The sequence below is a fragment of the Poromitra crassiceps genome, assembly GCF_964638095.1.
Source record: "Poromitra crassiceps genome assembly, chromosome: 17".
In the NCBI taxonomy this organism is placed as follows: domain Eukaryota; kingdom Metazoa; phylum Chordata; class Actinopteri; order Beryciformes; family Melamphaidae; genus Poromitra; species Poromitra crassiceps.
In genome coordinates this window covers 5341553-5413641 of record NC_139635.1, presented here as the reverse complement: position 1 = coordinate 5413641, position 72089 = coordinate 5341553, and the positions used below count along the sequence as shown (strand labels likewise).

At 45.5% G+C, this 72089-nt stretch overlaps 3 protein-coding genes across 3 annotated transcripts; all 3 read left to right on the top strand.

Moving 5' to 3' along the window:
• Positions 1 to 10553: 10553 nt before the first annotated feature.
• Positions 10554 to 11576, top strand: LOC310792019 (integrase/recombinase xerD homolog; the record flags this gene model as incomplete). The annotated part of the gene is made up of 1 exon (XM_083653701.1): positions 10554 to 11576. One exon carries the CDS (start codon positions 10554 to 10556, stop codon positions 11574 to 11576), a length of 1023 nt encoding a protein of 340 aa, XP_083509827.1.
• A 28526-nt stretch (positions 11577 to 40102) lies between these two features.
• On the top strand, positions 40103 to 69201 carry LOC310792017 (zinc finger Y-chromosomal protein 1-like; the record flags this gene model as incomplete). The annotated part of the gene is made up of 4 exons (XM_083653699.1): positions 40103 to 40295; positions 48200 to 48565; positions 52545 to 52920; positions 68112 to 69201. The coding sequence occupies 4 exons, from the start codon at positions 40103 to 40105 to the stop codon at positions 69199 to 69201; spliced, it is 2025 nt and encodes a 674-aa protein (XP_083509825.1).
• Positions 59032 to 60181, top strand: LOC310791739 (uncharacterized protein). The gene is made up of 5 exons (XM_083653395.1): positions 59032 to 59198; positions 59282 to 59453; positions 59549 to 59697; positions 59784 to 59960; positions 60107 to 60181. Exons 1-4 carry the CDS (start codon positions 59048 to 59050, stop codon positions 59957 to 59959), a joined length of 648 nt encoding a protein of 215 aa, XP_083509521.1. The 5' UTR covers positions 59032 to 59047; the 3' UTR covers position 59960; positions 60107 to 60181.
• Positions 69202 to 72089: the final 2888 nt, after the last annotated feature.

Genomic DNA, 72089 nt, shown 5'->3' with positions numbered 1-72089 from the left:
TGCACGCACGCACGCACGCACGCGCACACACGCGCACACACACACACACACACACACACACACACACACACACACACACACACACACACACACACACACGTTGTTCTGATTATGCACATCCCTTTGCTTGGTTAAACTGACCTCTGGTGGCGGAACATGATATGACATGCTGGTCATGACTGTGTTACGGTGAAAACACACCGCACGCGTCTCCTGCACGTAAGCTGCGCGGCGCGACCATTTGCGACCTTGTGCGCAGCCAGTTTTCATTAGGACACCATGTTAACAGATCTGTCAGTCCACACCGAATTGCGCGCAGCGCGCAGCGCGCCGCTCAGCTCAGCTCCGCGGACGCTCAGGGCCGCTCAGCTCAGCCTGGAGTTCTATTTTCCTGCGCGGCCGTCTGCGCCTGTGAGCGACTCTGTCAAGTTGAACAGATCAGATAAGGGCAGACAGGAACTCCGAAACCGGACATTCGTCAAATAAAACCAATTTCAAAGTAAAATAATGTTTATTTACGTTGTTGATTGCCCCTTTGGAAGTGTGAAAAGAAAGAAAGAGCAGTGGGAGAGGGGGAGCGGCTTCTAGGGGCTCGTTGCCTGCGGAGCAACAAGTAGAGAGCTAGGACTCGCCTTCTCTCTACAACAGCACCAGCACGCACTGGGAAAACGGGAGGAGAACAGACAAATGATGCAATTGCATTTTATAACGAAGGTAGCCATTAACTGTTATCCCCTACTTTAGATATTTATGTCATCATTTACTTGGCCATGATAACGAAGACAGGAGATCTGGGGCAAAATATATAGGGGACGAGCAGAGCGCGCAAAGTGAGCTGCGCTCTCTGTGTGGACACTTTAAGCGACTTCTGCGCGGAGGTGCGCTGCGCGGCGCATGCGCGCAATTTTCGCGTCTGGTATGTCCCCAGCGTGAGGCTACCTACCACCAGCCATACAGCGGCAGTGTGAGTGACAGCGAGCTGGGAGAGCCCTGTCTTCTCCTGATAGATACACAGACCGCACAAAGAGTACAGAGATGTCTCAGAACATGGAATAGTGAAAATATCATCTCATGATATCACTTATTGAGACCACAAAGGGTTTTGTGGTCGAGCAGCATTTTGTAAACAAACCGCGTTTCCAGGTGGAAACTGCAATGGGAGCCTATGGAGCTAACCTTTGAGTGCTCACTCTAGCCCCGGCTGTGCGGTGTAAATTTTAAAAACTGCGACAGTTCACACAACTTTAACACAACATGCATATTATACTCTCAACCAATCTAATCAAACTCTTGAGCTACTTCTGCTCTCACTCAGAATGTCAAAATATAAGCGATGTCATGTTCTCATAGTTTTTGAGTCATATGAACGTTTGTTTTGCACAACTCATAGTAGTTAACTGGGTGTTTTGCGGTGATTTGTTGTTGATATGGCATCTCAGCCTGGTTTGGCAACCTCAGTGTGCAGTTGAAGGCTCAGATCACACGGCTAACGCAGAGAGCCATGAAAATCATGGGTGTCAGGCAGCACACCACACTCCAGGCCGTCTTTGATGAAACCGTCATCAGACACGCCCAAAAGATTATTTCAGACCCCAACCATGTTCTCCACCCCGAATACCATGCAGCTTCTCCCCTCTGGCAGGCGTTTTAGAGTCCCCCAGTGCAGGTTCAACCGTTTTAAAAACTCCTTTGTCCCCCTATGCATCAAAGCCCTAAATAACAAGCTAACTAAAGGCTGCCCCCGGTAAAGCAGCTTTTAATTTGTTTAACGGTTTTAGCTGTAGGGCTGCTTAGTGTCTTAGTTTTTTTTTCTTCGTTTTTTTTTTAATTTATTTTATGCATTTCATAGCTATACGGCTGCTTAGTTCTTTTAGTTTTTACCTGTCTTATCTATTTCAATGCAGCAGATATTACGGTGTTGTGCAATTTGGGTAAATGTGCAATTCTGTTTTTATCCGTTTTGTTCTATGAAGTTGTTTTTACAAGCGGTTTGTACATCTGGGCAATGTGCAATTCTGTTCTGTGGTGTGTATGTGTGTGGTGTGGATTGTATGTATGTACTTGTTATCTGTATTTTAACAGCAGCCACTGTGTATGTGTCCAAGACAAATTTCCTTCGGGATAATAAAAGTCTATCCTATCCTATCCTATCCTTGTGACGGACCATACATTCTTGAGGAAATTTAGTTTTGTGACCAGTAGATAGAACAGTTAGCCTACATAGTGACAAATTAAATTCTTACAATTATTCTACCTGCTTTAAGAAAAAGTATATAATAGCAGTGTCTGGGACAGGGCCGGCGCCAGGATGAAATGACTGAGGGGGCAGTTATAACTGGGTAGGGGGCTGATTATTATTATTTTTTATATCGTAAAACATAGGTTATATACCCGCTATGCCTATTTCTGGACTTTTTAACCATAATAACCTCTGAAAAGCGCAATAACAACACAAGAAAGACTACTATTCAAAATCAAATAAAACATTTATTTCACAGCAGCAGATTAAGGCATTAATAGAGCTGAGCTTTGCATAACGTGAAATGCGGGACCTGTCTGGAGCACTCTGAACATATAGCCTATGTCTATATGAAAAGTCATAGAATAAACAATTGCTGCAAAAATCGACAAAAAAATAAACAAAATAATAGCCAGTCAGTTCATTAAATTAAAGAAATAAAGTGATCAGATGCGTTGTCTCCATCTTTCTGCTCATGGCATGCTGTGTGCTTGGGTGCAGCTGATTTCTCTCTCTCTCTCTGTGTGTGTGTGTGTGTGTGTGTGTGTGTGTGTGTGTGTGTGTGTGTGTGTGTGTGTTTTAATCACGTCATGATCACTACAACATGCAGTAAGGTTCAAATTTAATAATAGCTACATCTCTGACACCTTGTGACAACCAAAGCACAGCAAATAGTGCTTCCCTGCCAATTCTGAAACAACAGAGCTATGTTTACAGGGGGTAGCCCTTAAACTGATCAAATTTGATGAAGACTGCAGAAACAGCAGCCGAAACATGTCAGGTACAAACATTGCCTAACTGGCCTTTATAGATGAACTATCCTTTAATTTTTAATTTTTTTTAAGTGAGGGGGCAGAAAATTGAACTGAGGGGGCAAAGCCCCCTTAGGCCCCCTCGTGGCGCCGGGCCCGGTCTGGCAAGAGTACTAACAACTCTATAACTCAGCAAGTCCAATTGGAGTGTGAATTCAAAATGAACGAGTAGGCTACACTGAATTAAACCAGACAGGAATTCATTCAATCTCAAATATAGACCCATTTCATGGACGTTACATAGGCCATGAGCCAGGCCCACAAATTTGGGCCACGGGTACCATCTTGGGGGACTAACTTTCATAGTGATTTTTGGCATACACCCCTACTGCTAGAAAAGATGTGATAGCAATGCAGCAGTTGCCTCCAAATGTGTGCTATCACACATTTTATAACAGTAGTTATAGTAATAATGCTTGGAAGTAGCCTACTTCCCCCCCCCTCGCAGCATCGTGACATTGAATGAAAGTATGCTATATTATACTCATGGCCATAACTAGCTATGAGGACGGGGAGGTCCGGACCTCCCCTAATATTTCAGAGATTTTTTTTTTTTTTTTTAATTTTTTATAAAACAATCTGCATGGAAAAGCATGAAAAACACGGGATCGCTTTTATTTTGAAACGAAAGGCAGGTCAGGCAGGAAGTCATCTGACGCCGCGTCCGCGGTAACTTGATTCCGAGAGAGCAGCAGCATGGTGGTGAGTGATGACTGTCTGTCTGCCTGGCGAGATAATTGAAGGTGAGCGAGCTGCGAGACAGTGAGCGAGTGAACGACAGACAGTGAGTGACACTGACAGATTTTTCAGCAACAACCAAGAAAGTAAGTGTCTAGTCTGTCTCTTAAGTAATGTTGTGTGACACGTTGGGATGCTACTGGCTAATCATGCATGATGCCAATTGCCAAGCTCCCGAAGTCAGGTATGCAGGTGGCTATATGCATGGTTTCAGTTTCATGACCCAATAAGTAACAAAAAGAGGTGGTGTAAAGTTAAAAACAACATAATATATTTTATTTTATTTTTCAATCGTTCCTATCAGGAATAAATAAATGTCCCTCTGTATGTTTTTTTTATTATCGATGATGACTTTGTGTGTTGTGTACGGCTTGGGTTGTGTACCTGTGTTTGTAGGTGTCATTTTGATATGAATTTGGCTAAAACAGTTTGTGTTTGTTAGTTACAATTATGTTGACAGGAGAGCTGAGCAGGTGGTGACATGAAAGAGAATATACTGAATAATGACATCACAACAGTATAATCCTAATGTTGATTTAAAATTATATATTACTCTAAATATGGCTAAAAAAGGGGGGGGGGAAAACTCAAAAAAATTGCTGGATCTCCCCTATTTCGGAACCCTGGTTACGGCCCTGATTATACTCGTTTGAGATGACTTCTGGCTCGCCTGGGAAGCAGGCGAGAGCAGCCGAGTGCAGTCAGTCAGCCAATTAGAGGCAGAGAGGGGCGGGTCATGCCTTCGCCTAGCCTTCGCCATCATGGGAAAAAAAATACCGCCCCCTCCCACACACACTTCCCGACTGCTCGGCTTTCTTCGGTGCCGCAAGGCACTCTGGGTATTACGGTGACATGTGTTTAGCTCCCGTGTGCGCTGCGCGGCCTGTCTTGTTGTGATGCTTCTCTGTAACGTGCATCACCCTGTGTGTGTGTGTGTGTGTGTGTGTGTGAGAGAGAGAGAGAGAGAGAGAGAGAGACGAGGAGAAGCTTCTAACAGCCTGGACTCAACCAACACAGATCACTGATCATCACTCACACAGAGCCGAGCCAGGCTGCCTGCAGGTACCTCTGTCTGTCTTTCTTTCTGTTTGTTAGCTAACTTAGCCAAGCTAATGCTAATGCTAGCGTCTACTGCAGGAGGACTATAAGCATCTCTGTTTTTAGTCTAACGTGTAGCCTAATCTCCAGACCAGGACTCATGTTAGACATATTAAGCCCTCTCAGACGACCTGGACCTGGACCTGGTCTGGACATGAGTTCGAGTAAAACAGCAGACAGAGCGGACTGGAATGGATGGAGAGATGCTGCGTTCATGTGCTGCTCGGAGGGTCCCTTTTCCCGAGTTGGGACAAGGAGCCCAGCTATAAAGAAGGAACTGGAAGAGACATTGCATTATACCAACGTTCTACTCAGTCAAACAGTTAATTTGACTCCCATGAGCCCTGTAAAGTACGCCTATAATCATGTTTTGGATTTGGATACTATTTGTAACCTGTAGCAAATAAATGAACGTGCACATTAGGAAAAATCAATCAGTCAGTAGCCTATTCTCTGACGATCTGGTAGAGGCATTTCTTCAAAGCTCATACAACATAGATATGTTTGGTTTTAGTGTGCTTTCCATGCATCTCCCATAGGCTTCAAAAGAACTTGTCACAAAATCTGGCCCCATAGGATGTTGGTATGATGTCTCTTGCTTATTTAAAGGCCGACAGTCAGTGTAGGCTACTACATGCAGTAGAATGCAGCCGGCGTGGTCCCAGTTTGTAGAAATGAAAACCGGCCACGTCAGGCAGGTCTGTACCCCCAACGTGACCCTACTGTACTTTGTGTATATACACTTGTGCAGTAGTTAGGGTCACATAGCGTTCTCATAGGCAATAAGGGGGGAAAGGCTGTTCAAAACGCTCTCCTACCCGTCTCCGACGTCCGATTGCAGATCCGAAGATATGATAGGACGGAAGCCAGCCAGTCATTTAGCCGGTGCTGTTAAAATGCTACTGCTGCGTGATGGTGAAACAACCATTTAAAAGCAGTCTTTCCACAGCCTGTGCCGTATTTAGGAGAGGAGAAGCTTCCTAGTGCAGACAGGAACCTTGGGAGTTTAAGTATTTCATGACATGTTTTGCTTCCCAGCCAGGTGCGCTGGATTTGCGTTGATCACAGACTCCGTGTGACTGCGTGTGGTGCACCATGATAGTGAGATCAAACACACCCTGCTGTAAATTCAGCCCTCGGTTCATATTCATACCTCGGTTGAGGTATGTTATGCAAAAAAAAAAAAAAAACGAAACAGCAACCTGAGGAGGAATGCCATCATTCTCGCCGTTCCCTCTAAATGTTTACTCTAGGTTCCCAGGTGTTCCCCCTTATTTCCACCACTGCTTGAACCAGAAAATGATTTAGCCTCCATCTATTATTTGTAAAACACAGAAACTGAAATCATGCACTTTTATAATGATAATATGATAGTATACCAGCAAATGTTTGCATGTTTGTTAGATAGTTAAAAAAAATCATACTTATGAAATTATTTCTGCATAATAACAAAATCTAACATTAACAACAATGCATGATCCGAAGAGTTCTCTATCGTTATCGGGGTTTACCCTCCAATACAGAGATATGAATATATCTTGTATGGGAAGCTGATTACAAATGGAATCAGGTGACGTGAATAATTACTTTAAGACAATCCACCTGTGGACGTGGTTACACCCAAGCCTATAAAGCCCCTGTTAACCACGCCTACTTCGACTTTTTCGATTTCACTGGAGCAGTGTGACGTGTGGTCGCTCTGTCTGAGACAATCAAAAAAATCTTATCTAACTTCTATTATATTCTGACTCTCTCGTAAACAGCCTTGCCTCTTACCTTCGGTGGTGGGAGAGAGGACGATTGCCTCTCGTGGCGGCTGTTGTCGGGGTGAGCACAAACTTCTCAGCGCTGACATATTGTCTCCAGGTCTCTGGAGGCTTCCATGTCTTGGGGCGCTAGGTGACAGTCTTGTTTCTCGGCTCCGTAACTGGACAGTGAGAGCAGGTCCGCGAGTGTGTTGTCCGTCTCCTATATAACGCTAAACACAACTTCCTCAGCGCTGACATATTGTCTCCAGGTTTCTGGAGGCTTCCGTGTCCTGCGGCGCTTGGTCCTCTCTCGGCTCCCTAATCAGGACAACGAGAGCAGGTCCGCGGGTTCGTTGTCAGCTTTCTCTCTATCTCTCTCTCTCTCTGGCCGCGGCTTCTGTCTGGCGAACAATTAGCCCGGGCAGTAACAACGGTACACAAAAACACACCAAAACACACAGACTGGAGCTAAAACTTTTAGAGCTCTTCCGTGTTGTTAGTCTCGCGAGGGCGGGGCCTATCGCGAGGTTTGGTGGACTGTGCATGTGTGTCAAGTTGGCAGCAAGCGCAGTTACACTGGCTTAGCACTTCCTCTCTTCTTTCAAAATAAAATCATTAAAAGGAAAGGAAGCTATGGCATCTATGAGCCATGTCTGTGTGGTGTGTGGAGTGCAGCTGCCCACTGAAGATGGGCATGATGTGTGTGTGCGTTGTCTGGGAGAGGAACATGCCTCTGAAGCGGTTGCTAATCCCTCCTCCTGTATGGATTGCTTCATTTTGCCAGCACGATCCCTGGAGGCTCGGCTTTGTGTGTTTGGGGGTAAGCGCAGGGCTGTAGCACAGTCTGCTCCGCCCCAGCAGGTTAAGCGCCGTAAAGCGGGGGGGAGTGGGGGTGGTTCCTCAGGGGATCCCCGCCCCTTTCCCTTACTTAGGACATTTTTACCAGATGACAGCATCAGGATTGAGGCTGGTGATCAGGAGGATGTCGAGGAGGATGTCGACATAGAGGGGTTATCAGATGAGGGGGGCCTCATTGAGGGGTCCGTTGCAGAGGGCGAACAGACCAGTGAACGCAAGCGATTCCAGGGTCTGATGGTCAGGGCTTCCCAAGCTTTGGGACTGGAGTCCGCCGCGGGCCAAGCCCCTCCTCCCTCGCGCTTCGATGATGAGGACGCGCCAGGTCCGGAGGTGCCATTTGAGGTGCCTCTCCTCCCGGAAGTGGAGAACCTAATGCAGGCTGGGTTTGCAACACCCATGGCTGCACTCTCCTTTACCTCTACCAACAGGCGGCTGTCTGCCATGCAGGATAGGGGTAAGGTGGGCTGTGGCCCATTGCCTCAGCTGGACCAAGCCATATCAGCTCTTTTGTTCCCGGCCAGCCCAGTGCTGGGGCCGGCTACTCCAACGGGGGACTGTAAGATGCTCGATGCCGCACTGGCTAAGGTGCATAGGCCGGTAGCAGTTCAGGCACGGTTGGCCAATACTGGGTCCATACTAGCATTGTATCAGAGGAAGCTGGTCCGCGAGCTGAGCACCGGGTTCGATGCTCATCTCAATGCTGAGATACAACTGGTTTCATCAGTCTTGTCACAGCTGATGAAAGAGCAGGTGTCGACTGCCCGTAAGGGTGTGTCGGCACTCTGGGTTGCAAGGCGCCAACTGTGGCTGTCCCGGTCCAAGTTGCGATCAGAGGACCAGAGAGCCCTCTTGCGGCTGCCGGTTGCGCCATCAGCCATGTTTGGTCCTGGTGCCACTGCTTTGTTGCAGCAGGGCCAGGAGGCCCGTCGTTGTGCTAAGGAGGTTTCCGATGCACTGACCCCCAGGTGGTCCAGACAGTCGGGGGGCAGGAGGAAGGAAGCCCCCGCACAGACACAGAGGTCGGGCTGGGGCCCAAATGACCTGAGGGCCACTCTGGATGCGCGCCGTGGGCACGGCAACGCAGTCAGGAGGCCGGTCAGGGGCAAGCAAGGCAGAGGCGGCAGCAAGCCTAGGCCTCCGCCTTCTTCCTGACGCCAGTTTACGTCCAGCCTGCCTCCAGCAAGCCCGGGTGGGTCTTGTGGCTTGGAGGTCACTGCAGGCGAGCCCCTGGGTGGTTTCGACCATGACCCAGGGGTATCGTATTCAGTTTGCTCGTCGGCCTCCGACCTCGAGGACCCCAACGGTTGTCACGGTGGTGGGCGCGGAGCACAAGGCAGTGCTCCAGGCCGAGGTTTCTACCCTGTTGGAGAAGGGAGCCATCAGGGAGGTGCCTCAGGGCAACAAACAGGCTGGATTTTACTCCCGGTATTTCCTCATCCCCAAGAAGGATGGGAGACTACGCCCCATTTTAGATCTAAGGGGTCTCAACAGACATCTCAGGCGTCTGCCGTGCAAGATGCTGACCATCCTGAGGGTGCGACAGTCCATCTGCAGAGGGGACTGGTTTGTCACCATAGACCTAAAGGATGCCTACTTCCAGATTCCGATCTGGGAAGGGCATTGGCGGTTCCTCAGGTTCGCGTTCGACGGCAAGGAGTACGAGTTTCGGGTCCTGCCGTTCGGAATCTCCTTGGCTCCCCGCACCTTTACCAGGTGCATGGACGCCGTTTTGTCGCCTCTGCGACGGAAGGGGATACGAATCCTGAACTATCTAGATGACTGGCTCCTGTGCGCACGCTCAGAAGTTCAGTGTCGGGCTCATCTGTCCATCCTCTTGGAGCACGTGCAGCAGCTTGGCCTGCGGCTCAATCCGGGGAAGTGCAGGCTGGAGCCTTCACAGAAGACGCAGTTCCTGGGCCTAGTGGTGGATTCCCAGGCTGCGCTGTTGTCACTGACGCAGGAGAGGCAGCTATCCCTCAGGGCTTGCCTCTCCCAATTCAGGCTGGGGGCCGGAGTCACATGGAGGCTGTGTCTCCGCCTTTTGGGCCTGATGGCGTCTTCGGTCCAAGCCGTCCCGTTGGCCCTCCTACACATGCGGCCGGTACAAAGGTGCCTCCTGGGTCTGGGCTTGAGCCCCAGGAGTCACCTAAGTTCCACTGTGCTCGTCACCAGGCGGTTGCGGGCGGCCCTCCATTGGTGGGAGGACGACGGGAATCTCAGCAGGGGGAGTGTGCTCGGCCCAGTGACACATCGTCAACTGGTGTTGACAGATGCTTCACTGACGGGCTGGGGTGCTGTGTTCAGAGGAAACGGTGCCAGCGGTCGCTGGAGCAAGCCTCACACCACCCAGCACATCAACATGCTAGAGCTGACAGCGGTCCATCTGGCCCTTCGGCATTTTTTGCCATTCCTGCAAGGCCAACACGTGTTGGTGAAGACAGACAGTGTGGCAGCGGCTGCTTACATCAACAGGCAAGGGGGGTTGGTTTCCCCTCGCCTTTGCGAGCTGGCACGTCGGCTTTGGCTTTGGGCATACCCCAGGGTTCTCTCCCTGAGGGCAGTCCATGTGCCAGGGCTGGACAATTGGGCGGCAGATCAGCTGTCCAGGGGGGGTCCGGACCCAGGGGGGTGGCGGCTGCACCCCCAGGTGGTCGCGGAGATTTGGCTCCGCTATGGACGGGCAGAGGTCGACCTGTTTGCATCACAGGAATCCACCCACTGTCCCCTGTTCTTCTCGCTAGGGAAGGACAATCCTCCCCTCGGAGTGGATGCCTTGGCTCACCCTTGGCCACGCGTCCTGCTGTACGCTTTCCCCCCATTTGTTCTCCTCCCGGCCCTCCTACAGAGGGTACGGTTGGAGGTGATGAGGCTGGTCATGGTGGCCCCGTGTTGGCCACACATGACCTGGTTCTCGGATATCCCGCCACTGCTGGACGGGACCCCATGGGAGCTTCCAGTGCGGCGGGACTTGCTGTCCCAGGCACAAGGTGCTCTGGTTCATCCCTTTCCCCAGGGGCTCAAGCTCTGGGCGTGGCCCCTGAGGGGACCGAACTATTAGCTATGGGGCTGTCTCCTTCGGTGGTCAGTACACTGCAAGAGGCTCGGGCACCATCGACGAGAGCACTCTATGCTTTCAGATGGAGGGCCTTTGCGGCCTGGTGCAGGGTGCACCAGATTGACCCGCTTACATCCTCTGCCCCAGCCGTTCTGCAGTTCCTACAAGGGCTTTTGGATGCCGGGAAGTCGCCGTCCACCCTCAGGGGTATGGTGGCGGCAATCAAGGCAGCTCGAGTTGGGAAGTATCGGTTGTCTGAGGAGGTAGACAAGCTGATATCCCAGTTCCTCAAGGGCGCTAGGAGACGCGTCGGCCTACGCAGTAGGCCGTCTCTCCCACCATGGGATTTGCAGCTGGTTCTAGGGGCTCTGGAGGCACCTCCATTTGAGCCCCTGGAGTCAGTGGACCTAAAGTGGGTGTCCTTTAAATCTGCCCTTCTGTTGGCGCTGGCCACGGCCAAGAGGGTGGGGGAGCTCCATGCTCTCTCAGGGCATGAAGGCCTGTGCAGATTTTTGCCTGAAGAGGCAGGGGTAGTCTTGCGACCAAACCCTGCATTCCTTCCTAAGGTCTTGTCCATCCCTCAGCCGAGCCAGGCCATAGAACTCCGGTCCCTCTACTCTGCTCCGACAGAGGAAGGGGAGCGCAGGCACTCGCTGGTTTGCCCGGTCAGGACACTGAGAGTGTATCTGGAACGGACACAGGGCCATAGGCAGACTGACCAGTTGTTCGTCTGTTTCAGGCCAGACCGCCTGGGGCAGCCGCTGTCTAAGGCCCGTCTTTCCCACTGGATTGTGGAAGCTATCCAGCAGGCATATGTGGGGGCTGGGATGCCCTTCCCTTCGGGGGTGCGGGCACACTCGACCCGGGGCATGGCTACGTCCTGGGCGGCGTGGCGCGGTGCGTCTCTCGGTGAGATCTGCGAGGCGGCCACCTGGTCGGCCCCTTCCACATTTGCTCGATTCTACCAATTCAATGTGGCTGCAGGCACGTCGTTCAGTGAACGAGTGCTTGGCGGAGCCCGGCGGTAGTGACTTATGGTTTTGGTTCCCTGTCAGTCAGCCCAGTGTGGGCTGGTCTGAGTGGCCTCTTGACCCCTCTGGTTGAGCCTTCGCGACTTGCGGGGCCAACTCGCCCTCGGTAGCGTCTGGCGCCAGGGCTCGAACCGGCAGCATCCTGCGTCTGGCGGAGCTGGCCGACTTTGGGGGGGGTTTGTACATAGTGTACATTTGTATATACTGTAGTTGTTGATGCACTTGTTGATTTTGTAGAGCACTCTTGGTGGTGGTGACGTCTCATTCGAAGCTCCCACGATTCAGCCTCCTGGGGGAGCTGGTGCTGCTCTATCCCTCACGGTGTGTCTTACAGCACTTCCCATACAAGATATATTCATATCTCTGTATTGGAGGGTAAACCCCGATAACGATAGAGAACGTAAGGTTACATGATGTAACCATGGTTCTCTGAGTAGAGGGGTTTACCCTCCAGCAGAGGCCGCTCGGGATTCGTTCAATCGAAACTTTAGTCGAAGTAGGCGTGGTTAACAGGGGCTTTATAGGCTTGGGTGTAACCACGTCCACAGGTGGATTGTCTTAAAGTAATTATTCACGTCACCTGATTCCATTTGTAATCAGCTTCCCATACAAGATATATTCATATCTCTGTATTGGAGGGTAAACCCCTCTACTCAGAGAACCATGGTTACATCATGTAACCTTACGTTTTATCCTATAGAAAATAGAGAGCCAAAGTGAAACGTCACTTCCTGCTTTCTCCCTGTACCAGCGATGCGAAAAATATGAATGGTGGTGGACGGAGAATAAGGTTACTTTTTTGATCCCGCTTGAATTGTGCCACAGGGTGCCAACGCTAATTTTGTCAATTTAAAACATAATGCTGCATGTCAAGAAAAAAATTATCTGACCCATATAAGACATTTTGTTGTTGCATCAAGTTACATAATTCTGTTTAGTAACTTGTTAAGATCATATAATGTGTAGAAAAAACGAAGCTTACATTTGAAAATTCAACCAAAATTTGTCCACATGTTAGAGGAGTGATTTTCTGTTCCAATTTCCTGGGAGCAGATTGACTGAAAAGGCTTACTGTTAAAGACAGGGTATCTGCGGGGTCTTGGAAGTATTAAAAGTTGGGAAATCAATTTAGGGAAAATCAAGACCCTTGAAAAGTATTAAAAAGTCTTAAGTCGATTTCAAGTTCAAGACCCTTTAAATGTGTTATTTTTTCGATGTGAATAGCATATGTCTAAAGATTTTGTCAAAAGTTTACGTGAATTCATTTATTTTGGTAACAAGTCATTCTCCGGGGGGTACGGTGGTGCAGTGGTAAGCGCTGTCGCCTCACAGCTTGAAGGTCCTGGGTTCGATTCTCACCTGGGACGCTGTGAACGCTGAAAGAATGCGTGCCCGTCCGCATGTCCTCGAGTGCCCACCGCCCGGGTGGGGTCGTCAAAAGGGCCTTTCTGTGTGGAGTTTGCATGTTCTCCCCGTGCCTCCCGGGGGTTTCCTTCATATAGGAACACAGAGGAAAAAACGCCATTGAAACGCCTCTCGGCGCGCTGCACTGCTGCCTTGCTGCAGGGCGAACCTGGATTGCCTAGTCAAACCCGTGACGAACATGATCGATCCGGTTCCAGCAGCGCCTGGTCCCAAAGCCAAGCCGCGGACCCGTTCCTGTGTCGTGTCGCAGCATTCGTCCCAGCGAGAGGAGGAAAACGAGCAGCAGAGGAGGCAAAACGCTGATGGGGAAGGAGGGGGAAGGAGGTGCGATCTAGCAGCAGCTGTGGAGAGAACTCTCTCTCTCTGTGTGTGTGTGTGTGTGTGTGTGTGTGTGTGTGTGTGTGTGTGTGTCTGTGTGTGTCTGTCTGTCTGTCTGTCTGTCTGTCTGTCTGTCTGTCTGTCTGTGTGTCTGTCTGTACACTCACTCACACTGAGCAAACTGTATTGTTGAATGTAAAAAAAGCACTTCATATATATATATATATATATATATATATATATATATATATATATTTTTTTTTTGTCATTTGTGTCATAACGAATAATATTTACATGTCTGATGTCAATACAGTTCAAAATAAAAGAATTGAGAGCGAGTTCTGCCTGATATTGTGTGCTGTGTACATAAATGCCATTTTCTGCAATTTCTTTTCTCAGAGAGACCTTTTGGGTGAAAACAGGGTGTATATAAATGGCTATAAGTAGAGTACAGAACATGCTAAAAGCTCACTTTTTTTTCCCTGGTGAACCCAGAGACGTACATCTTAATTTTGAGGTATTGCAAATCACTCTGGTGCAAATAGATAATTTACTGTGGGTCTTGAAAGATGACCAACAATTATGAAAATCTTTGGCCTGTGCTAAATATTGGCAGTCCTAAACTGGCGGTGAATGAGTTAATCATTTTGAGTAAAATTGTAAGAGAAAATGTCTAAATTCTCTGATTCCAGCTTCTTAAATGTGAATATTTTCTGGTTTCTTTACTCCTGTATGACAATAAACGTATATTATCTTTGAGTCGTGGACAAAACAAGACATTTGAGGGCGTCATCTTGGACTTTGGGAAACACTGATCGTCATTTGCTACCATTTTCTGACATTTTATAGACCAAACAACTAATCGATTAATCGAGAAAATAATCGTCAGATTAATCGATTATCAAAATAATCGTTAGTTGCAGCCCTAGTATCGGTTATCGGCCAGGAGAAGCATATATTTATCGGTTATCGTATCTGCTGTAAAAATCCATATCGTGCATCCCTAGAGATGTGTCTCACAACAGGGCGAGTTGAGAGCTCAGAGCAGTTGATCAAGCCGCCATGGCAGCTTTGGTAAACACAGCTGATATTTATCTGATTTCCAGAATATGGACGATGCATTTGAATTTGATGGCAGCCCGTATTTATTTGAGCTAGGGAACTAGGGATGCACGATATATCGGCAATCATATCGGTATCGGCCGATGTTAGTAATTTTTTAACATATCGGTATCGGTCCGATGTTGCAATGTTAATATCGGTTATCGGTATCAGCCAAATTCTTCATATTGAGATGAAATAATGCAGTAAATCTATGATTTATGGGCTTTTACAAATGTTTTTGAAATAAAGAAATGCATTACTTTTTCAAATTCAGTGTTTACATGTGTTTTTCAGTATCTACAAAATTGTATTATCATAGAAATGTGTTTTTATACATTAATTAATACACAGGACAAGATGTTACTATCCCTTGTGCCAAAATCCGAGGAAAAACACATTTAGAAGCCCAATCCAGAATAAAACAAGCTAACAGGCTAACAAACTAATAAACAAGACACAAATCACCAGTTACCTACCCTAGCCAACAGCAGTATGAAGCATGTCATTGGGGTTTTCAAGTGGGCACCTTCCTTCACCGACGTTTCGTTAAGTTAGGCCCACGACACCTCAAGAAGGCTTAACGGTGTAATCCAGCGTCCTGGAAACACCCCCCTCCATGCTACCACCGCACAACTGCATATTACCTCACTATCTAAGCCTAGCTATTCAGGTCGGTTCGGTATGACATTCCTGACTACACCACCACTGTCAATGATTCAGCCCTGTTGATGCGGACCGTTAATCATGACCAACAACAAACAATCAATCTGACCTTAGCGAGCTCCCCAGCTAGCATGTTTCCTCCTTATCCACAGCCATTCACTTGCTCGTTCTGCTGCCTGAGACATGTTGCTAACCGCAAGTTTCAGGCTCCGTCCCCGAATGCCCAACTCAGTTAGTAAGGCAATAACGGACTTTGCCACAAAACCACGGCAGCCCACCTCTACAGGCCGCACTCGAGCCCTCCAACCTCGCTGCTCTGCCTCTGCTGCCATTTCAGCATACCTAGCTTTCTTGCGCTCATAAGCCTCCTCAACTCGATCTTCCCACGGGACTGTGAGTTCGATAAAATAAACTCTCTTCTCTACCTCAGACCACAGTAACAAGTCCGGACGTAGCCGGGTGCTAACTATATATGCTGGGATGACTAGCTGTTCATTCAAGTCAACCCTCATTTCCCAGGCTCCACCTACACTTAGCTGCCCTAACTTGTGCCTGACGTTAATTGGTCTAATCTTTTCTCCCTCACGTACAAATTTGATCTGTCTAGTCTCTTTGCTAGCAACTAGAGAATTTACTTCTAGCCGCTTTTCCTCAACTGCAGCTGCCAAACATTTCAACACCTGGTTGTGACGCCAGGTGTATCGCCCCTGGGAGAGACTGACCTTACACCCTGACAGTATATGCCTCAGTGTACATACACTAGAACACAACGGGCAGGCACCATCCTCGCCCAACCACTGATTTAAGTTCTGGGGAGATGGCAGCACATCATAAGTAGCCCCTAGAATAAATCTAATTCTGCTGGCCTCCATGCTCCACAACTCTCTCCACTTCAACTTTCTCTTCTCTACACTCTCCCAGTTCACCCACTGTCCTTGCTTTGCCTGCGACACTGCCTTAGTACATCTTACTGCCTCCTCTTGCCTATGTACTTCTTCAACTACCATCTTCCTCTTTTCTATTACTGATGCCTTGTTCCACACAGGTTTCCCTATGCACAACCCTAAGCCTCCACGCCCATGCTGCACCTGACCTATGATATCCCTGTGTCTAAGAGCTGACTGTGCTTGCTGTACTGCCTCCTTTGGGTTCCACTTCCTCCCTGTTTTAACTGTGGGCGCTACACTCCTAACCACTGGATCCTTTGACTGAGTCAGAGTCATTTCCAGTCTAACCTTAGCACACTTGAACTCCTCTGTCAGGCTAGATAATGGCAATTCCAATATGCCTTTCCCATATAAGGCTACACTGCTTAGGCAGCATGGGACTCCGAGCCATTTTCTAATTAATGAGTTAATCATCCTTTCTAGCTTTTCTACCTTTGAAAGGGGAACCTCATACACTGTCAGTGGCCACATCAACCGAGGCAACAATCCAAACTGCAAACACCACAACTTTAACTTTCCTGGGAGCCCTGACTTGTCTATACTTGAAATACCTTGAATCATTTTCTGCCTCACCTCCTCAAACTGTCCCTTATTACTGAGACTTGCATCATACCATCTTCCCAAACTCTTGACTGGTTTCTCTAACACTGTAGGCACCACCTCATCATTTATAACAAACTTCTTACCTACTACCCTCCCTTTAATGATTGAAATACTCCTGGACTTACTTGGCTTCACTTTCATTCTAGCCCACTGCAGATTACTATTTAACTTATCCAACAATCTGCTAGTACATGGAGCGGTTGACGTCATAGTCGTCATGTCATCCATGTATGCCCTAATTGGAGGGAGCCGCAGCCCTCCCTGCAGCCTTTCTCCACCCACTACCCATTTTGAAGCCCTAATAATGATCTCCATTGCCATGGTAAAAGCTAATGGGGAAATTGTACACCCTGCCATAATGCCTATCTCCAGCTGCTGCCAAGCTGTAGTGTACTCTGCTGTGGTAAAGCAGAGTTGAATATCTAAGAAGTAGGCTTTAACTAAGCTCTTTATACTACCTGGCACTCTAAAGAAATCAAAGGCCTCCCATAACAGACTATGCGGCACTGACCCGAAAGCATTAGCCAGGTCCAAGAATACTACATGCAGGTCTCTCTTCTCACACCTAGCTGACTGGATTTGGTGCCAGATCATGCTGGTGTGCTCTAAGCACCCGGAGAAGCCGGGAAGTCCAGCCTTTTGCACCGAAGTATCTATTAGCCTATTCTTTTCTAGATAACTAGACAGCCTCTGTGCCACAACACTAAAGAAAACCTTCCCTTCAACATTAAGTAGACTGATAGGTCTAAACTGACTTATCTCTAACGAGTCCCTTTCTTTAGGAATGAAGATTCCCCCTGCTCTACGCCACGCGTTAGGAATAACCTGCTTCTTCCAGACTACCTTCATCAGCTTCCATAGAAACTGCAACACATCTGGAGCACTCTTATACAGCCGGTAGGGGACTCCATTAGGACCCGGGGCTGAAGAGGCCCTTGCACGTCTCACTACTTCTTGAACTTCTTTCCACCTTGGTGGGCTATCATCACACTGGCTCTCTATTTCACCGATAGGTGGAATATCAGCTGGGACTGTCATCTCTCTAAACCTTTCCCTATCTTTGTGAACCTCCTCCAAATATTCCTCAAGCTTCTGCTTAGGTACCATAAGGCTACCATTCTTTTCCTTACTAAACAATGACTTCACAAATCTAAATGGATCCTTATAGAATGCTATTCTAGCTCTCTCTTTCTTTTTCCTATTTTTCCTAATGCTCTCTGCTCTTCTTAAAATTGCCAACCGCTCCCTCACATCTGACTGCAAGCAATCAATGCCTTCCTTCTCAACCTCTGTAGCTTTCCTCCACTGCCTCTTAAGCTGTCTTCTCTCCTGGATAAGTCTATCTATCTCTTGTTGGCGCCTAGATTTAACTACCTCACCCTCTAGTTTCTTCCTTTTCTCAAAGACGCCAAACCTTTCCTTACCATAATCATAAATACAATCTCCCATTTTCTCCAACTTACTCTCAGCAGTTCCTTTAAGCTTCTCTAACATCCTAACCAAATCACTATTGATATCTTCCCACGTCCTACTTTCCGCTGCACTCTCTGCTTTCCTCGGTGCTAGGACCTGCCTCAACATCAGGGGTGCTGATGTCCTGCGAGCTGTGGGTTACTTCCTGTCGCTGGACTTCACCCAAATGACTTGATAAACTTCTTAAGAAATAATTATCAATGCGGGGTACCTGTGTTCCCTCTACCAAGCACCTCTTCCTGCCTTGATGGATTCTAAGGCCCCTCAAAGTTGTTACCTTCTGCCAGCCACACAAGCAAACCTGACGCTTCTTTCCATCTACATCTGAACTAGTGGCTTCCACTGACATGTTTTCCCTACTCATAGTCAAGTCCGTTCCAGAGTCAATAACCGTGTCAACCATACAGATCATATCGACATCGGTAAATATCGGTTATCGGCCATAACAGCAATGTTAATATCGGATATCGGCATCGGCCAAAATTTTCATATCGGTGCATCCCTATTACAAACTGAGGAGCGCTTCTTTGATGGATAGCAGAGAGACAGGGTGAACAAACATGCTGGCTGCACCAAGGTAAATACAGTCTTCATTTTCTCAATGTCTCTATGATATAATAAGGATATGAGCCGGTGCGTGTCAGAAAATAAGCTATTTACAGGAAGTAAAAACATGCATTACACATGCCCCTATTTCCTCTGTTCCAGGCCGTTTCGTGACACGTAATATCTTTATACAGAGTCCTTGTCAGAAAATTATGTAGGATAACATAAGCTAAGCTGAAAATAAGCTGAATTCTCCTTTAATATACTTAACATAACAGGGCTCGACATTAACGGCTGCCCGGTTGCCCCGGGCAACCAAAAAAAACATGGGGCAACCATTTCATGGTCTTTGGTTGCCCCAGGGGCAACCACGATTTAACATGCAACAAAATATGTACAGCAGCAAACAGCAAAATATACACCAAATAAATGTTTTAATACTTGTTGTGAGTGACATATATGTGACATTTTATTGCTGTTACAATCGAAATGATGTTACTAATTACCAGTCGGAACCTACGTGATGCATGCTGCACGTGCGGTATGTTTAACGAGTACTGACTCGGACAGGTGGGGCTGCTCGCACACAATCACAGCGGCTCCAAGACGCAAGAAGAACCGCGTCCGCCCGCAGCCCCGCACAGAAACAAAGGACGAGGAAATTGTCATTGAGGTGAAATAATGAACGGGACGGAAAACGAATGCTATACTGCAAAGCATGTAGCCTACAACAAGCTCTTAGGTCTCATATGCTTCCCGCATCAGCGAGTGTCCGCACGGAAAAGTGAGTCAAATCAGCAGACGCGCCCCTCCACAAGGCTGCTGTGCACACGGTTTTCGCCTGGCTGTGCACACCCCGAATTGTGTAACTACGTGGACGCGGCTGGGCGGACAAAGTGGAGTTTTCAAGACTCCAGCTCACTTCCGCGAGCAGAAACCCACACAGTGTATAAACGCTCCACACGTTTCCTCGTCAAGATTCAGTGTCTCTCATTTCCGTGCGACAGTCCAAACTTCAAGCATAATTCCAGCATAACGCTATACTGCAAAGCATGTAGCCTACAACAAGCCTACAACATACACCTCGACCAGGACATCCTTCAAAAACGTTTTACCACCGCGTATATGTGCTGAGGAATGATTTGCATCCCTGGCCTGTCAGCCTCTCATACGGGGTGAGAGAGAAAGGGATTGCAGGGCCGCTTCTGGGCCTTTTGGGGCCCTATGCAACATCAGAGTGGGGGCCCCAAACCACTGTCATCATAGTATCCCTGAATGAACATGAGGAGGCGGGTAGGCTACTTAATTATCAATAACGCTTTTAATTAATAAATTAAGCACAATATGAACAATAACTGTTAAAAAATATATGAAAATGAAAGTTCACAAATATTAGTTAAATCCTTTCAGTGCAAATGCATTATAAAAACAAAAAATAAGATTTGTTTAGAAAATGAAATGACACAAATTTATTATTATTATTATTATCATTATTACTACTACTACACCCGGTGCGCACACTGAATAGGCCTATTATACTATACTATAGACTATTATACTTACTTTTCTGTCACATCGTCATTATTAAGCCGGCTTATGACTGCATAGTATCTTAATTACTCAAAATATAAGGCGACTAAAATTGGGCAACCATATTTTTATTCGGGCAACCAAAAGCTCTTGCCAGGTTGCCCCTCCGGCAACCACTTTTAAAAGTTAACGTTGAGCCCTGCATAACATATGCGTAACCTTAACTTAACCTAACCCAATTCAGCCTCTTAATGAACAGTATAGATAGTTTAGCAATGTCCCTTATGGTGTAACAGAGCTTAGCCTTTCAGCTGCCAGCCGGCTGCCACTGTACAAGTCCAGAGAGTGAACACGAATCAAGAAGCAGCCACTGAAAAGTCATCATGTCCAGATATGTTGCCAGTTTGCCAGATAATTCACGCTTTTCATTATGATTATATTTCTAGTTATTGTTTCTGATCGTGTTTCATAAACATGGTCTTTGTTTTGTCTCTGCAGGACACTGGCGTTGTAAAGTCAAGGACAGCTTTGACCCAAGCATCAACCCAACAACTGGGTAAGAGCCTGCTGTCTCCCATTCTACACGTTCGTGTATTAGTTTGCGGCCACACCGATCTGTTGGAAAACGTGCAGAATTACGGATAGTCCGTTGCTTTGTTTTTCGAACGTCAACGTTCTGGCATCAATAACACGATGCTTCCTCAACTCCGATTCGCTAAACGGATGGTGAAGAATCCGTCCGTCCAGAAAAGTTCAACTGGGTTGAACTTTCTGTCAGTTAAAACAGGGGAAATCTGGCACAGACGGACGCGTCATCAGGACTGTCCGGACAACGCACAGCTCTGAGCTCTCAGAGAAATGACTGTAGGTCATTATTACGTTGTACAGTACAGTATTAACAACAGCTCTGTTTCTTTGCAGCATGGAGGAATCAGAGGACAGTATCAATGCTATTGAATGGAAAAAACTCATAAAGGAATATCACGTGGATGGAAAGTACATATATGGCTATGTCGGCAGTGAGGCCAGTGTTTACTCTGTGCTCGAGCTGCACAAACGAGTAACAACAACCACGTTTAGTAGTCTAGCAGCAAGTCCTCAAAAAAGGCTTTAGTTTTTGAGATACCCCTACCCGAGGTAGAACAAATGACAACAATGATTTTTCTTATCTTTAGGGTCTCCCATTAATGAAATTGATTCTTGTCAAAAAAAGAAATTGGGGGAAAAAATGTTTTTTGGCTGTTCTTTAGAACTACCCCAATCCCTGAAAAAGAGCCAAATTAGGCCAGTCCGAATAGGGGAAAGGTGACAAAAAAGCCAATAACTTGAGAATGCTCACTCTTTTCCTCATCAGATTTGCTGAGGTGTGAACCAGGTGGCTGCCCTACATCACCAAATAGTCAGAAAATGATTTATCTAAAAATATAATGAATTATAGTCCTGTAAATATAGCTTTAGTTTAGGCGGAAATTGTACTTTGTGGTGATAGGAACATAGGACTCCATCACTTTTCTCTCATTTATCAGAAAAACTGAAATCCCTGAAAAATATACCATTACTGAATTGTCTAGGGTGCTATTGAAAACTGACCAGTAGTTGTATGGAGATATCTGGTACAGTTCTATTGCAAATGAGATTTCTTTAGACATAGGCCTACTTCACTGAAACAGTCAAATTATCATTCTGAATGGGGAATAAGTGGCATAAAAGCCCATCACTTGAGAATGCTCACTCTTTTCCTCATCAGATTTGCTGAGGTATGAACCAGGTGGCTGCCCTACATCACCAAATAGTCAGAAAATTATTTACCTAAAAAGATAATGAATTATAGTCCTGTAAATATAGCTTTAGTTTAGGCGGAAATTGTACTTTGTGGTGATAGGAACATAGGACTCCATCACTTTTCTCTCATTTATCAGAAAAACTGAAATCCCTGAAAAATATACCATTACTGAGTTGTCTAGGGTGCTATTGAACACTGCCCAGTAGTTGTATGGAGATATCTGGTACAGTTCTATTGCAAATGAGATTTCTTTAGACATAGGCCTATACTACCTCTTCTCTGAAACAGTCAAATTAGGTCATTCCGAATGGGGGATAATAATAGCCTATAAGTTAAGAATGCTCACTCTGATGGTCATCATATTTGGAGAGGGAAATACCAGGGGGCTGAACTACATTATCAGAATGTGAGTAACCCAATAAAATAAAGTTTATCTAAATTACAAACCGCCTGGAACGGCTGTAGCTCAGGAGGTAGAGTGGGTCGTCCACTAATCGCTTTGGATAAAAGAGGTCGAGGTTCGATTCCCACCTCCTCCAGTCTGCATGTCGAAGTGTCCTTGGTCAAGATACTGATCCCCAAATTGCTCCTGAGGGTGTGCCAGCACCCTGCGTGGTAACCTGCTGCCATCGGTGTATGAATAGGTGAATGTACCTACTGATTGTAAAGCGCTTTAAATAAAAGCGCTATATAAATGCAGGCCATTTACCATAAAACATAGAAATAACAAGGTGTAAATATTGGAAGTTTTATTGAAACTGGAACATTAATCCAAGTATAATAGTAATCATAATACATAATACACAATCACAAAAACAGACTAGAAAACAAAATAACCAAGGCAAAAATAAAACAGAACAGAGAAATAAAAAGTGGCTGCTTATTTGTCCAGGTATATGGACACTTTTTTCACAGCCAAAGTCCAAATATCAAAATATGAAATACAGTATCAGGCCTTTGTTCAACGTATTATGACCCTACCAAATTATTGTGCCAGTGTTTGGGAGTCTGGGGCACATTCACAACCTACATGGACTGCAATTGTAAGGATTGCAAAAGACTGATGCAAACAAAACTAAATATTGTTCAGTCTGGAGGCAGTAAAGGCAGCGTGGATTATACCGGACATGTTTTGGATGGAAATATTTCTGATATAAACCAAATATAGTCTGATAGTGCTGACCAGCTGGTTACTGAACTAACGTTAGCTGCTGCTGCTGCTAAGCGCTACTGCTAATGTTACAGGTGATGAGTCTCAGGCTAGAGACTGCTAACTCATTGGCTACCAGCCATTTCTGGAAAACGGACGCTCCCAGTGCCAGCCCTTTCAGAGCGTTTTCAGTGATTTCTCAAGACCCACAGAATATTGTGTGATATTACTATGTAAACACCGAACACGCCCAAAGAACGATGAGACTCTTGTATCATCAGCAAAAAAAAGTTTATTTATATCATTTTCCGTTCTTTAGTTATCAGCAGTAGAAGATAGGTTGGTTTCACCAAAAACAGATGTTTCAAACTAGAACCTGAGATAATGAGCCTTTTGTGAAATGAAGCATTTCAAGCACATCACTGACTCTGAAGCTAATATTTTCTGATATAGTGACACCTCAAATATCTGAACGGTAATTTCCTTCAATAAAACAGCAAAAACAAAGGAATTTTGATGCCAAAATAATATTTTTTAGCTGCAACCAGCAGCGCTGGCCCCTGCGTGCGCAGACCCTACACCTTCTTGCTGGTCTTGATTTACTGCTGGTGGGCATCAGGTATTCCAGCTTGTGTTTGCCAATCTGTCCATCGAGCCTGCTGTCTGGGTCGGTGTTGTATGGTGCCCTGCGTGCCCCACCCCCCTCAACTGCAAACTCCTCCTCCGTGGGAGTGTTCAAAGTGCGCTGCACCCGTTCTATTTTCAAAGCGCTCCGCCATTTTTGTGTGCCGGCTCCCAGCGCTCCCAGCTGAGAATAATTTAACTTTTCAGAAAGACGCTGGTGTCGGGTGCTCCTTTTCTGGCAACTAATCATATGGAGAAACTATCGCAACAGAGACAGAAAGGCTCAATTGTGGGAGCAGATTGGCTGCTGTTCACAGGCACAGCTAACGTTAGCTCCAGCATGCATCGGTTTCCGTTTCCCCATGGCTTCTTCTACTCTTTTTTCTCACCTTTCTCTAATCCGGAGAGCACTACTTGTGCGGTTATGGAGTCTGCTAGTTTAATTAACTTAGTCTATCCAATACAGACTGTGCTCCGTTCCCGCCGCACTATTACTAGTAACCGACCCATAAACGCTCTGCAATATCCTAACCCAAACCTTATTGTTATTAATCCGATTGTTACCACCGCCGCTCCGTCTCCGTATTATACCACGATCTCTCAAATTAACACAGTTTCTCTTCGTCGCTCCGTCCCCTCACGCCGCTCTCGTCCACCCCCCAAAACGTTAAACACCAACCTCATTGAGATTAAATCTACTCTTGGTATCGAATGCTCTAAATTAACTAACATTGATGATAAATCTATTCGATTTGGATTCATTAATATCAGATCAATCACCAATAAAGCCCTCCTGGTCAATGACTTAATCATTGAACATAATATTGACGTTATGGGATTATGCGAAACCTGGCTAAAACCGGACGTTGTTCTTCCACTCATTGAAGCCTCCCCCCCTAACTTTGACAATTCGCATGTTGCCAGAATGTCAAGAAATGGTGGGGGCGTTGGCCTAATTTATAACTCAAATCTAGGTCTTTTGCAGGATCAAAAGTATAAGCTCCTATCTTGTGAGATACTTACTATGAGACACTCTAATATAGCTGGCCTCGGAGCCTTCTACCTAGTTATGCTCTACCGCCCACCTGGGCCCTATTCATCTTTTCTTGATGAATTTTCCAATTTTCTCTCTGACCTCGTAACCCGCACGGATAGTATCCTTATCATTGGCGATTTCAATATTCATGTTAACTGTAAAGCTGACCCACTCTGCAAAGCCTTTCTATCTTTAGTCGACACCCTTGGCTTTGCTCAGCTGGTTCATGAACAAACGCATTCTAACGGCAACACGCTTGATCTCGTCCTCGCTCGTGGGATTAACGTCTCAGATCTGTCAGTCATGATATACCCTCCAGCACTGTCAGATCATTATCTCATTAAATTTAAAATAGACCTGCCCCTCCGGCAATCAAACCTAGCCGATACCTACACCGCCCGGCGTATCGATAGTTCTACTCCCACTGAACTCGCTGATTTGTTATCGGGCCGCTTTCCTCTCTCCCAGAGTGGATCGACTCCATTAATGAATTCACAAATCAATTTAATTCAATCCTACTCGCCTCGCTTGATTCTATCGCACCTCTATGTACTAAAATCCGTCGCCCTAAAAAACCCTCGCCTTGGTATACTGATGATACACGCGCACAAAAACTAATATGCAGAAAACTAGAACGTAAATGGCGATCATCCAAGCTTGAAGTCTATCGACTAGCTTGGAGTGATAGCCTACTAAAATACAAATGTATGCTCTCCGCTGCAAGAGCCTCCTACCTATCAGATCTTATTAACACTAATAAAAATAATCCTAAATTTCTATTTGACACGGTCGCAAATCTTACTCGCAAACCCTCCCCCAATACAAACTCTCCATTTACAGCTAATGACTTCCTTGACTTCTTTAACCGTAAAATTATCTGTATTAGAGATGAAATTAGCAACTCTCTATTACTCACAAAGGGTGCTAACCCCTCTCCTAGCCCTGTCCTTAGAACCTTAGACGAGAGTACTATACTCTCGAATTTTGAGACTATCTCTCTAAATGCACTTTCAAAAATTGTACTTTCATCTAAATCCACAACCTGTTTATTCGACCCTCTCCCTGCAAAGTTGATTAAGGAACTCCTTCCAATACTAGGCCCCCCCTTACTTAACATTATTAATAGCTCCCTCTCCTCTGGCATTGTCCCTGCCTCCTTCAAATCTGCTGTAATCAAACCTCTACTTAAAAAGCCAAACCTTGATTCTGAGGTTCTTAACAACTTCAGGCCAATCTCAAATCTCCCCTTCCTCTCTAAAGTTCTTGAAAAAGTAGTCTCGACACAATTAACTGACTACCTCTCGCATAATAAACTTCTCGATCCCTTTCAATCTGGTTTTAGATCACTCCATAGTACTGAAACTGCTCTTACAAAAGTAACCAATGACCTTCTCCTTGCGTCCGACTCTAATTTCTCCTCTCTTCTCATTTTATTAGACTTAAGCGCAGCCTTCGATACAATCGATCATAAGATCCTCCTAGACCGCTTATCTAACTACGTAGGTATCCGGGGCACTGCCCTATCCTGGCTAAAGTCATATTTGTCTGATAGGACACACTGTGTCTCATATAAAAATATTATGTCCACTTTCTCCTCAGTGAAGTTTGGTGTACCGCAGGGATCAGTCCTGGGTCCCTTACTCTTTGGAGTTTACTTACTGCGTCTTGGCGAAATTTTCCGTAGATATGGCATTAACTTTCACTGTTATGCCGATGATACCCAAATTTATATACCAATTAGACCAGATGATCGCTCTAAACTCGCTAATCTTGAATCCTGCTTAATCGCTGTTACAGATTGGATGTCAAATAATTTCTTACGACTAAACGCCAACAAAACTGAACTACTAGTTGTTGGCCCAAAAACCAACTTCCATTTCTCACTGATCTTAGTCTGAACATTGAGAACTACGTAATTACTCCAAACTCAAAGGTGAAAAACCTAGGTGTTACCTTTGATCCTACTCTGTCATTCGATGCTCACATTAAGGATATCACTAAAATAGCTGCCTTTCATCTTCGCAATATCTCAAAGATCCGTCCCTTAGGGCTGGGCGATATGACGATATATTTCGTCTGGACGATAGAAAATGTATTTCGTATGATATGATGCTCTATCGTTTATATCGTTGTGTTGCAAATCACACTCTTTACGGCAATATTGTCCGTCATTGACGCTGTGCTTTCTTTTTTACTCACGTCCACAGTCCACACACGCACCAGACTGTGTCAACAAGCCCGTTGCGTCCCTTTATAAGTGGCACAAATCAGCTGTGAGTAGGCTAAAGAGCAGGGAGATGTTACCTCCATTCCGTCCGCCTAGTCTAACCAGGCATTTGCGCTGTGTTAAGTCCGCGTTTGATCCATATTTGCGTGTGTCCTAACGTTAAACCTGGCAAAACATCTCCTCTCATCATCCCAAGGAAATCCCTTGAGGGCTGACAACAAAACGTCTATCGTTAGCTTTAGCTTTTAGCTTTCCCTGTGTGAGTTGTGTTAGTTAACGTTGTTCTTCTTCTTCTACCGTTTTATTCTTCTTCTACTGAACTGGGTAGGTATTTCGACGTTGACTAAAGAAACACTCCCGCCTAGTGGCCGCTTTTAGATATTAATCCAGATTAGTGCTTAAATCAAACACATCAATACTATGCTAGTGTCCTCTTTGAAAATCGAACTGGTGGTGTGGTTAAGTTTGTGTTTCATTCTACTGCCCTGCAACTAATTATTATTATTTGTGTTGTAAAGAATAGCCATGCTTATCTGTATTCTGAATGCATGTATCCTTTGTGAGGTTTGACAACATTTTAACTGGTTCAACTGCTACATAAATAAATGGCCATGTGGTCATTTTATATAAACTATAAATAGAATTTACAGAAAATATGCTATATCGTGATATATATCGGTATCGGGATATGAAATGACTTATATCGGGATATGAGATTTTGGTCATATCGCCCAGCCCTACCGTCCCTTGCTAAATGCAACGGATGCCGAAACCTTAATACACGCCTTTGCTTCATCTAGACTCGACTACTGTAACGTCTTATTCTCTGGCCTTCCACTTTGTAGCACAAATAAATTACAACTCGTGCAAAACGCCGCTGCTAGAATTCTAACTAGAACTAAGAAGTTTGATCATATAACTCCGCTCTTAATCTCCCTCCACTGGCTCCCAATTCAGGCCAGATCAGACTTTAAGGTGCTTCTGTTAACCTATACATCTTTGCACGGGCTCGCACCTCCGTACTTATCTGAGCTAATCATTCCTTATGTTCCCACGCGTACTCTCCGCTCACAGGACGGTAATTATCTTACCGTCCCTAAAATTAAGAAAAAATCAGCAGGTAGCAGAGCATTTTCTTACCGTGCTCCACATCTCTGGAACCAGCTTCCTCTGTCAGTTAGGGAAGCTGGCTCCATTGAAATCTTCAAAACTAGACTCAAAACCCATTTATTCTCCCAATCATTTGGCTGTGCTTGATGGTTATGTTTGATGATGTCATTCTTTAGAAATATTTATTAGCTCTTGAGTACATACAATCCTGAATTGCTGAGCGGGCTGTCTCAAGCCAGCAATATCAGTATAAATTTAGACTGACCTAATTTAATAATATGGCATCAGTCGACCCAGTAGCCTAGATAGAAAATCTATTAGCTGGTGAATAAACTTAGTCCTGAACTGCTGAGCGGGCTATCTCAAGCCAGCAGTATCAGTATAAACTTAGACTTGACCTAATTTAATAATATGGCATCAGCCGATCCAGTAGCTCAGATATAAAATCAAATAGCTGGTGAATAAACTTAGTCCTGAACTGCTGAGCGGGCTATCTCAAGCCAGCAGTATCAGTATAAACTTAGACTTGACCTAATTTAATAATATGGCACCAGCCGATCCAGTAGCTCAGATATAAAATCAAATAGCTGATGAATAAACTTAGTCCTGAACTGCTGAGCGGGCTATCTCAAGCCAGCAGTATCAGTATAAATATAGACTTGACCTAATTTAATAATATGGCATCAGCCGATCCAGTAGCTCAGATATAAAATCAAATAGCTGGTGAATAAACTTAGTCCTGAACTGCTGAGCGGGCTATCTCAAGCCAGCAGTATCAGTATAAACTTAGACTTGACCTAATTTAATAATATGGCATCAGCCGATCCAGTAGCTCAGATATCAAATCAAATAACTGGTGAATAAACTTAGTCCTGAACTGCTGAGCGGGCTATCTCAAGCCAGCAGTATCAGTCTAAACTTAGACCTAGACTACCTAGACCTGAATTAGCAGTATAGTATTAGTCATCCTAAAAAATCCTAATAAATTTTGTTTTGACCTAATTTTATTGTTGTCTATAGAGTTAGTTCCACCTCGCGCAGATTCCCCCGCTCTCTTCTCTCTCTCCCCCTCAGGTGTCCTTCATTGGCCTGACGTACACCCCCGCCGCTGCAGCCCTAGGTCCGGCCGTCATCGCCCTAGCCACCTGTCGTCACTCTAGGCCATCTACCCGCTACTCCTTCTATTGTCTGACACCCCGGGCTCTTCACCACCACCGACCCCTATCCTCATCATCCTGGTCACCTGCCTGCCTAAGGGAAGGGGGGGGACCCCCCCCCCCCCCCCCGGCCTCATCACCTCCAACTCCTATCCTCCCCTCCCCTTAATCATCACCTCCGACTCTTATCCTCCCCTCCCCTCCTCTTAGCTAGTATTCTCTAAACCTACGAACACTTAAAGACTACATTTTCTATTTCTTTTGGACTCTACTTTTTACATTTTCAACTCCCTTCCCTGATTTTAGGATAATTTAAAAACTACATTTTTATATCCCTTCTGTTGGCCTCTTTTTTACATTTTCAATTTTCTGTTCTTTTGTAAATTTTATTTCCATAATAAACCATTTACAGAGTTTCATTACCGGAAAGCTCTGTACATGGTTTAGCCCGGCATCTCTCGGCCTGTCTCGGAGGGGAGTCCCCGGATGGGGGTCCATTGCTGGGTCCACTGCCTGGGTGGGCCCGCCCCCCGCGTGGCCTGATCTCTCAGTTCCCAGTCACTAGCTGGGGGCGGGTCGCGTGGGGGGTGGGTTTACCCAGGCGACCATTGCTGGGCCCCTGTAGCACAACGACCTCACAAGGTTCCTCCTCAGCCAAGTCACTGAGGCAATCCATATGGTGGAAAGGTTTTCTTGCGTTCACTGGGGGTGTGGGGACGCCGCTGTGTCCCGGCCCGGCCTTCTCTCTCACGCCTTATGTGGGGGGGGGGGGGCCGGGGCGGGGGGCATCGGTGCTCTTCATCACTGGTCGAGGGCTGCCGGTTGGTTTAGAACAGTTTAGGTAGGCGATAGATTAGCTACAGCCTAAGGCTGACCTGTTATAGTGTTCAGGCAAAGATCAGACTAGAGCAGAGTAGGATAGGCCAGATTAGGCTGTAGATTAGCTAGATACTATGTCCCATTTAGCTCTGGTTAATGCTTAGAGTAGTCAGTTGTCTGATCTTCCCCCCCCCCCTCTCTTTCTCTTTCCCCCGCTCCTTTCCCTTCTTCCCCCTTCCTGTTCCCCCCTCTCCCACATTTCCCACTCCCCCCCCCGCCTCCTCTCTTTCCATGCTCTTTCCTCCCCCACATCCCACCCCCCCCCCTCCCTTCTCTTGCTCTCTCCTCCTTCTCCCCCCCTCTGCTCCTTCTCCTCTTCTCCCCTATTTTCTCGAACCCCTACCACTTCCTGCACCCTCCCACCTCTCCTTCTCTGTTCTCTCTGTCCTCTCCCCTCTCTCACATTCCCCCTGCTCTCCCTCCCCTGCACCCTCCCACCTCTCCTTCTCTGTTCTCTCCTCCTCTCTGTCCTCTCCCCTCTCTCACATTCCCCCTGCACTCCTCCCCCTGCACCCTCCCACCTCTCCTTCTCTGTCCTCTCTGGGGGGGGGGGGGGGGCGGAGAGGTCTGTTCCCTCCCCCGCCGCCTCTTCCCACGTTCCCCCTGCTCTCCCTCCCCTGCACCCTCCCACCTCTCCTTCTCTGTTCTCTCCTCCTCTCTGTCCTCTCCCCTCTCTCACATTCCCCCTGCACTCCTTCCCCTGCACCCTCCCACCTCTCCTTCTCTGCTCTCTCCTCCTCTCTGTCCTCTCTGGGGGGGGGGGGAGGAGGGGGCGGAGAGGTCTGTTCCCTCCCCCGCCTCCTCCTCCCGCGTTCCCCCTGCTCTCCCTCCCCTGCACCCTCCCACCTCTCCTTCTCTGTTCTCTCCTCCTCTCTGTCCTCTCCCCTCTCTCACATTCCCCCTGCACTCCTTCCCCTGCACCCTCCCACCTCTCCTTCTCTGTTCTCTGCTCCTCTCTGTCGTCTCTGGGGGGGGGGGGGGGGGGGGGTGTGTGGGGGGGGAGGGGGGGGCGGAGAGGTCTGTTCCCTCCCCCGCCTCCTCCTCTCGCGTTCCCCCTGCTCTCCCTCCCCTGCACCCTCCCACCTCTCCTTCTCTGTTCTCTCCTCCTCTCTGTCCTCTCAGAGAGGTCTGTTCCCTCCCCCGCCTCCTCCTCTCGCGTTCCCCCTGCTCTCCCTCCCCTGCACCCTCCCACCTCTCCTTCTCTGTTCTCTCCTCCTCTCTGTCCTCTCCCCTCTCTCACATTCCCCCTGCACTCCTTCCCCTGCACCCTCCCACCTCTCCTTCTCTGTTCTCTCCTCCTCTCTGTCCTCTCTGGGGGGGGAGGAGGGGGCGGAGAGATCTGTTCCCTCCCCCGCCTCCTCCTCTCGCGTTCCCCCGGCTCTCCCTCCCCTGCACCCTCCCACCTCTCCTTCTCTGTTCTCTCCTCCTCTCTGTCCTCTCCCCTCTCTCACATTCCCCCTGCACTCCTTCCCCTGCACCCCCCCACCTCTCCTTCTCTGTTCTCTCCTCCTCTCTGTCCTCTCTGGGGGGGGGGGGGGGGGGGGGGGGGGGGGGGGCGGAGAGGTCTGTTTCCCTCCCCCGCCTCCTCCTCCCGCGTTCCCCCTGCTCTCCCTCCCCTGCACCCTCCCACCTCTCCTTCTCTGTTCTCTCCTCCTCTCTGTCCTCTCCCCTCTCTCACATTCCCCCTGCACTCCTTCCCCTGCACCCTCCCACCTCTCCTTCTCTGTTCTCTCCTCCTCTCTGTCCTCTCTGGGGGGGGGGGGGGGTGTGGGGGAGGAGGGGGCGGAGAGGTCTGTTCCCTCCCCCGCCTCCTCCTCTCGCGTTCCCCCTGCTCTCCCTCCCCTGCACCCTCCCACCTCTCCTTCTCTGTTCTCTCCTCCTCTCTGTCCTCTCCCCTCTCTCACATTCCCCCTGCACTCCCTCCTCTCCTTCTCTGCTCTCTCCTCCTCCGCATTTCCCCCTGCGTCTCTCCTTCTCTGTTCCCTCCTCCTCCGCGTTTCCCGTTTTCTCCCCGCCTCCTCCCTCCCTCACACTCCCCCTGCTTCTCTACCCTGGCTCTCCCTCCCCTGCACCCTCATCTCTCCTTCTCTCCTCCTCCACATTTCCTATTTTCTCCCCACCTCCCCCCTCTCCTCTGTCTATATTGCTCATTCTCTCCCCACCTCCTCCCTCCCCCTGCTCTCTTCTCCCCCACACCTCCCCTCCCTTCCCCTCTCCTGCTCTCTCCTCTTGCTCCTTCCCCACCTCCTATACACTCCAGCATCTCGCATTCCCTCCCCACCCCATAACTCTCTCACATTCCCCCTGCTATTCTCCCTTCTCCTGCGCTCTCCCCTGCTCTCCCCTCATTCCTATATTTTCTATATTATCAATTGTTCAAATGTTATCTTTATTCTGTATATTCTTGTTACTGTTGTGTCAGCTAGAATTAGCTAGACATACTTTCTGTGAAGCCCTCTGAGACATGCTTGTGAATTAGGGCTATATAAATAAACTTGACTTGACTGTTGCCACCTAATGGGTCCGTAAAATAGCTTCTACACCTTCAAAATCCCCCATATTTTTACAGGAGATGCATCAGGCTTTGATTCACATCCCACCGTCAAAAAACGCAATTGACGTCTTTAGACGTCAATGGCACTCAATGAGCTAATTATTAGCACCCTGTGTGAAACGGTGGCAGTTTGGTTTGGTTCAAACTGAGCGACTGTGTTTCTAGCCTGTGTGATTCATTGATCACGGGTAACGGGTCGAGCCACGGGTCTTATATTGATGGGTCTGGGCGGGGCCTGGTTTTGATTTTGAGATCATCACGGGTAACGGGGCGGGCATGGTTCTTATATTGACGGGTCTGGGCGGGCACGGGTTTGCAAAATTAGACGCCGTGCAGGACTCTGTTCTACACTACTGAAGTCACTCCCCTTTTTGGAATTAACTCCTCCTGCTTGGAGCCGCTTTAAGCCATACTTGTTGCTATGCGTACGTCACACCATCACGCTGCGTAACGGTGTGACATTACATCAACAAGTCGGAATATTGCCATGATCACAATATGAATTTTTGATTATATGAATATGAATTGTAACGATATATCGATAACAATATGATATGGCACACCCCTAATACAGCATATCAATAGAAAGTCAGTATGCAACAAATTTGCATGACGTTTCCATATAGCAACTCCATGCGATAGACCAAGGGTTCCTAAACTTTTCAGCCAGCCACCCCCAAAATAACGGTGCCAGAGGCTTGCGACCCCCACTATCCCCGGAGGTGGTTGAAGCATACTACTAACGTTTCATAAACAAAACAAACAATTATGGTTAAAATGCGCTCTTTTTAATAGTTTTTAAATTGTATTTCACACATTTTGTAGTCCACATATTCTTTAGGCCAATTTCACACATTCTGGAAATCATCTCGCGACCCACCCAATGGTGTCACGCTGCCCCCTGGGGGTCCCGACCGCCACTTTGGGAACCACTGCGATAGAGGGCTAAAATAAAGAACATGTATTTTCTCATGAAGTTGAGCTAAGCTGTTTGTACAGTATGGATACTTGGTAGACTTGATCAGTATTCCAACGCTGACATTACATTCCCATGTGTTACAGGGACACAGCCCCTCTGACCCAGCAGCCAGCAGCAGTTTGCAGAAGACACAGAAGGCTCTGGAGAGCCAGCGAGCGCTGACGTCTGGCTGTACAGACGGCCCCGCGCTGGACGCCCTGACAGCCGGGATACAGGCTCTGACCCGCACCTTCAGAGAACGTCTCCATGGGTCTCCTGAAGGGCCCAGGCTGCTGCCACACACCCAGCCACACGCACGCTGCCGGGGCAAGAGAAAACACGCAGATACACACCCAAAACCTCTAACCCTGGCCATGTCAATGAGAGACAGGAGGAACTACACTGACAGAGGGAGCTGCATGAAGGTCGAAGAAGAAGTCACTGAAACCATTGTCCTGTAAAATGACTGGTAGAAACCATAGAAGAAGTCATTGAAACCGTTGTCCTGTAAAATGACTGGTAGAAACCATCGCCTGTACACAAATATGGACATAGCCTCCATGACCTCACCCATTGGTTTGTGGACTCCCATATTGAAGCCTCGAGTTTGGCATTTTGACCGTCGCCATCTTGGACGAGTAGAGCCGCGGCGCCGCCTGCTATTGGTCCGTGATCGGACAGGCGACCTGTCAATCACTAGGGATGGGCGGGAGTACTCGGTTACTCCGGTACCCGTTTGTAACGTCAGTACTCGAGTAACGTTTCAGGCGGTATTAAACAAGCGTACACCAATGTCCAGTTCAGAGAACCAGGAAGAGGGGAGAAGGGAGCAGAAGTCAGTTGTTTTGTGAATGTTAAGAGCATGAAGAAACTTCACATTCTTTCCTGTTTTCAACTCAATGTGAGTAATGTTACAAGTGGGGGGGGGGCATCCATTACTGCTTTAATACAGACAGAGGGTTTGTTGCCCTTTGCACCATTTCTGGTTATTCACTGGACTTGAACTGCTTCAATTTCAATAAAAATGGGTTGTAAAACCTTTGAATGGTAGTGGAGTATCAGTGTCGGTAGTGAGAAGTAAAATTACGAAACATGTTCTGGTTACAGCAGCTTCTCAAATTCTAAGATTTGCTCCTTTTCTGTTTCATTTTATACCTGATTTGATTTTTTATTGTATCTTTTTAACACATTCAGTGCCAAGGACGTCTGTGGACGTCCTAAAAAAAAGTAACGTTCAGTGCCAAGGACGTCTGTGGACGTCCTAAAATCATAATTCATATTATTCCATAATTCTTCTGTTTAAGGTCGTACCCAGCCAGTGAGCATGAATCCCTTCAAGGGATCACACGGCGCCACCTTAAAAATCACATCGCAGCTGCGCAGTGCAGCCACGTTAAAACCTTGCGACGCTCAGAGGCTCTTTGTAGAGTAGGTTGGTCAGTAGCAGTAGCATTAGCAGTATCCGTAGCAGAAGAAGAGAATAGATTTATAGCATTTAGTAGCATTTAGTAGAATTTAGTAGCATAGCGATTTTAGATTAGTTTGTGAGATTGTGTAGTGAGTGGATTCGAGTGCTTGGTGTGAGGTGAGTGCGTGCGTGGGTGGGTTGTGTCGGGTGTGTCTGAGTGTGCTAGCGAGTGTGCCTGTGTTAGATTTAGCAGTTAGCATTTAGCGTTAGTTAGGTCAGGGTAGATAGCATCTGTGTAAAAAAAAAAAAAAAAAAAAAAAAAATTGTCTGTGTGTCTCTGTCTGTCTGTCTGTCTTGTGTGTCTGTTTTGTTAGACTAGCGTTAGTGTTAGACTAGCGTTAGACTAGCGTTAGTCTTAGATTAGCGTTAGTGTACAGTTAGACTAGCGTTAGTTAGATTAGCTGTCATGCCCAAGGCCAGGCGTAAGCGTGGTGGGCCGCTCCCAGGGCCTGGGCAGCTCACACTGCAACAGGCTCTCAGCCGTGCTGTTCGGGAGAGAGATCTCCCTGAAACAGACACGGATGAGCCCGAGGAGACGGCTTCATCATCTCCTGATGACGCCAGAGATGAGGAATGGCAGCCCCCTGGCCCTGGACCTAAGAGGCGAACATTCTTGGACGAGGCGGCTTCCAGAGGTTAGAACCTACATATAGGCTATAGATAGCCTACTTTATTGATCCTTTACAGGAAACTATTACTACTAAAGCTGTAAATGCCAGACGATTGTATGCATAGATGACTTCTCGATTGTTGACAAAAATGTGATATTGTAAGTTCTGATATTGTAAGTCGATTTGAATAAAAGCGTCTGCCAAATGCCGTAATGTAATGTCTAATAATAAAAAGAAGCAGGAGAAAAATAGGAGGTAGAAATGTAAAAAATAAAATAAACACACCCACACACCTTTTATTATTCATCAATTTATTTTCGTCAACACAAAGCTTGGTAAGAATAACGATCCTGCAATTAGTTAGCATACTAATAATACCATGTAAAATATTCAATTTCAGAGTTGGAGCACAGCTCGGAGGAAGAAGACGACGACGTCACACGTCCCCCCAGCGTCACACGTCGTGCGCGCTTGAGCTCCAGTGATGGTGAGATGAAGGCCATTTTAGAATTACAATTATTCATCTGATATTGAAAACAAACTTTTTTTCCTTCAAGAAATGTCAATATATTTTTATAAACTCACTTTTACTATACAGAAGAGTCGGAGGAGGAGGAGGAGGAGGAGGAGGAGGAGGAGGAGGAAGAGGAAGAGGAAGAAGAGCAGCATCTGCCGGCATCTTCAAGCAAAAGAGGTGAGAAGATTATTGGATTTTGTCAAAAAGACAGCTTGTTTACATATCACAATTGTCTGAAGAAAAACCTTTTATTTCATTGTTTTCAGCGGGCAAGTCTCGTCCCTCCCTGGATCCTCCGAGCTGGCGGGATATGGCTGACTGGAGCCCCAAAACGCTGCCATTCACCGCAGTGCCAGGTCCCAGTGCGGCAGCATCACTGCAGTCCGACAAGCCTGTCGACTTTGTGGAACTGTTCCTCTGTGACGAGCTCATGTTGCTGATTGTTGATCAGACCAACAAGTACGCGGAACAGTGTATTGCTGTCATAGAGGAGCTGCGTCTGCCATACTCCAGGGTAAACGCCTGGCAACCGCTGACCCTGGTGGAGCTGAAGCGGTTTCTGGGATTGCTTTTCCTTACTGGCATCGTCAAGAAGCCGAGTTGGGCCGAGTATTGGTCTGTTGATCTGGCGCTTGAAACACCATACTTCGGGAGCACAATGCCACGCAACAGGTTCCAGCTCATTTGGCGGTTTCTCCACTTCAGCGACAATCGGGAGGTCGATGGCAGCGACCGGCTCCACAAGGTTCGTCTTGTCCTTGATCTGCTCCTCTCCAAATTCAAGGAGCTGTACCAGCCGTCACAAAACATCTCGGTGGATGAAGGGATGCTGCACTTTCGAGGACGTTTACGTTTCCGTGTATACAATCCTGCCAAACCCACCAAGTACGGAATCAAGAGCTACATTCTGTGTGATTCAGCCAATGGTTACTGCTACGCCATGAAGCCATACTGTGGAACTCACAGTACCCTGCAGGACACCGTGCGCTTTCTGATTGCCGGCCTTGAGGGGTTTGGATATCGCTTGTGGATGGACAACTTCTACAACAGCGAGTCAATGTGTCGTCTTCTCCTCGGCCTCCAGATCCACTCAGCTGGCACACTCCGTGTCAACAGGGGAGAACCGCCGTCCATCCGCGAGGTAACCACGTCTGACCTGGCAGTAGGTGAACACCGCGCTCGTCACAATGACACAGTGATGGTCCTGGCATGGCGAGACAAACGCATCGTCCGGATGATTTCGACGTTCCACCAGGATGAGATGACAACTGTGGCGGTGAGACAAAAAGGAAACAGTGAGAGAGTCCCCCAGAGGAAGCCAGCATGCGTGGTGGAGTACAACCAGTACATGAGTGGTGTGGAGCGCCTGGACCAGAAGATCTCCTATTACCCCTTCATCAGGAAGACTTCAAAATGGAGCTCTAAGTTTGTCATGTACCTGATGCAGATCGCAATGAGCAATGCGTTCATTGTGTACAGGGCACGCAACCCAACGACCAGCTGCAGAACCCTGAAAGACTTCATCCTGTCTGTGCTCAAATCCTGGACCGCAGATCCCCCTCCTCCTCCGGCCCCTCCCCAACCTCCTCTTCCAGGAAGAACACCAGTCCACCCACGCAAAAGGTCCGCTTCAGCGAGGCTGGATGTGGACTTCGCGGGCCATGTGCCACTGCCAGTGGCAGACCCAGCCACCAAAACAAAAACAATCTATCGAAAATGTGCGCACTGCGCAGCCAAGGGACTCCGAAAAGAGACCAAGTACGTTTGCCCTGGCTGTGACCACGTACCTCTCTGCCTCTACCCGTGCTACTTTGAGTATCACTCACAGTGATACTTTCCCCGACCCCCCCCCCCCCCACCCCCGCTTCAGCCAGTGATGCAGTGTTTAGTTTAGTTTAGTTAGTGTCAACGAGTGTGTGGGCAGTCCATCAAGCTTTAGTATGTTTATTTGCTTTGACAGTTGAAAAGTAGAGACACTGGAGAGAAAGCTGTAGCGGGATTCAGTCCTTCAAGACTACAGTAACGTTACCTCCAAACACAAACTGCCTGCTGTCTGACTGTTGTCAAGCCGTCCAATAGCAGTGTCATTACTGTAACAAGAATAGTAGCAGTTGTAACACAGTAATAGCATCAGTCATGTGTATGCCTTTTTTTCATAAAATGTGTTGGTTCTTTTGAAAAAAAAAAAAAAAAAAAGCTGGAATCAAATATTTGTAGAAAATAAATGGAAGATTCTTTTCACATACTTGTTGTTATTGACTTGAGTTGAGTTTCCAACCTTTCGTTTGAGGTATTGCATTTTGTTCAACTCTAAGCAGAATTTATTCTGTGGGCTATTATGAAAATACTATGCATAAAAATGTGTTTTAGTTGGAAACTACTTTGAAGGTTTTTTTGAAGAAAAGAATACACTGCATGAAATGTTGTGGTGGAATATTTGATTGTTACACACCAAATGAAAGCTTAGGAAGTGTACTTTCATCATCAAAAAAAAAAAAGTTGATATCATGTTTCTTTATGGAGAGATGGCCTGCAACATACACCTTGATGCCATAAAAAGCAGCGTCTTGAAGTTGGACTAAGCGGTGTTCAAATATTTGTAAAAAATAAATGAAACATTCTTTTTACATACTTTTTCCCCCAAGGTAAAGTAGACATTCCAACCTTTCATTTAGGAATAGCATTTTATCAAGCAGAATTCATTCTGTGGGCTATTATGAAAATACTATGCATAAAAATGTGTTTTATTTGCAAACTACTTTGAAGGTTTTTTTGAAGAAAAGAATACACTGCATGAAATGTTGTGGTGGAATATTTGATCGTTACACACCAAATGAAAGCTTAGGAAGTGTACTTTCATCATCACAAAAAAAAAAGTTGATATCATGTTTCTTTATGGAGAGATGGCCTGCAACATACACCTTGATGCCATAAAAAGCAGCGTCTTGAAGTTGGACTAAGCGGTGTTCAAATATTTGTAAAAAATCAATGAAACATTCTTTTTACATACTTTTTCCCCCAAGGTAAAGTAGACATTCCAACCTTTCATTTAGGTATAGCATTTTATCACACTTGAAGCAGAATTCATTCTGTGACCTTTGTTTACATAAAAGTGTGTTTATCTCGGAAAGTAAAAAAAAACAGCAGAAAACCCTTGAAAGTGCTCTTCCTGCAGAGGCTGTCATTTCATAATGGAACTGTCTAGAAACAAAATTTCTTCTTTGAGAGAAGCAGGAGTGTCCAATGTTTCATTTGAGTCCAGTCCTGTCAATATACCCCTAATAGAAAAAATTCTATAGCTGTTTTCAACTGAATGGAAGTGAACCTGGCACAGGCTCCAGACAATTTTACTGAAGCGCTGTGGCACTCAATGTGTTAATCTGTCCTTTATTGACATTGAGCTGCATGTTGTAAATGAAAGTTCCATACAAATAAAGGGTATTAATTTATTATCATCATCTGAGCTTTTTGGCTCTGGCAATCTGAAGAATCATTTGGGGCTCGGTGAACTGTGATGGAGATTTGTCATTAGCTTTGACATTTTATAGACCGATCGATCAAGAAAACAAAATCAAAATCTATAATACCGTAGAATGTCTGCCTGTCTGTCAGATGTTTCTGCAGTAATTCCCTTTTTTAGAATGTTTTTGACTGTGATTATGGTTATGACAGTGATGTGGCCAAGACCAGGCTGGTAGTTGTATCAAACATCTCATTCTGTTCTGTTATGTCAGGGAGAATATAGAAAATAATCCTCATATGTCCTGATCTGAATTGCGACAGAAAAACCTGACTGAAACTCAACTGATCCTCTCTCTGTGTGGCAGGGCCCGGTGAAAGATGGCATCTGGACTGCTGGCGCCCCCTGGAGGTGAACTATGCAGCTTCTTCCTGAGAGAGGAGGAGGAGGAGAGGAGCAGAGAGGTGGGCTGTCAGTGGGAGAGCCCAGAGGAGAGAAGAGAGGTGGGCTGCCAGAGCGAGGCAGCAGAGAGGAGAGATGCTGCTGTCCAGGTGGACCTGCTCAACCAACCAGGTGAGAGAGAGAGAGAGCTGCTGTCTCACACATCGTTCTCCACAGTTTCCTCAAAGTAATCATCATAATATTTATAGAGCACTTTTCAAAATCCATGTTACAAAGGCAGCAAAATAAAACCGACAAGTCTTAAAATAATCAGGTTGTAAAATAAAACTGACAAAACATTTGGTCTATAAAACCCAAGGTAAACTTTTTTTTAAAGAATCAGAATCAGAAAAACTTTAATGATCCCAGAGGGGAAATTGTGACATGCTACAGTTGCTCATACTCAGACATGAAAATATCAACAGACCACCATATCTACATAAGCAGCAACATCTACATTCTCAGAGACATACGACTGTTCTGTACAGTGAGAATCAATAAAATAGCATCCAATATAAGTTACAACGGTTAAGTACCGTATGTGTCAAATTGCAGTAATTGCACATAGTTTCATTGCACATCAGGTTTACATTATCTAAGTTGGTTGGGTTTTGACGGGTGGGGTGAGTGAGCCACGGCTATCCGATTGGCTGACTCAGAGTGACGGGTGTTCTGAGTGAGGAGTTAATGGCCCAATTCCAATCCGCCCCCTTACTGACTCACCCCCTTAGAGGTGCGTTCACGTGAAGGGAGTGAGGGTTTAGGGATGTCCCACAGTGAAATCACAAAGTGAATGAGGGCTTGGAGTGAGCCCTTTCTGCCCCCTTACCGTAAGGGAGCAGCTGTGGCCACTTACGGAAAAGGAATTGCCCACAATGCATAGCGTTGTGATGTATAAAACGGGGAAGGCTGCAAATATCTGTCAAAAAAATAAAAGAACACACGCGCGAAATGAACGCGGTGTTTGCGAGTGCGCTGGAATGCCTTAATTGACAATGAAACATTACATTAATAGGGATTTCAGATTAGACAAAAATATTATATCAGAGGAATGCAAGTAGTTATTTTACACAATCCTAGAATAATCATCGATCATTTCTATTACAATTGCAATCCACAACTTTTTTGATGAATGAGAAATAGTTTTACCGAATCTGTATTGTACAGTATTGACATTGTGTATAATGTTGGGTGACATGTCATTATTATGCTTATTTTAATTATAATTACACATGTTGCAGATTACAGATTTTGCAGTAGGCTACATTTATTTTTAAATTACCTGTTGTCCACTCTGTAGAGCCAGAGCCTGGATGAGAACAGACTCATCAGGGATTATATCCCTCAAAGCGTCTTGACAATAAACAATATACGTATAGCGAGCCCCAAACCTGCCAGAGTCAACATCATCTTGTCAAGTGCAAAGAGCTCTGCTGTCCCAATCCTCCTATTTATCCAATGTGGATCCCTTCCACACTTGATGACTCAACCACTTTCAGATGGCGGCCATTAGAGGGACTGAGGGTTCAGGGCTTGAGTCTTTAGGGGGCGGATTGGAATTGGGCCAATGAGTTTGATGGCCACAGGCAGGAATGACTTCCTGTGTCGCTCTGGGGTGCATCTGGGTGGAATCAGTCTTGCACTGAACGTGCTCCTGTGTTCGACCAGCACGTCATGGAGTGGATGGGAGGCGTTGTCCATGATGGAACGTAGCCTGGACAACATTCTCCTCTCCGACACTGCTGTCAGAGAGCTCAGCTCCAGGCCCATGATGTCCGACTCCCTTGCCTTGCGGATCAGTTTGTTGAGTCTATTTGCGTCCGCTGCCCTCAGCCTGCTGCCCCAGCACACTACAGCGTACAGGAAGGCACTGGCCACCACTGACTCATAGAACATCCTCAGCATGGTCCGGCAGATGTTGAAGGACCTCAGCAGTCTCAGAAAGTAGAGACGGCTTTGCTCTTTCTTGTAGAGGGCCTCTGTGTTCTTAGCCCAGTCCAGTTTATTGTCTATGTACACTCCAAGGTACTTGTAGTCCTCCACGATGTCCACACTGACCCCATGGATGGAAACGGGGGTCACCGGTAACTTGGCCCTCCTCAGGTTCACCACCAGTTCCTTTGTCTTTGTCTTGTTCAGCTGCACCATGTGACAGCTCCACCACAGCCCGATACTCGTCCTCATCACCATTGTTGATACATCCAACTAGAGCAGAGTCATCAGAGAACTTCTGAAGGTGGCAAGACTCTGTCTGGTAGGTGAATTCTGTGGTGTAGTTGGTGAAGAAGAAGGGAGAGAAGACTGTCCCCTGTGGTGCCCCAGTGTTGCTGACCACTCTGTCCGACACACAGTTTTGCAAGCGTACATACTGTGGTCTGCCACAGGTAGTCAACAATCCAGGATAGAAGGAAGGCATCCACCTGCATCGCAGTCAGCTTCTCACCCAGTACAGCCGGCCTGATGGTGTTGAAGGCACTGGAGAAGTCAAAGAACATGACTCTCACAGTGCTAGCCGGTTTGTCCAGGTGGGCGTAGGTGCGGTTGGTCCGGTAAAAATAAAAGAGTTCAAAGGAATTTAAAATCAGGAAAGGCTCTCTGATAAAAGTATGTTTTAAGAAGGCCGTTAAAGATGTCACTGCATCAGCTGACTTGATTTCCTCAGGCAGAACGTGGGCAATTATTTTTCATGGGGGGCCACATGAGAAACCCAGATTCTTGCCGGGGGCTGAACAAATATTGTCATGCCGTAACCCAGAAACTTTGATGATAGAGGACCACAAAAAAGTGTCCTCGCCACCAGAGGGCCAGATTTTGCTGAGGGTTGGGGGCCGAACGGCGCCATCGCGAAAAAATGTGGGGCATTTGAAGTCAGGTTTAGAGGAATAACTCATTTTAAATTAACAGTTGTGATGTCATTATTCAGTTTTAAACACCAATATTTGATCCTTTTCTCACTCACTCCTATGTCACCACTTGCTCTCCCTGCATTGCTTGAAATTAACTTTTTTGACCACCTGCCAATATGGCTGCTAGAAGTTACCAGCCAATTAGAATTTTCACTAGCCAAAATGTTTTTCTAGAAATAAACCAGAATATGAGTGGGTTAATTTAAGCATAAGTATCAGTAAGTGGCCCGGGATTCTCAAAGCCTGTGTTGAGGGTCACACAAGAACAAAAATGCACTCTTGAAGCTAAATAAATCCAAAACCAAGTTAATTATTTTCATTTTACTTCAATGTAGAACAGTCATTTCTTACACATGAGATTACTGGCCAGAGAGTATTGGCCAGAATGACATGAACATTTGGACACTTATTCAGCGGGTAACTTGTATGTTGCGTTCAGGTGCACTGTAATTTTTTATTTATTTTTTAATCTATAAAGTAACCGGTAGGCCAGAGGCCAGTAGGCGGAGAAATCACCGGCCACCGCGGCTTGGGGAACTCCCTGCCTGACATTTCACAACGCTATAAATGAGTGATTTGGGTAGATGAAATTACTGTTTCTGCTGCCGTCTGTGCGATCGCTGCAGTTGACTCCAAATAAACTTCCATGCTGTATTATAATCCAGTACAGCACTTGCCCATGTAGTATACTAGGCTAACGCTATATATATATATATATATATATATATATATATATATATATACTGTATATATATATATATATATATATATATATATATATATATATATATACCTATATATATATATAGTCTTTTTTTAATCCAATTTTTATCGCCCATTAGTGCAATTTTTTTTTTTTTTTATCCTGGTTGCTGCTCCACCCTCTGCCGATCTGGGGAGAGCCGAAACTGGCTCCATGCTTCCTTCGAGACATGGGCAGTTAGCCAGCTGCTTCTTTTCACCTGACAGGGGAAGCTTCATCGGTAGGACATAGCACGTGGGAGGATCACGCTATTCCAACGAGTTCCCCTCCTTCCGAACAGGCGCCCCTAACGACCGGAGGAGGCACCACTTCAGCGACCAGGATATTGCATGTTTTGGTGTGGGGTTCCTATATGAAGGAAACCCCCAGGGGGCATCGGGAGAACATGCAAACTCCACACAGAAAGGCCCTTTTGACGACCTCACCCGGGCGGTGGGCACTCGAGGGCATGCGGAGGGGCATGCACTCATTCAGCGCTCACAGCGTCCCAGGTGGGAATCGAACCCAGGACCTTCTAGCTGTGAGGCGACAGTGCTTACCACTGCATCACCATGCCCCCTTTATTGGCTTATTTCACTAGTCTGAGTGTGTGTGTCACACGCTTTTGCGATCACACTGCACGCCTATTCCACGCTGAACCTGAGCCGAGTTACAAGCGCCTCTCCTCTCTCCCGAGTGTTTTTTTTTGTCACGTGTGGTCCCGAATTATCATGGGTAGGTCAAATAAATCGGATATATTTAATGTGCTATTGATGCTGGATATGTATTACCAGGTCTCCTTCTTGGGTCACTGTTGTCATAGAGAACTGGATGCTGTTGTACTAAGTGGATTAACTTTTCATTGTCCATCTTGCTTCTTCGGTCAGGGTGAAGATTTGTTTGACGGGGAGAAAGCCCCACGTGATAGCCACCCGTCAATCACTCTCTCTCTCTCTGCTCAACACTGTTGTAGTAACACCATTTTATTTTGAAATTCAGTTGACTTTGCCATTTCCCACGGATATTGTCGCGTTTTTCCTTCATGGCTTGACAGAAGAAGTCTGCCTTCACGCGCCTAGTCGGCTTGAAAATAGAACTCACGCCTAAACGATGAAATCGGCGCAGCTCAGGCAAGGCGTGGGTACATGCAAGGTTCACGTTGAGGCGCCCTGTGTACACAGCCTCATTGACTAAAAGGACGCCTATTTAAAAGCGTGGGTAAAGGCATGGCATAGGCAAGGCTTGGGTGCCCTGTGTGAACGTAGCCCTAGGAGCTCATATACTCTATGTAGCTGGCATGTCAAGACATGTCTGTAAGGCTAAGAATCATGTGATTCTAATTAGCCCAATTTCATTCAGATATCTTGATATGAGAGGTCAAGGGACCCATTTGAGTAGTCATGCCCATTTACCCTTGTCAAAAACTTTGCCCACTTTGGAGCTATGTTACACCCACTTCCCAGCGAGCTAGCATAACATGGCTGGTACCTACAGAATCCACTGGATGTCTAGTATTTTGTAGGGGTGCTCAGATGATATTTAGGAGTCCTCAAGCACCCCTAAAAAGGATCTAAAAACACCACTGCTAACTCCTCCAACTCTGCTGATTATGGCAACATGCGTGCCATGTACCAGCCTCACCAAGACCGCACCCCTAAAGTCTGCTTCAGGTGACATAACAGACCGAGGCAAACGGAGATGGGCGGAGCTTTCCCAGGAGCTCTTTTGAAGGGAGAACACTGTGACTGATGCAGCAGTTGAGAATACCAACCTCCTGCCTGCCCTGAGTGGGCTCGACGCTCTACCCCAGTGGGTCACGACCCCAAGTGGGGTGGCTTGGAATTCAAATAGGGTCACCTGAATTTATTATTATTATTAGGGGTCCAAACACGAATTGATGTCATAAATCCCAGTGATGTCATAAATCCCACTGTGACATCATCAGTGATGTCATAATTCCCACTGATGACATCAGTGATGTCAGTCATAAATCTGACATCATCAGTGATGGCTTGGGGGGCGGCTGGCACTGCGAGACTTGTAACTGTAATGTTCAGCATAGCCAGACTGGGCAGATAGATTGGAAATGTGACTCACTACTCAGAAACAAAAAATGACCCATATCGGCCAGATGGTGGCGCTATAACAGACCATTTTGCGTTATGGTCCATATCTTCTGAACCGTGAGTCCGATACTCAAAATTTCACTTCTCAGGGATTCTTTGGATCAATACGCATCTATCCATATAGGCCCCGCCCATTTGCGTGTGCCTAGATTTTCCGCCATTTTGAATTTGATCAAAAACCTACTTTTGCTATCTCCTCCTAGACCGTTTGGCCAAACCACATGAAAAACTTTCTGGGTCATCTATGGACTACCGCGACCTAAAGTTATCAATAGGATTTTGGATATGTGAAACTGTTTTGAAATGATAAATGTCTAAACTTATAGAGACCCCCCCCCCCCCCCCCACCCCAATCAAGAATTTCTGTTGACCAGGATTCTTATGCCTCCGCCGGCGATAGCCAGGCCGGAGGCATTATGGATCCGGGTTGTCCGTCCGTACGTACGTCCGTCCGTCCATCCATCCGTACGATGTTTGTTAACGCGATATCTGAGGAACGCCTGGACGGAATTTCATCAAATTTGCCTCAAACATCGACTTAGACTCAAGGATGATCTGATTAGATTTTGGTGGTCAAAGGTCAAAGTTCAAGGTCACTGTGACCTCTCGAACGCCATTTTCAAGCTTGTTAACGCGATATCTCAGGAATGCCCAGTGTTGGGAGTAACTAGTTACTAAGTAACTTAGTACTAAGTAACTAGTTACTGTAACTTAACTACCTTTTTCAGTAACTAGTAATCTAACTAATTACTTTTTCAAATTCAGTAACTCAGTTACAGTTACTAAAATAGTAACTGGGCTAGTTACTAGTTACTTTAGGACATGAAAATAACGGACAACTTCAGAGGATTACCCAGTTTCTGATCCTCAGACCTAGTCCGGGGAGAGAGCTGCAGCCAGAGCCCCAGAGGCTAAGGACATTGATAGGCTATAAGCCTCCCCAATAAGCGAATGTTCAATGCCACACTGTGGCACAGCAACACTAACATAATGTGTGCATTAATAACAATCGAAGCAGGCTTTTAAAAGTAACGCAAAAGTTACTTTCCCTAGTAACTAATTACTTTGAAGTAACTGGTAACTTTAAAGTAATTAAATTACCTTTTGAGAGAAGTAACTAGTAACTGTAACTAATTACCAATTTTCAGTAACTTTCCCAACACTGGGAATGCCTTGACGGAATTTAATCAAACTTGTCTCAAACATCGACTTGGACTCAAGGATGAACTGATTAGATTTTGGTGGTCAAAGGTCAAAGGTCAAGGTCACTGTGACCTCTCAAACGCCATTTTCAAGCTTGTTAACGCGATATCTCAGGAATGCCTTGACGGAATTTAATCAAACTTGTCTCAAACATCGACTTGGACTCAAGGATGAACTGATTAGATTTTGGTGGTCAAAAGTCAAAGGTCAAGGTCACTGTGACCTCTCAAACGCCATTTTGCAGCTTGTTAACGCGATATCTCATGAATACCTTGACGGAATTTCATCAAATTTGCCTCAAACATCTACTTAGACTCAAGGATGAACTGATTAGATTTTGGTGGTCAAAAGTCCAAGGTCAAGGTCACTGTGACCTCTCAAACGCCATTTTCAAGCTTGTTAACGTGATATCTCAGGAATGCCTTGACGGAATTTAATCAAACTTGTCTCAAACATCGACTTGGACTCAAGGATGAACTGATTAGATTTTGCTGGTCAAAGGTCAAGGTCACTGTGACCTCTCAAACGCCATTTTCCAGCTTGTTAACGCGATATCTCACGAATGCCTTGACGGAATTTCATCAAATTTGCCTCAAACATCGCCTTAGACTCGAGGATGATCTGATTAGATTTTGGTGGTCAAAGGTCAATGTGAGCTCTCGAACGCCATTTTCAAGCTTGTTAATGCGATATCTCAGGAATGCCTTGACGGAATTTAATCAAACTTGTCTCAAACATCGACTTGGACTCAAGGATGAACTGATTACATTTTGGTGGTCAAAGTTCAAGGTCACTGTGACCTCTCACACACCCAATTTCCAAGCTCTGTAACGCAACATCACAGGAGCGCCTTGACGGAATCTCTTCCAATTTGCCTCAAATGGCAATTTGGACTCCAGAATGAACTAATGGCGGAGGCATAAGTCCGCGTTGCGGTCGTTCTAGTTTTTGGTTGACTACAGTTCCGCCCCTTTCCATCCAATGCAACCGTCTGTCTCTATCTGTCTCTCTCTGTCACTCTCTCTCTCTGTCTGTCTCTCTCTCTGTCTGTCCCTCCAGGTTTGTTGCTGCAGTGTTTCACCGTCAGAGCGGACGGACAGGAGGGAGGTGCTCTGCTTCAGCACTGCACCACCCACAGGACTGATGGCACGTCCCGACCCGCCGCCAAACGCACCCGGGCCGTGCTCCGCTCCTCCAACAGACGCACCCCGACCGCACTACGCTCCTCCACCAGACGCACCCCGACCGCACTACGCTCCTCCACCAGACGCACCCCGACCGCACTACGCTCCTCCACCAGACGCACCCCGTCCACGCTCCGCTCCTCCACCAAATGCACCCGACCTCGCCCCCGCCCTGCACGGTCGGGTTCCCGCCCCAAGACACAGCGGGAGAGCGGGACGGGCGAATCCAGTGCGCCCCCTGGTGCCTCTCCGCCCTCGCCTGTGTCCCACACTCCGCTCCGCACAGCCCGCCTGCCGCACATCCCCCTCCACAGGCTCTCCGTCTGTCCTCCATACCTCCCGCTCGGCCGCTCATCCCCCACTCCAGAGGAGGAAGAGGGGGAGGAGGAGGAGGAGGAGGAGGAGGGGAGCGATCCAACCTGGACTCCACCAGATGGAGGTGAGTGTAGATGATGATCAGGCCCGGCCATTGCTTTGTCTTAGAATGGATGCATTTGCTAGCCTGATATCAGACAACTCGTTACATTTATTTCCATCTTGTAGTCTGACATTGCCCGCTGTGTAAAGAGTCACTTCACCCCACCTAAATCTGTGGTTAAGCCTGACACCTAGTGGTGAAAAGTAGGGTCCTGAACTGACCTTCTGCTATTGGCTGGTCTTTGTGCCCTGTGATGCACCCTCTGCAGGAGTGGCCAAACTACGGCCCGCGGGCCAACTGCGGCCCGCTGCCCATTTTTAAGTGGCCCGCCATGAATTTAGCACCAAAAAAATAATAATAATAAGAAAAACAAACGGGGGGGGGGAAAAAAACAAAAAACGGATTGCCCCCATTTCGTTTTTTCAATTTAAAACCATTGAAAATGGGTTATACTTGAGTACCCTGATCTGGTCTATTTATTTTTAAACAGTTTTAATACTGAATGAATGTTTAATACTACTGTTATGTTAAATGATCTCGGTCTAAAGGCCGTTTCTCACTGGTGCGGTGCGGAATGCGTTGCGAAATGCGAAGCGAAATTTCGTGCGGATTTTCCGCATTGCAAACTATACACACAGGTCCGGGTGCGAATTATTCGCATTCCCACGTTCATTTTCCGTCGGCGGAAAAACAGTGAGCAGAGACCACAATGCAGTCAAGCAGTAGTAGTAGCAGTGATGACGACCTGCTCCTCATATTGCTGAGAAAACAAACGAGAAAGAGGAAAAGAAGGTTCTGGGTTCACCCAATTTTAGAGAGGCGCACAGAACATGGCGAGTTTCATCAGCTGGTCGAGGAGCGCCTGTATCACGGTCGCTTCAGGCAGTCTATTTCAGAATGGGAGTTGAGCAATTTGAGGCTCTGTTGGGGATGATAGCCCCTCACATAATGAGGAAACACACAAACTACCGCAAACCTATCGACCCTGAACAACGACTGGCAGTGTGTTTGAGGTGAGCATTTTCATGTAATTTATTTTGTTTACCGTCAATTGCTTTAAAAAAGAAATCACGATATACGAGGGATCAGTGTTTGTAAACAAACGGCGAAACTGGGGGGGACGTTCACGCTAGGAAGGCAGATAGCCTGTAACGTTACAGTAGGCTATGAACACAAATTGAATCATCACCATGCCAAACAGCAGCGCAGCTCCATACTACAATGTGACGTCAGTTGTAAATAAAGGATTTCATTGGTCAAACGTATCTTGCCGCATCCGAAAATCCGCGGAAGTCAAAGTCCGTGCGGAAAAATAAACCCCCGCACGAATGTTCCGCCTCGGTGTGCAAGGTTCAATTGCAACTCATTAAAACATTTTGTTGCAAATCTCCGTGCCGAATATTCGCGCGAAAATCCGCACCCGTGTGAAACGGCCTTTAACCTGTTGGCAGAGGAAAATAAAATTTGAAAACATACAGAAATACCCATTGTAATAGGTGAGCACATCAATAAAACTATGTGTCATATATTTATTTAGGTAGAAATTAATTGCCATTTTTGATGGCACAAGGGTTTTCTGGTCAAATTTTTTTTGCCGCAGTAAAGATTTTGTGTGTGAACTCAGAACCTCAGGATATTTTTTTCAGGGTGCGTTTTTATTTAGAATGAGATTTTTCCCTGTCTTGGTTATGCTTTGTGTTGCTGCTTCGTTTTGGTTTCCCTCTGTATTTCTTCACATAAAAAAAAAACATGTTGATTGGTGGTTCAAAAGACTGAAACCTATGTTGATTGGTGGAGTAGAAGATATCCATGTGCAAACGTAAGCCTTGACATTTAAATTTTAAACCAATCGGGACAAGGGGTGAGAATAAGCATCTACAGTGCAGTTTGGCTCAGAAGAAGAAAACATGGATGAAAGGCTGTGGCTCAGGAGGTAGAGTGAGTCATCCACCAAATGCTTTGGAATAAAAGAAGTTTGATCCCTGGCTCCTCAAATCGCTCCTTGATGGTTGCACTTGCCACCAGCACCCTCCGGGGTAGCTTCCCACCATTGGCGTATGAATGTATTTGTAAGGCATTTTGGATAAAAGCGCTATAGAAATTAAGTCTATTTACCATTTAAATCATTGACTGCATTTACATTGACTTGAGTATCCCGGTTATGAGGTTATCCTGGTTTTATTTGGAATACCGTGTTTACATGGAACACAGAGAAATCTGCTTATTCATATCCCTGTATACATGATGAATACCAGCATCCCGGTTACTTAAAAGAGCACTGCAGGAATGAGTCCGGAAGTAGCATGTTGGATCTTCAGGGGAAAAGTGAATGGGGTTTTAGAATGGGAATTTCACTTAAAATAAGGTCTGTGGTTAACAAACGTTTATGGGGGTGGTAATTTGTGTTCAGTAGGATAATCTTCACAAACGTGAATAAGTTTTATGACTTTTGAAAAGTAAATGCGCGATTTTCAGAAACCGTTTCAAAAGTTGGGTCCAACATGTCCGGGACTTCCGCCTTCAGACTACAAAAATGCGTCATCCCTGCAGTACTCTATACTTCAGTACTCTATACCTGCAGTATAGAGTACTGCAGTACTCTGTACCTGCAGTATAGAGTACTGCAGTACTCTGTACCTGCAGTATAGAGTACTGCAGTACTCTGTACCTGCAGTATAGAGTACTGCAGTACTCTATACTGCAGGTACAGAGTACTGCAGTACTCTATAGCTGTACTGCAGCACTCTATACCTGTACTGCAGTACTCTATACTGCAGTACTCTATACTACATGCTATTTGTGATGTTGCAGCTCGCTCATATTGAGTGTGTGACATCATTCACCTTTTTTGGGATTCTCTCTTCACGGTGGTCTGTCTTCATTTGCGCGCTGCTGCTGCTTCTTTCTTTCATCTTAGTCACAACACCTTCGTCCTGTAGTCTGTATTGAATAGGTCAGCATGGCGATGCTTTCTCCCATCTAAACTTTACTGCCAAATATATTCAATTCTTTCATCACCGAAAGATAAGACTCCATTTCCTCGAAGTGAGACCCTTTCATTGCCGTCTGGCTATTGTATTTTTCTGTTGCGCGGGTAGTCAGCGGCAGTCAGAAAACAGGATAAGATGTATACATGCTACAGTGTCGTGGTTTCTTTCAGCAGGTTTCTCAAAACCGGGAAAAGGGCTTATATCATAAAATGAGAAATCGTGACTGTTTCCATCTACTACTGTTCTGCCAATATTAGGAGTTTGTGAAGTGGAGATGCAACCAATTGATGTGAAAAAACACCAGTCAACCCCTCAAAAGAGCGAAGTTAACCCTGTGTTCTCTGAATAAATGTGAGGTAAAGAGAAAACATCCAGGAGGAAAACATTGAAAGCTCGGTGAGCACATTGCTGACTGCCACACCAACATGCATGCGTGCCGTTGTTGTGCAAGCGCTATGAAAAATATTTACAGTATTAACATTTATTGATTATACAGAGGTACATAAAATGGATTACCAGCGCCACTCTTCAATCCAGCATATCAGTTACGGTAGTTTAAGTGAGTAAAACGTCAATTCTCAACGTGAGTCGCCTGTTATCCCGCAGTCTTCCTCCGTTTAAAACTGCATGGTTTTTGAATGGAGTTTGGTTAAACGAGGGTTTGGTAACTGAGAGACAACAGAAGATTCGGTTAATCCATTTCCACTTAGTGCACATAGTGGCATTTACATTTTATCAATACACCAATTTTTCCACCTCCCCCAAGCGTAAAAACTGGAAACCCACCTACAGACTCTCTTCTCTCCCTCCAGATCCCGACTCTCTCCAGTCTCATTCTGTCCATCCTGACGTCGCCCATAGCGCCGCAGCCAGAGCGCCCCCAACTCCCGCTCCGCCCGAGTGTCCGGGCGCTCCCTGTGAACCGCAGCCCGAGACCACCGAGAGCTCCTTCTGTGACGTCTGTGGGAAGGTCATGAAGTGCAGATCGAGCCTGGCCCGCCACTCCTTCACCCACACGGGGCAGAAACCGTACAACTGTCCCCTCTGCTCCCTACGCTTCAACCGCCGCGACAACCTGCAGCACCACCTGGACCGACTCCACCCGCACGGCGTGGACCGGCTCGAGAGGCGGCGCGCCCACGACCGCGCCTGGCTGTGCCACGTGTGTGGAAAGACCTTCAGCTGCAGGTCCACGCTTCTTTTCTCATTAACTGTTTCTTTCTTAAACATAAACCCCCCTCCCCAACTCATCATATAAGTATAACTATAAAACGGATAAAAAATGCAAACAAGAAAGTAAAGTTAGAGAGACGAGAAACCCTGAAAGGGCTTATTCAGGGTCTCTATCTCAGAAAGCCAAATAACAATAATCCGTACAAAGCAGACAATACAACAGAAACAAGAAGGAAAGAAGAACAACAAAATAGACACAGAAGAGAAAATCAACAATAAAAAAGAAAAGAAAAAAGAACAACAATCAAAAAGTAGAAACAAAAATCAATCATTTGCCTTGGTTACCGTCTAACTAACACTTTATTTGAAGGGGTTAGGGTTAGACTGACACAACCATGACATGACACCTGTGTGTTTATGGCTGCAAGCTGTTGTTGCGTTCTGGCCTTTGATTCTACATTTATGCACACCGTTTGTAATAACAATTCACGTGCAGACTGAAGCCGCAAATGTCAGCACCGCAACTCTGAGCAGTGTCAAGTGAGCCAGAATAAAACAGAAACTTCTGGTTAGAACCTTCACAATAATGGCAATTAAATAAAGTAATAGATCCACGTTGCAATGTTTTTGTGTGTGATCATAAATACACAGAACACACAGACAAGACAATAGAGAGCCAAAGTGAAACATCACTTCCTGCTTTCTCCCTGTACCAGCGCTGAAAGAAAATATGAATGGCGGTGAACAGAGAATAATGTTACTTTTTTGATCCTGTTTGAATTGTGCCACGGGGTGCCAACGTACATTTTGTCAATTTAAAACATAACTTTGCATGTCAAGAAAGTCTCAGTTTGTCGTCAAACTGAAACATAGGGGTTAGTTTCATATAAAAACTATATAGCTCGTGGAAGCTCGTGGCATGTCGCCGGTCTTCAGCTTTGCCGGTAAGTGACGTCACTTAGGCGACAGTGTATGTAGTCTTTCTGATTTATAACTTATAGTGCAACAGTTTGGTGCACAGTGTGTAGTCAATCATCTCTAGCTCTGTAAATATGGCACTTTAAGTTCTAATAATAATTTTTGTCTGGTCAAAAGTAACCATGTAGATTCCCACTATGAGGTCAGTTTATCAAAATGACGCCTGTACGGAAATCTGAATTTTGTTGTCGGAGATTGCTCCTAGCAGCCAGACTACAGTCATACAGGGGGAAATTATTATCCGATGAACTGATCTTTTCAGCTCTGTTGATTAGCTAATGTTTCCGTAGCATTTGATGGAACAGACTGTTCTGTATCTGGTAATGTGTACTCTTATTTTGATGTCCGGAAAGGGAAGTGAGTGTGGTTCACTCTTGCTCTGTGTATCTCTCTCGCCCCTGACCAAGTAAATTATTGTTATCCAGCTGCCTGTCTCTTCTGTATATCCTTATACAACAGCAACGAGGAGAGGAGCTTGGGAACATCCACATAGTCAAAGCACTTCCCAGAGATATCCATATAAATACGATCCTCGTGCTTTAAAGCCCCATTCAGCAACTTTTCCAAGTTTTGCTATTGGGAGAAACTGCCCAGGGCTGGCCAATGGAGGGCGGTGTGGGATAAATAAAGGCGAGTCTCCCTATTACAAGTCAATCTACCATGTCCTATGACTAAAAAGATCTCAGTAAAAAAATTCAAAAAAATTACTGATTGGGGCTTTAACCCAAGTAAAACCTACAGTGTCTGTTTGCGATAGGCTAACTTGTTAGCTATTAGCTAATGGCTGGTATTGTGTAGGCCTCATTTTATACCCCGGAGTTGTCAATCAATATCCTTTATTTAACCAGGTAAAAAAACTCATTAAGATTAAAACCTCTTTTCCAAGAGCGACCTGGCAAAAATGGCACACAAACACAAAATAAACAGATAAAATACAGTCAGTCACACACTCAGGGAAACAATAGTGAGGTTACACCAGTCCTGAGGTTAAAGGAGTACTTACCTCCAAAACACTTTTTTTCAGCTTTTAACCAATATATATGACTTTGGGGGTGATGTGTGAAGAATTCTGGTCAGAATTTCCACATTTGACACCAAACTGTTGCCATTTTACCATTTGTATCATTTTTCAGCAGCATATCTGGCATAAGCGCCCTCTAAGGGTGAAAAACTGCTTTTTTTTGTGCCCTCAAATGAATGGGATATTTGGTACAACCTGACGTCACGGTGGGTTTAGCGCGTGCATCTGGTGCATCTCCAAAGCCTATACAACTAGGCAAGATGAAAAAACCTCACTCTGAGTTTTCCGCCAACCGGAAGACGGGCAGGTCTTCTTTTGTCCTCGAGCCTGGTGGCCAGGCTGAGCCAACTAACCAAGCGTCTATTGTGGGCGTTCCTAGAGCCTGTATGGGCGTTCCCAGAGCCTGTATGGGCGTTCCCATACATGCCGACTGTCTATAAATGGCTCTGGCCCCAGGCGGGCTGTGGAGAGTTTGGCGTTTTTGGCGAGAGAGAGAGAGAGAGAGAAAGAGAAAGAGAAAGTTATCTAGTTATATTCAGATTGTGCCGTTAGTTTATTGTTTGCGAGTAGTATTTAGTAAGTTAGTGGTTTTAGACAGTTGTTAGGTTAGATTTTCCGCATAGTAGTAGTAGTAGTTTAGCGTTAGTAGTCAAAATAGTTAGGTAGCGTTAGCTCTTTGTTAGCATACAGTAGGTTAGCAGTTAGGGAGTTTTAGCTAGTTAGTTAGCTTAGCCGAGCAGAATGGTTCGGCGGTGCTATTTCCTCGGGTGTGCAAACACCAGTGGACTGCACACTTTCCCTGTGGACCCGGAGACTAGGCAACGGTGGCTGGTTGCACTAGGCCTATCCCCGGACCTCGGTCTGCCGTCTTCAGCAGCAGTGTGTAACCGCCATTTTTCCAGGGATTGCTTTGCCAATGCCGCGGAGGTGGATATGGGTTTCAGCAAGCAGCTCACTTTGAAAAAAGGTGCTGTGCCTCTCGCAGTGCTGCCGAAACAGTCAACATCACAGCCGCGACATGAGGTGAGTCCTAGCTAGGTCGATATGTTGGTAAAGCGGTGAATAATGTGTGCTGTTTTGTGTGAATACTTCGGCTGATTAGAAGTTGGGTTTGATTGGAATACCATAGATAAAACGTAATTTTTCTAATATTCTTGTTTGAATTGTATAACGTTACCCATTGACTGGCCGCCTGCCATTAGAAATTACCGTACTGGAGTTTACATCAAATGGCGATTGTCACAGCAAGCTCCATCATAACCAACGTTAGGCTGTGCTGTTTGATATGCTAGTTAGAATGCTGATTTGACTAGCATTGATACGATTGCATTGTAACGTTACATGATAAGACACGGCTATATTGAGGCATGTGGAATGTTTGAAAAATATGCAAGTGGCTCAAGTCACTAGCAGAAAGAAAACAATTGTAAGAATTGGCGTTTGTGTGTTTCCAGCCTAAAGTGACCAGAGACATGGCGTGCCAAACTGAACCAGTCAGCACACAACATTTTAGTGGGCAAGCTAACATGAAGCCTCCCAGAAGAAGCAAAGGTGAGCCGTAATATTAGGTTGACACCTGCTATACATGTATGTGTGCAGTGTAATACTGCATTATATTGTGTTGTATGTTCTGTATGTTGCAAGGACCCCAGGAAGAATAGTATGAATAGTCAGACTAATGGGGATCCATAATAAACAATAAATAATAAAGGTTAGAGAAGCGAGCTTGTGACCGGAAGGTCGTCGCCGGCAGGATAACTCTGGGTGGGGAAAGTGAAAAGGCAGCACTTGCCCCTCACTCATTACCACCACTGAGGTGCCCTTGAGCAAGGCGCTTGACCCCAACTGCTCCAGTGGAGCTGATCAGTTGCCAGCAGATCAGACTGTGGCTGTACTGGTCAGCTTCCAGGTGTGAATGTGACCAGGGCACTCCTGCTCTCTGTGAGACTCCCCCTGTATAAATAAAGGTTAAAAAAATATGAATGGGATGAAGGTAGGCACAATCAAGTATAAAAGTGTATGCCCCTGAGGTGGGCAGGATTTATGGCCACTCTCTGAATTTATTCCTATATCATTATTTCCTATATCATTGTTCTTTATTATTCTGTTTATCAGTAGAACTTTAGCTCATTGCTAATTGTAGAACCCTTTCTTCATGCGCAGCTGTTCAGGCCCGAGTTCCTTGCAGGCATGTGTCATGTGACACGAGCACACTGGCGGCTGTTCCTGAGGCCCTGCCAATGGAGTCTCCAACAAGCTCCAGCCCAGGCTCGACGCCGGTCAAACGCAGGAGATGTGAGGACTCTAGCTCCCCGCTAGTTTTAACCGGCAGTTCCATGGATAGGTAAAGCATTTACTTTATTTATTTTAATTATTGTGCAAATGTTTGTTACATGAAAGCCAATGTCAGCCATGTCAGTCTCTGTATCCAGAGGGCATTTCTGCAGCCATGTTCTGCTCCTTGTGTTGCGAGTGCAACACTCAGCATTTCATTTCACAGCCACTAGGTGTCAGTGCTGCTGTAGCATTACAGAACCAAATTATATAGAGTTGAAAATAAAACGAACTTTTGAAAAGTCAGAAGTATTCTTTTTTGTGTTCACAATAGAGATGTCAGGTTTGTTTGGAATATTACATCTTCCATCATTGCTCACTAGTGCTACATCTTAGGCTAGCCTTTCTTACCCCAGGTATGGATAAACTTCTTCATAAAAAAATGAAATTAATATCGGTTATATCGTATCGGTTATCGGCCAAGAAGAATATATTTATCGGTTATAGTATTGGCTCTAAAAATCCATAACGTGCATCCCTAAATGGTAGTCTGTCATTTAGAAGTGCTGTTGTCTGGTTTATTTAGTCAGATTTTTGTCAACACAAGGTTCATTCATACTCATAGAGCATTTTCCTTACACCATATCATTTGTCTTTCCCTTTTCTAGTACCTCAAATGCATTGCCACCTCATGCAGTGACCAAGTACATAGTCTACGAAGACAAATTAATGGAGCTGTTTGAAAAATGTTCACTTTGCCACCGGAGCTGTGAGATCACCAAAACAGTCATTGGGACACTCCTCCGGGTGAAGCAGTACTGCCATCACTGCCACCACGCTGACCAGTGGTCCAGCCAGCCAATGGTGAACAACATACCAGCAGGGAACCTTCAGCTGTGTGCTGCGGTTCTGTTCACAGGCTCATCATTCGCTAAAACATCAAAGGTGAGACAGGAACAAATTTATAATATGTTTTGTTCCGGTAGTAGATTGCAATTATGTCGCATCACATTACTGTTTTCCTTTTAGTTCATGGAAGCCTTCAAGATCCAAGGAATCTCAGAAAAGACCTTCCATAAACACCAGGCCAAGCTCCTCTTACCCACCATCAACTGGCAGTGGAACCAAGACCAGGAGGCTCTAATCAATGACAGCATAGCTGGTGGAGATGTGACACTCGGGGGTGACATGCGGGCGGACTCGCCGGGTGAGGATTTGATGAGGATGTATGATAGTTAGCTACAGCATAGCTACAGCATATTTTCAACATTTTTTAGTACTGTTATTTTATAGTTTTATTACTCTTTACTCTCCTGTTTTTAGGACATTCTGCAAAGTATGGGAGCTACACTATGATGGATCTCAAAGTAAACAAAGTCATTGACATTCAATTGGTTCAGGTGAGACATTGATAGAAAAACAGTAAGAAAAATAATTCACATGAGTCCTTTTGTATATACTGTGCAGAGCATATATCTATTTTTTTGATCCATCACCAGAGCAATGAAGTTGGAAACAGCGGACGGATGGAGAAGGAGGGATTTGAGAGGAGTCTGTCTCTGCTGGAGCGCAAGGGAGTCCAAGTCAAAGCTGTAGTCACTGACAGACATACAGGAGTCCGGAAATTTTTGCGGGAGCAAAGAAGTGAGATTACTCACTACTTTGACCCGTGGCATATTGGAAAGGGTATGTATGAAACGATACTAAAACATCATATTGCTGCAATTTTCTCTTACAATTTGTGTTTGTAAGCTTTATGTTTTGTGCCCAGGCGTGGGGAAAAAGATTGATGCACTTGCTAAAGTGAAAGGAATGCAGAAGGTGGCCTTGTGGAGGAAGAGTGTGGTGAACCACATTTATTGGTCGGCTATGACCTCTGCATCACCGCAGGAGGTTGAGGCGAAGTGGTCCTCCGTCGCCAGCCACACCCAGAATCTCCACACCCATGACAATGCCCTTTTTCCAAAGTGTCTCCACCAGCCTCTAGTCGGTGAGCAGGCAAGGGAGTGGCTCGAGCCAAGTAAGTGCAGTTGTAAATCGCTGATCATGTTTACAGCTATTTATGTTGCCAAATTGGGTTAATTACATTACTCCTGTGTGTAGGTACTGCAGCATGTGAAAAATTGACAGCAATTCTGCTGGCTCCGAGACTGATAAAAGACATCATAAAAATCAGTCCACAATACCACACTTCAGGGATTGAGTCGTTTCACAGTCTGATCCTCAAGTTTGCCCCCAAAAATGTGGTGTTCTCCTTCACTGGAATGCTGTGCAGGTATTCAATGCCTGTATATTTTCTAACTTCTAGTATTCACCCTCCCCTCCCATTTTTTGTAATGGCTGAACCTAACTGAATGTGCTTCTTATTAGACTGCAGCTGACGGCAATGCACTACAATGAAAATGCAGACAGAACACATTCATCCACTGCAGCTGGAGCACTGAGATACTTGATCGTGTATCCAAAGTACAAGCACGGTGACTACAGTGTGCAAGCACTGAAGAGTCATCCCACTTCAGGTATTTTTTTTTTTTGTCATAAGTGCAGCATCATGATTCATTTTGGGAAAGTTGTGTTATAACTCTGTTTTATCTGTACACTGAAGGCTACATCGACACATTGATGGAGCTATTGTTTGATCATGTTGTGGGAGAGCCGCGTCCGTATCAGGAGTTCCTTGATGCAGTTCCTGTCCCAGAGGCTCTATGTGCACAGTTTCAGAGGCCTGACAAAGCTGAAGCAGTGGCCAGACACAAGTCACGATTCTTCAAGAATAGCTAAGGTTTGGCTGATTACATAATAGTTTGTAAGAATATATTTCTGGTTATTGATCACTGAAAGTGGTTGTTTGCCAGTTGTATTACTATCCGCTGATATATCCCTGTTATCGAACTAAAAATCTACACGCTTTTTTTATTTTTTTTCCAGTGACGTGTGAGTTCCTGTCCAGGAAAGAGGCTGTCACTGCAGTGAAGCGCCCGGGGACCAACTTCTTCCAACCGCCGCTGGTCAGACGATCTTCTGCATGTCTTTAGTGGGCGGTTCAGAACCAGAAATTAACTTTTTGACTCACTGGCCAGGTGACTGGTAGATGGGGGGGGGGGGGAATCCACCCGCCAGGCATATTTCTTACTGGCCAAAATAATATATCACATTTTTGTCATAAATACGTCAAGGATTCTGCTGAGGATTTTTCTCAGATGGCCATTGCAGCCAGTAATGTTCCCGAATATTTACCGTCCACTATTAAACAAAGGACGTTATAAAATACTTGTTTGAAGAATCGGGTAGACCCCTGAGCGTCACCCGTCAAATGTAAAATCTGGTTGCCAATAGCGCTTGGCGGGTGTTAATTTTGGGCCCTGGGGGGGTTATATATGGAGGAACCCCAGGGAGAACATGCAAACTCCACACAGAAAGGCTCTTTCGACAAGATAGCCCACCTGGACAGTAGGCACTGAAGACATGGGGGGTGGAACATGCCCACAGCGTCCCAGGGGGGGATTGAACCCAGGACCTTGTAGCTGTGAGGCAACGGCACTACCACTGCACAACCGTGCCTCCATCAGCCCAACAGACTCCACTTCAGATGGCTGTGTGCACGCACGGTATCTGAGATCACACACAAATATATTCTAGCAGTAACTAGACTTGTCTTGTATCAGTACTAAACACTAAATGATACCTCTTTGACCTCTCTTTGTCTTCCCAAAACATCTGTTATCTGTTTCCAACCAGAGGTTCTACTGAGAGCTGAACAACTTGTCCACTAAAGATTTCCTTCTCCCGTCTAACAACTGACTGCCGACTACATGTCCCTCCATGCTGAAGGCCCAAGTAAGTTTCAAGTCATTTGGTCCATGTCATGTTAGCCAATTTTTCTAACCTGTTCAAAAAGTACAAGAGTGAATTCAATCTACCGTACATTATAATTATTGATATTCTGTGAAATACATTTACGGTAATCAAAGCAGCAACAAATAACTTGATGAAAACCTTATTTCTTCTCAATAAAAATCCCTCCCATCGCTTTCACAACATGGTGAAATACTGACAGCCAGACTGAAAAGTATAATCAAACAAATAACTACTGAAACTTATGTATGTCTTTTTAATCAAAAAAATATTACCTCCCCATCACTTTTACTGACAGCCTAGTCTCAACACCAGACCCATGAGTTCTTATGCTCATACGCGACTTTAGCCCACCCAACCTGCCTGTTGAAAAGGAATCACTTTCATTGGTGCTATGACCTGTCGGTTCTCCTCCCAAAACAGCTGCAAAGTAGCACAGATTATTACCGCAAACATTATTTTTTTTTACTTGGACAAATTAGTTCCTGTCCAGTGGTGGGGTTGAGTCCATGCCGAGGTTTTATCAGCTCAACAGACTCCACTTCAGATGGCTGTGTGCAAGGTATCTGAGACCACACACAAACTTGTGTTGTATCTGAACACTAAACACTACGGCATTGAGCTCTCTCTGTGTCTTCCTGAAACATCTGTTTATCTGTTTCCCACCAGAGGTTCTACTGAGAGCTGAACAAGATTGACGTCTCCCGTCGAACATCTGACTGCCTTCAACCTGCGCAGGCTACGAATCAAACTTCTCTTCAACCTTGCCTTACCTTGCAACACTACCGGGACAGAAAATTGGTGTTTCTTCCCCTCTTGACTCTCACTGCTGTTTTTTTTTTCTCTTAGTTTGGATGTTACTTCAGGGTATCTGCGGGGTCTTGAAAAGTAAAATTGATAAATTAATTTAGGGAAAATTAAGGCCCTTTCAGAGGTATTACATTTTGTAGCTTTTGTGCTGATGGTCTTAAATGAGCATATGATATCAGCCCATATCGATCGTAGACCCCTGAATTGAACAGATATCGTGAGAGCAGACTAGATACAGTATATCATCCCGCTACGTTCACACAGACACAGGGAACCTACGCCTTGCCTTGCCTCAACCCACGCCTACACCTGCAGACCTTGAGCTGGGTGTGAACCGATCACACCGCACGCCTTTGCACGCTGAACCTGGAGCCGAGTCACAAGCGCCTCTCCTCTCTCCCGGCTGTATTTTTTCACGTGTGGTCCCGAATTATCATGTGTAGGTAAAATAAATCTGATATATTTAATGTTCTATTGATGCTGGATATGTATAACCAGGTCTGACTATAGTCAGACTTTTTAGAGAGGCAATCTTGCAAGAATATGTGCTGGCACAACAACATTGTCCATCTTGCTTCTTCGGTCGCTATTCTCTCTTGAAGATTTGTTTGCCGACGGGAAGAAAGCCCCACGTGATAGCCACCCGTCAATCTCACTCTCTGCTCAACACTGTTGTAGTAACTATTTTATTTTGAAATTCAGTTGACTGCCATTTCCCACGGATATTGTCGTGGTTTTCTTTCGTGGCTTGACAGAAGAAGCCTGCCTGCACGCGCCTTGTCGGCTTGAAAATAGAACTTGCGCCTAAACGATAAAATCGGCAAGGCACAGGCGAGGCGTGGGTACACGCAGGGTTCGCGCTCAGGCGCCCGGTGTACACAGCCTCGTTGACTAAAACGGACGCCTGGATAAAGGCAAGGCTTGGGTGGCCGGTGTGAACTAAGCCTTAGAGTTTGGTATGGTAATATGGCATAAGTCTTTTCCTGATTTTAAACGGTGCATTACAGTAAACTGATGTCATTTTCTGAACTTACGAGACTGTTCTAGCTGCCTTCACCAACTTAGTCCTTACTTCCACATCATTAGTGATGATTATTTATCAAAAATCTTGTGTAAATGTCACCCTCACCTTGTGAATTGCACTCGAACAGTCAGTTATCAGTGCAATTTATAAAGTAAAGCGTCAACCAGAACAAGTAACCACTGAGACCCCTCACTGATAAAAAAAAAATCTATCCAGTATCTTCAGGAGTGTTTTAATTCAATCCAAGCAACTCCCATCAATCTATATCAATCTAAACAAAATTAGGTCATGGACTAAAAAGTCATACTCATGGTCATTCTGTACTGGGTCTTCATCAGGCCATAGCCTGATGAAGACCCAGTGAGGTTGAAACGCGTTGCGTTTTCCTGCCCGTGTCTCTTATTTTGTATGAAGTTGTACATTGTATGTAAACCTGAGGTTACCTGTGTACCAACACTTCTGGATTAAATTTCTCATAAAGTAACCAGTAAGCTCCTTTTTTCACTTTTGTATTCTACTTGACTTTGAGCTTGCTTGCTGCCACTTTCTCTACTCCTAGGCTACTAGTATAACATTTCTATCTCAATAGGCTTCACATGATGAATGACATAACTGCTGAATATATAAGTTCTGCATTACTGATGTTTAGTATAACATTTCTATCTCAATAGGCTTCACATGATGAATATATAAGTTCTGCATTACTGATGTTTTAAAAATGTAACCTGTTATGTGATGATAAAACCATCCTGTGCCTAAAAATAATTTCTGGAATTGACACAGCTGTGGACTTGATGGAGTGAAAATGATTTTATTTTAGTCCTCAAAATCAAGTGAAGGGAGTGGGGCCTCCCTGAAACCAGTGTAGGCTGCCTCATCTTCAGGGAACTCAATCCTGATGCGGGTGACGACGCAGGAGGGAAGGCGCACTCTCACATGCTTCCCCAGATAACCCCACACCCAACGCACAAAGTTGCGGTATGCAAGAAGCCGGTAGGAACTGTAAAGAAGGAATATATAATATGGTCAGTGCTTTGGCCAAAATGTTAATTTGTTTTATTAATCTACAAAATGGGGATCATTTTCAGGATGGAAAGGATGTTAGATTGTGAGACTGAGTACTTGTTTACTTTATATATCAAATATGTATTAAAAATATTGTAAATACAATTCCCTGTATATACTTGCTTATTTAAAACCGGATCGTCCAATTCCCCAAAGAGTTGCAGGTAAGTGCCATATGCTGCTTGCAGCACATATGGATTGAGGGCAACTGGTTCAAACCCTGGGTGCAGAGTTGCACAGGCGACTTCTTCACCGTGATACCGCCCACACCTGCGCATGACCTGCATGGAATGAAAAGCAGTATATGTGTTGTGTGGTCTCATGCAGTGATGAATGTATTATAACCACAGAAGTACATGTGAGGTTACTTCAAATACTGATACGATGGAGCTTTTTAGGGTTATTTGGTGTGCTTATACCTTTGGTATTTCCTTGCAGCAGATGTTCTCACTAGGAGAGAGCTTGCTGCAGTTGCCACAAGAGCACCTGTTACAAATGGAAAAGACATTTCAGAAATGTGCCATGAAAAATCCCTATGTAACTGCAAAAACTGGGCTATTGGTTCAAAAATGTAATTTTCTGTTAGCCAGTGGGTTCCAGGTGGCCCCCAGCAAAAAAGTTGTAATATATTGTCTTTGGGTCATTTATAAATGAAATTAGAAAAATATTATTAGCATTTTTTTGTAGTGCTATTTCACATTGAAGTCAATGGAGAGTGGCTTGTATGTATTTTCCACCTATGGGTATTAAAAGTAAGGCAATGACAGAAGTGGGTATATGACTGCTTTGGTCATGGGTTTCAAAATCTTATCAGATGGGGGTCCGTGGTCTAATTTGTGTCAGTTTAGGGGTCCTTCACGTGAAAACGTTTGAGAACCAATGCTGTTAGCTAGCCTACAGTACAACACTCAAATCCTGTAGAGGGCATTCAATTGAATTGTCGATCATACCATTCATTGACCTCTCCCATTCTGTGGTGAGCCTCCATCTCCTCGCCCACTGCTTCAATAGCTGCTGCTGGCTCCCCACCAGCCTGTGCTAGTGGCTCAAACTGATAAGGTTCTGGGCCGCCGACAGGGGACTCCGGAGGAGAAAAATCCTCGACGTCAGTGTCTGGATCCTCCACTTCTTCATAGGACATTTCTGTCAAGGGACTGTTTGTGCTGCTATCAGAGTCACTCATTGTTAGAGACCTTAGCTAACCTAGAGACAAGCTAACCTAGCCTATGCTATCAGTGTTTAGTATGATTGTGATTGTGGTGGGCGGGGGGGGGGGGGGGGGGATGCAATGACGTATCTACGCCAGTATGCCGCCGGCGATAACGAGTCTCGCGTCACTAGTCTCTTGTAACGTAATTGCCATAGAGATACATGCAGAAAATAATTAAATTTCTAGTTCGCCACTGAATTACCAAATTGATATAACTTTCAACCATTTTGAGCAAAGCTCTTTCCAAACAGGCCACCAGCGTTGGCTAATTGTTGATATTTATACAGATATGGCCCCTCTCAAATAAATTATTTTTGAGGCAATAGGCAAACTGTAATGGCGTCGATTTCAGAAAAAAAATCTGGACTTCAACACAGCCAAAGAGTCCAGTATAGACAAGAGCATATGTCATTTCTTGGTTTTTTCCATAGGTATTTTCAAATCACTGTTCTAATACATATCTAGGGGGTAAGTCCTCCTTTAAGTACTGGTCAAGAGCATTCATAAAAAGCAGATCTCCATAATCCCACAAGGGTAGAAAAGTTGTAGTCATCAAGTGTTTCCTGACTTGAGATGAGAAACACAATTTATTTCTAAAAAAGAAACGAAATTTAAGTTTCAGCTTAGAAACAAGTTTAACAATATGAGATTTAAAAGGCAAGTTCTCATCAATTAAAATGCCTATTTATAAGATGTGACCATTTCAATTCCAACCCCTTGAACAGTTGACAGCCTGTTTTGCCTAAATAATCCTCCTTTCCTCAATTTTGCGCTAAAAGAAAAATACTGACACTTATTGTAGGCTACATACTGTAGCTGCTAGATTATAGTCTCACGGCACAAATTGGATTGGCAAGTGTTGTTATTTCGATCTCCTTTTATTTGTACACAATTTGAAATCAACGCAATTTAAGAATATCAGTGAAAGTGAAATACTGTAATTTATAGATGTATTATGCTAGAACACTTATCTTTTTTTACGCATACTTATGCTTAAATTAACGTAGCGGCACTGGTTTATTTCAAGAAAAAAAAGGCTAGTGGAAATTCTGATTGGCTGACTTTAGAAATCTAGGAGCCATATTGATCAAAAAAGTTAATTTCAAGCAAGCCATATATATACAGTATATAGCGTGTGTGTTTATATATATATATATATACACAACCATTTTACAAGGATTTTTCTCACATTTTCCTTGTCCAATTTCCCCTGCTACCCCAGTTGTTGCTCCACCCCCTCTGCTGATGTGGGAAGAGTTGTAGACTCGCTTCCCACCCGGCCAATTGTGTCTGTAGGAGTGTCTGACCAAGCCGGAGGTGCCACTGCCAGGAAGTGAACCCGGGTCTCCGTGGTGGTAGGCGAGAGCTTTTACCGCTGTTGCCTGGATAAAAAGTTATTTTTCCAGTAGGACACAGAGAGTGTTTTTTAATGGTTCATTATCAGACATGAAAAATTTACAGTTTGGTATTCCTCAAGGGAGTTGCCTTGGGCCTCTCTTATACACTATATTCACGAACGATCTGCCATTGGTCTTAGAAAAGGCCAATCTGACCATGTAGGCGGATGACACTACGATGTACTGGGCATCTGATTCAGTGGAGGATCTGACAGAGGCTCTCAGATGTTAAATAGTTCAAAGACAAAATGCATAGTATTTGGTTCGCAGAGTGTGCTACAATCTAATCCAAAGTTAAATCTAATACTGAATGGAACAGAAATTGAATAGATCAGTGAAACAAAGCTACTGGGTGTAACATTGGACAATCATCTATCATGGTCATCACATATTGATCACATAACTAAGAAAATGGGGAAGGGGCTAGCATTATTCAGAAGATCTGCTGAGTATTTAACATCTGCTTCAGTGGTCCAGGTTATACAAGCACTGGTCTTGTGTCATCTTGACTACTGTCCTGCTGTGTGGTCCAGTGCATCAAAACAGGAACTAAGGAAACTACAAATTGGTCAAAACAAAGCAGCTCGTATTGCACTTAAATGTAGTTACAGGTCAAGTGCAGTGCTAATGCATAAAAAACTAGCATGGCTGATGGTGGAACAAAGACTGCTTGTGAGTCTAATTTTGTTTTTCAGAAAGATCTGTGGTAGCAAGGCATCAGAATGTTTATATAATCATATTCAATATACATGTGACAGACATACACAGGTGGCGAGGGAGCGTTTCACTTTACCTAGGCCTAGAACAAATGCAATGAAAAAATCTGTAATGTACAGAGCCATGTCTGAATGGAATGCTTTACCTCATACAATTATAAACATAGAAAGTAGATATAGACTTAAAAAGAAGCTAAAAGTACATTTTATAATTTCATAACTAGTTAATTATAGGTCAATGACTGGAACTGGTATTAAAAATAGTGATTATACACCTAGATATCGTATGGAGTTGATAGTAAATGATGTAGTAATATAGTTAGATGGTTATATAACATATATGCATGTGTTATACATATACATGTATTATACATGAGATTGGACTTGAATTATATGGATGTACTATGGGTGGACAGATGATAGATAATGATTGATAGATGGATAGTAATGTATTAGTTAGGTTATAGGTAGATGTATTATATTATAGTATAATATTCCAGTATATGCTGTATATAGTATTTTAGGAAGATAGTAAGGTTGTGATGTAGGTTACATGGTTATTTGAATGGACATATACTGTATTTAGAACCAGGTTGAGTGAGTTTTTCTTTGTTTTCTCTTGTTTGTCTTAAATTTATGATTTTAAAATGTGTTTTGTCTTTTACTTTGCATATTTGTAATGTATCTGTATTGTTTGTTTTGACTGTGGACCCCAGGAAGAGTAGCTGTTGCCTTGTGTAATGGCTAATGGGGATCCTAATAAACTAAACTAAACTAAACCGCTACACTAACCAGACGCCCCAGCGATGCATGATCTTAAATTGAACCAGTTCTTACAAATCCTATCTCCCTGCAGGTCCAGACTTAAAACACACGAAGTCATCCACACAGGAGTGAAGCCCCACCCCTGTGATCTCTGCCCCAAGGCCTACATGAGGACCAATGACCTGGAGCGCCACAGGCAGATCATCCACATGGAGGGGGCTGAGGGGCTGCCTGAGCCCAGCTCTCTGCTGTGTGATCTGTGTGGGAGAGAGTTTAGATGCAGGTCTCAGCTTGCCACTCACTTCCAAACGCACACCGGAGAACGGCCGCACCTCTGCAACCTCTGCGGCCGCAAGTTTGCCCGTCCGTACCAGCTCAAACGCCACCGGCTCCTGGTGCATGTCCCCGGGGCAAAGGGTGGAAACACGCCCCAGGAGGACAAGCCCTTCGTATGCACCGTGTGCGGGAAACGGCTGAAGTCTGACGTTCTCCTGGCGGCCCATTCCCGCACGCACACCGGAGACCAGCCTCACCGCTGCGGCATGTGTCCGCGTGGCTTCCAGCGCGCCGCGCGCCTCAAGCAGCACCAGATACTCGTGCACTTCAAGCTGAAAAGAGAGGAGGCGCCGCAGACGGTCTTCCACAGGAAGGACCAGGCCACGCCGAAAGTGTTTGTGTGCAAGGATTGCGGCCAGGCATTTAAGTTCAAGTCTCTGCTGGACAGTCACGCGTTGACCCACACGGGCGCTAGGCCTCACGCGTGCCAGTTCTGCGAGCGCCGCTTCAGGCGCCTCAGCCACCTGAAGAGACACAGAGAGGTGGTGCACGCCAACGGAGCCAAGATGGCCGAGAGCTTCGTCTGCCAGGTCTGCGGACAAGACAAGAAGTGCAAGTCGAACCTGGAGAGACACTCCATCATCCACACGGGGGAGAAGCCGCATGCCTGCCAGCTCTGCCCCGCCGCCTTTAACCGCCGCGGGAACCTGCAGCAGCACCTGAAGCGCGTGCACGCCGTGGGGGCGGAGCCCGCCGAAGAGACCCCGCCCAGCCTGTTCGACGAAGAGGAGGACGGACCAATGTGTGTGTCCGCTCTGTCCCACAGACAGGAAGACAGCCTGGGGTCTCTGGACTCTGAACCCGCCGCTGGGTTTGACCCCGTGGCGTCCACTGAAGTACACTAAGACACGTGTCAAACTCAAGGCCCGATGTGGCTCGGCACCTCATTTTATGTGGCCCACAAGAGCAAAGAATACATTTATATGGACACCCGCTGCAAAAAATATTGTTAAATGTTAATAACTTTTGAAGCGCTAATCCTATCAATATGATCTAAAAACTCATATAAAGCAGAAATTCTCAGCTTTCGAGTGGTGCCTCATGTGTCTCATGCATACCTGCCAACATTGGGCTGTGAAAAAGGACATTTTCTGGGGTAGCTATCGGTGAATGGCATACCCTCAAGGTCTCCCCGCCCCATAACCCCAAATTAATAGAATAAATACAAGGAGGTAAAGTAGGCTAAATGACTTTTAATTAGTCTTAAATTCATCTCACAGTAAAATAAATACTAATAAAATAAATTGAACATACAAAATATACAAAAGATGTGACCAAAAGTCAACATCTAAAATTTACATCACAAAAAATATGAGTGAGACAGGAGGCAAATGTCAAAGCTTGCAACTGTTGGCTGATGTGGCTAGCGGTTAGAAACTGGAAGGTCTTGCACCAAATGGACTGAAATTTGGGCACGTATGTCTTCTTGGGTTCCATGCATTTCCAGTGGCAAAGCGAGTGGAGCCCATTGACTATACATGCGGTCCTCACCTGAGAGCTTGCGCTGGGTTGGTACCAGGTACCACAACACATCCTACAGTCTAGACATATTACAGAAACTGAAACACCAATTTGAGTGGTTGTCTCCCTATGAAATCAGGAGATTAGTCGGGGTGGCTATGGCTCAGGAGGTAGAGTTAGTGCGGTTCCTTGTGTAATTTCGTTCAATTATGAAATGATTGTGAATATGATTATGAAAACTATATATTTGAAACCCTTAGAGCATAACACATCAGAAAATATATGATTCCATTTTCTCAGATGTCAGATTTTTATGCCTCCGCCGGCGATAGCCAGGCCGGAGGCATTATAAATCCGGGTTGTCCGTCCGTACGTACGTACGTCCGTCCGTCCGTCCGTCCGTACGATGTTTGTTAACGCGATATCTGAGGAACGCCTGGACGGAATTTCATCAAATTTGTCTCAAACATCGACTTAGACTCAAGGATGATCTGATTAGATTTTGGTGGTCAAAGGTCAAAGGTCAAGGTCACTGTGACCTCTCGAATGCCATTTTCAAGCTTGTTAACGCGATATCTCAGGAATGCCTTGACGGAATTTAATCAAACTTGTCTCAAACATCGACTTGGACTCAAGGATGAACTGATTAGATTTTGGTGGTCAAAGGTCAAAGGTCAAGGTCACTGTGACCTCTCGAACGCCATTTTCAAGCTTGTTAACGCGATATCTCAGGAATGCCTTGACGGAATTTAATCAAACTTGTCTCAAACATCGAATTGGACTCAAGGATGAACTGATTAGATTTTGGTGGTCAAAAGTCAAAGGTCAAGGTCACTGTGACCTCTCAAACGCCATTTTCCAGCTTGTTAACGCGATATCTCATGAATACCTTGACGGAATTTCATCAAATTTGCCTCAAACATCTACTTAGACTCAAGGATAAACTGATTAGATTTTGGTGGTCAAAAGTCAAAGGTCAAGGTCTCTGTGACCTCTCAAATGCCATTTTCAAGCTTGTTAACGTGATATCTCAGGAATGCCTTGACGGAATTTAATCAAACTTGTCTCAAACACCGACTTGGACTCAAGGATGAACTGATTAGATTTTGCTGGTCAAAGGTCAAGGTCACTGTGACCTCTCAAACGCCATTTTCCAGCTTGTTAACGCGATATCTCACGAATGCCTTGACGGAATTTCATCAAATTTGCCTCAAACATCGCCTTAGACTCAAGGATGATCTGATTAGATTTTGGTGGTCAAAGGTCAAAGGTCAAGGTGAGCTCTCGAACGCCATTTTCAAGCTTGTTAACGCGATATCTCAGGAATGCCTTGACGGAATTTAATCAAACTTGTCTCAAACATCGACTTGGACTCAAGGATGAACTGATTACATTTTGGTGGTCAAAGTTCAAGGTCACTGTGACCTCTCACACACCCAATTTCCAAGCTCTGTAACGCAACATCACAGGAGCGCCTTGACCGATTCTCTTCCAATTTGCCTCAAATGGCGATTTCGACTCCATAATGAACTAATGGCGGAGGCATAAGTCCGCGTTGCGGTCGTTCTAGTTTAAATTGCGACCTTCAAACACTAGTTTCTCAATATCTCGCCTTCTAGATAACCTAGAATCAAGATTCCAGTGGCCAAACCTACATTTTTAGGGGTGAGGAATTCAATGGTGCTATTTACAGATGGTCAATGACATATGTATGGGTGGCTACTGGCTATCTGTAATTTTAATATACATAGCTGAATTTATATCGCGGTATGATTATCTGGGACATAATCATACTGATGGAACTATTCTGGTAATCTGTATATTTGTCTTCTAAAACAGGAAGGAGGGAGGGAAATAAATCTACTGAACACTGTACATGTACACTGAGTTCTTGCACAAATACCTGCAAATATGTACTACAATACTTATAGTACCTGCATTACCATCACCTACAAGCATAATCAGAATCAGAATAACTTTATTGATTATGTCATGCTACCATCACTACCATTTCCACATGTACACCCCGCATGGAAACATCCTGAACACCACCACTACGACATGTAGGCCTACAGTACATATACATCCATCCATCCATGATCAACCGCTTATCCGCAGTTGGGTCATGGAGGTAGCAGTTCCAGCAGGGGACCCCAAATTTCCCTTTCCCCGCCCACATTAACCAGCTCTGACTAGGAGATCCCAAGGCATTCTCAGACCAGTGTGGAGATGTAATCACTCCACCTGGTCCTCGGTCTGCCCCGTGGCCTCC

Bases quoted from the DNA above. Each gene is read 5' to 3' on its own strand.
- LOC310791739 (XM_083653395.1), top strand. From the start codon at position 59,048: ATGACCTCTGCATCACCGCAGGAGGTTGAGGCGAAGTGGTCCTCCGTC. The intron at 59,454-59,548 runs GTATTCAATGCC...GCTTCTTATTAG, and splicing joins TTCACTGGAATGCTGTGCAG to ACTGCAGCTGACGGCAATGC. The intron at 59,698-59,783 runs GTATTTTTTTTT...TGTACACTGAAG, and splicing joins GAAGAGTCATCCCACTTCAG to GCTACATCGACACATTGATG.